We start from the raw sequence: 71,194 nt of genomic DNA, 5'->3' as shown, positions 1-71,194 counted from the left end.
GACAACAGAAGTGTGGGTTCCATGGGGTCGATGACATCAAAGCAAGTTCTTCTGATCGCTGCTGGGATTTGACTGCAAGAAGAGAAGCGACCCAAGCAGGGATGAGAGAGGTTGAGGAACCATAAAGCATGGGATTTGGGCCTTCTGGGGCTCTTGAGGGTCCCCCAGCAGCCCTGGACACAGCCTGAACGTGACCTCCATCCACAGCAAGACTTTGATTGCATGTTGCTAAACTGCTTTTCTCAAAGACTTCGCCAATTTGTATTCCTACCAAAAATGTATCGGTCTTGAAAAGTTTTGCCAGCCAGAAAAGGCGAGGGCTCTATTGTTGGTTCGGTGTGCGCGCATTTCATTACTACTGAGAACCAACATAGTGCCAGGGGCTTTTAGGCTATTCTATCTCTTTTTCTTGACCCTAGAGATTTCTAGGAGTCTAATTTAAAATTCTCAAACGCAGCCACAAAAAGAAATGTTCAAGAATGTTCATGGGGCATTGTTTGTTATAGAAACAAAAATCGAGGGGCGCCTGGGTGGCACAGCAGTTAAGCGTCTGCCTTCGGCTCAGGGCGTGATCCCGGCGTTATGGGATCGAGCCGCACATCAGGCTCCTCCACTAGAAGCCTGCTTCTTCCTCTCCCACTCCCCCTGCTTGTGCTCTCTCTCTCGCTGGCTGTCTCTATCCTGTCAAATAAATAAATAAAATCTTAAAAAAAAAAAAAAAAAGAAAAAGAAACAAAAATCGAAACCATCCAAATGTCTATAAATAGGGAACTAGCTGTACAGAGTATGGTGTATCTGTGCTCAGGAGAGCTATGCAGTCGTTCAAAAGACTGAGCTCATCCAACATACATGGACGAGGAAAGATATTGGAAACACGCAGACAAGTGAAAATGTGTGCATGATGGATAGCAAATACATACCTTGTTTATGCTTTTAAAATGTGTTCACACATATATATGCACATAAATTCCCAGGAGAGAAAGTAATAGGAAGAGAAACCAGTGATGGTGGTTAACTCTGGTGAAAGGAGACTGCTCTGCAGATTTCAAAATTGTTGGAGTCCTGGGGCGCCTGGATGCCTCAGTCGGTTAAGCGTCTGCCTTCAGCTCAGGTCATGATCCCAGGGTCCTGGGATCGAGGCCGACATGGGGCTCTCTGCTCAGTCGGGGAGTCTGCTTTTCCCTCTCCCTCTGCCTGCCGCTCTGTCTGCTGGTGTTCTCTCTCTCTCTGTCAAATAAATAAATAAAATCTTTAAAAAAAAACTAAAACAAATAAATTGCTTGAGTCTTGACAAAGAGAAGACATTCATGTACGGTGTGTGAAATAAAATGAAAAGGGGGTGGGGTTGCCTTTTCACGTAAAGCAAGCTGGTTTCACCAAGCTGTCTGTTCGCTAGAAAAAGTGCTTGCCTTTGAACTTTGAGTATCGCCCTAAAGATAACAGTGCTCATTTAACAGTTTTTATTTTTTATTTTATTTTATTTAAGATTTATTTATTTATTTGAGAGAGAGCATGGGTGGGAGGGGCAGAAGGCGAGAAAATCTCAAGCAGACTCTGGCTGAGTGGGGAACCTGATTTCGGGGTTCAATCTCAGGACCCTGAGATCACAAACCTGAGCCAAAACCGACAGTCTGACCCTTAACGGACTGCGCCCCGTCCCGGCTCCCCAAGAGTTTTTATTTTAAAACAGCGCTTCTCAAATTTTACCTTTTAACAAATTCCCTGGAGATCTTGTTAAGATGCAGATTCTGGGGGCGCCTGGGGGGCGCAGTCGTTAAGCATCTGCCTTCGGCTCAGGGCGTGATCCCAGTACTCTGGGATCGAGCCCCACATCAGGCTTCTCCACTAGGAGCCTGCTTCTTCCTCTCCCACTCCCCCTGCTTGTGTTCCCTCTCTCTCTGGCTGTCTCTCTCTGTTAAATAAATAAATAAAATCTTAAAAAAAAACAAAGATGCAGATTCTGAATTTATAGGTCTGGGTGGGGCCCGACGTCCAGCCTTTCTAAGGAGCTCTCAGGGAGCCAGTGCTGCTGGTCCATGGGGTACAGTTTGGGTAACAAGGTTTTAAGAGGTCTCTTGCTCTTGTGGCATTTCCCTAGAGTCCAGGACATCAGTGTCTCTTGCCATCCCTCAGAATCAGGAGCATTTACCATTATAGGGGGCTCTCTATCCCTAGAGACACAGAATACGTGTCGTGGAAAATTGGCTGAGTTGCATCAAAATGCATTGGTTTGGCCGCCGACACGTTGCCGATCTATATCTGTAAGTGCATTTCAGTTGCAATAAATGCGTGCACGCGGGTCTCAGGTAAACATATTGATTTAAATGAAAATTCACAGGTTGGGAACAAAAATAGGATTGCAGTGAAAACACATTGCATTAAGTATTTTACATAATTCCCACAAACAGATGCTGGGAAATGGATGTTTTGGTTTCAGTGGCAGCTCATTAAATTCATTGGCTTGCTATTTGTTTTGCTGAATATGTATGAGTTTTGATGAAAATGCATTGCTTGGAAGAAATCAGTCAGGCTCTTTCCATACAGTCCAGTTGTAATGTCCTTCTTAATTTTATAGTGCCATACCGTCTTTGCTCTTGTTTATGAATACATATTATTTTTGTTGTTCCATATTGCTCACTGTGGCAGTAAATATAACGATTGTATTGGTTCTTTGAGTTTCGAATGTAGTGGATATAAAAATTGAACATTAAGGAATATAAATGTGACCGAAATCTATGTCAGAGTCATTAAAAGATTTTTTTTATCTCAAAATACTGTTTTTTCTGAAATTTTATATAGAGAAATACATTTTAAAATGTTGGACTAAATCTAGAACCAATTTTGGTATCATAATACTGTATTTTAAACATTAGCGATATTGACACTATTTGATCAATAGGTGATATAACTACGATAAAACTGCACTGGAGGGGCGCCTGGGTGGCACAGCGGTTAAGCGTCTGCCTTCAGCTCAGGGCGTGATCCCGGCGTTATGGGATCGAGCCCCACATCAGGCTCCTCCGCTATGAGCCTGCTTCTTCCTCTCCCACTCCCCCTGCTTGTGTTCCCTCTCTCGCTGGCTGTCTCTATCTCTGTCGAATAAATAAATAAAATCCTAAAAAAAAAAAAAAAAACTGCACTGGAGACCAATGTACTGAACTGAGGACAGAATTTTAATTTGTATCAAAGTAATGCCCTGAAATGAACCTACATCAGAGTGCTCATAAGTATGTTGCCAATCCCGATTGCTACCTAAAGATGCAATGGTGGGGAGGGGGAAAGGAGCAAGGAAGTCTTCCTTATGTTGTGACAATGTTCCGATACAGTATTTTAGACACTGAAATGGGTCAAAAATATCTCATGTGCTCAGGCACTTGCCTGTGTGCAAAATTATTCTGGATTCAATGTGCGAATTGAAAGGAGGGGTGGGATACAAGCTCGTTAGATGTATTGATTTTATTCACAAACCTAGCTTGACAAGGAGCTCTTGAGCCTGACCAGGCTTCACCCAGAAATGAGCATTAGTTCATTAGGAACAGGGGTGCCGTTTTGTTGGGCCACTTACAAAACCCAATCCTGATCAAAATTGCAGGCTCCATGGCTCTCTGAACTCCAGCCTACATTCTCCTTGCAATTCAATGCCCAGAACACGGTCTCCTTCAATGATCCAGTCTCGCTAAAAAAAGGCATTGTATTTTCTCTTCTCAAGATCTAGCCTTGGCTCAGATTGGTTAAGTGTCTGCCTTCCGCTCAGGTCATGATCTCAGTTTCCTGGAATCGAGCCCCACATCAGGCTCCCTGTTCAGCAGGAAGTCTTTTTCTCCCTCTCCTTGCCCCTCCCCCTGCTCATGCTCTCTCTCTGTCTCTGTCCCTCTCTCTCAAATAAATAAAATCTTTTAAAAAAAAAATCTAGCCTTGATGGATTACTTTGCAGGGATACATTCTAAAGTATATCAGGGTGATGTATCATGGTTTCTACAATTTACTTTCAAATGACTTTGAAAAATTATAAATCTCTCTCTTTCACACATGCATGTGTACACACACATACACAAATCATCTATTATCTGTGTATCTATCTTATATCATCTATCTACTGATCTTTCTGAGTAATAAGCGAAAATGGTAAGGTAATAACAATTGTTAAGTCCAGATGAGGGGTATTTGGGTGTTTGCATACCATTTTCCAGCTTTTCCGTTGATTTAACTTTTTTTAAAAAGATGGGGGAGAAAAAGCATTGCCTTGATTGGGTATGTGGACAGAAAAGAAAGTGCTGAATCTAGAGTGTGTATTAATGTATTAATTAATGTATCACAAATGCTTGACACATGGTCAGTGCTAATAAATAATTTTTTTTTAAAGATTTTATTTATTTATGTGACAGAGAGACAGCCAGCGAGAGAGGGAACACAAGCCGGGGGAGTGGGAGAGGAAGAAGCAGGCTCCCAGCGGAGGAGCCCAATGTGGGACTCGATCCCGGAACGCGGGGATCACGCCCTGAGCTGAAGGCAGATGCTTAACGACTGCGCTACCCAGGCGCCCCAGTGCTAATAAATAATTTTTAAAGTTAGGAAGTTCCTTCAATGATCAAAAAGAAAGAAAGAGAGAGAGACGGTGGGATGGAGGGAGGAAAAAAGGGAGGGAGGGAAGAAAGAGTTTCTAACAGTGTGATTTAATTTGTGGGGTGTCAGATTTGAACCAGAAGTCAGTTAAAATAAAGCAAAATTTGAGACTTCTGGGAGGAAAAATCTCACCTTGATTTTCTGAGCCATCCCAGTCCATTGTGCATGGGTACACCTTTCACCTATTAAAGGGAGTCCCCCTTGACCCCCTTGCTCCCCAAGCTCCCTTGGATAGTAGAATTCCACTCTGTTATTAAAGAACCACTCTAAAACTATTGCAAAACCAAGAAAAAGGATAACCTTAAGTGCCCAGACATTGAACAATAAAAGAGCTTTAACTGCTTGGCAGTCTTGATGTTACTTACATAGAAACCTATAAAAGATAATAGACCTTCAAGTTTTTGAGAAGTAATGCTTTGGGGGAAGAGTAATGCTTGTTTACTCCATCCTCTGGGGATAACACAGAGTTTTTCTTTCCCAGATACATTCCCAGGGTCAATTTCAGAGCCTTTGGGGGTGATACAAACATGACATAGACATAAGGACAGACATCTGAGGATGAAAGGCCCAAGAAGTAGAATAATTTTAACTCAAAGGCCTGTAAGTAAAGCCCAAGATCGGGGACCATCCTAACACCAGGGAAGTAGTTCATTTGGAGGACTGGCACAAGAAGACCTAGGTGAATTGAGAGGAAAATACATATTTTTTTTAAAAGATGGATAAAGCATTGTTATTCTTATTTTCTATTTTCCAAGACGTCAGCCCCAACATTTGATCCGTTTGTTGCCAGGACAAACTTCCACACTTTATTTCATTTTATTATTATTATTATTATTATTATTAAGTATTTTTTTAAATCTTTTTAAGATTTTATTTATTTATTTGTTTTAGGGAGAGAGAGAGTGGGGAGGAGGAGCAGAGGGAGAGACTCTCAAACAGACTTCCTGCTGAGCAGGGAGCCCCACACGGGCTCAATCCCAGGACCCTGAGATCATGACCTGAGCTGAAATCAAAAGTCAGATGCTTAACCAACTGAGCCACCCAGGTGCCCCTATTTTGTTACTATTTTTAATTTCAGTAATCTCTACACCCAACATGGGGCTCATACTCACAACCCCAAGATCAAGAGTTGCGTGCTCTTCTGACTGAGCCAGCCACCCACCCCAACTTGCATATTTTAGAATGAACCCCTTTCTCCTTGCCTTTGATGATGGTGAGCCAGGGGCTCCACTCCAGTTCAGGCCAGCACCCGCTTCCAGGACTCCAGCTGTGCCCTTTCTCCAGATGTCTTGAGTGTCTTGGCCTATTGGCCCTCAATCCTGGCTGCACAGTCGGGCTTCACCACAGTCTAACCCACAAAGTCCAATTCTGTTGGTCAGGTGGGGGGCTTACCTTTAATACTCTTTTTTTTTTTTTCCGTCAATACTATATAAAAGTCTCCTAATGATTCCCATGTGCACCCAGGGTCTGGAATCCCTGGATTAGGCACTTGTCCTGTGCCCTGAGCTCATGGAAAGAAGTATGAATTTTGCAGGAACACACCCAGTCCCTCCCTGGGATTTTCAAATGCCCAGGACCACCTGAGCCAAAAGCAAATTCTAGAATGACAGCTCTCATAGGAGAGCTACTAATGGATCACTGCTCTCTCCCAAACCCTTTGTATGTTGAGGGGCCCTTGAAGCAGAATATACCGGTCTTTAGCAGAACCAATTATAACCATGCCCCAAACCTCTGATGTAATGTCCTTTCTCAAAAGAAGTTGTTTTCTTGAGATTATTTACTGTGTGCTTCACGACTGAAGAAAGATCTAAATTGTTCAGGAAAAAAGCTAGTCTTAGATATCACTTCAAATTTCCCTTTCTGGCCCATCCCCTTTCTCCTTCAAGACTTTTGTTGGAGTGAGTATTAGGCCCAAACAATTTCCGGTATCTACTTATTCTTTGGTTTAAGTGTGTTTCTCCTCATGGGGTTTTCTGTAAAATTCATGGTAGGGTCATCCCTTCTTTACAGTTTACACAGTCACTGCTTTAGAAATGTCTCATTCATTCATTCATTCATTCACTTCATTCATTCAAAAAGCCTTTTGAGGCTCTACTATGTGCCAACTTTGGAGAAACAAAAAAGCACAATGGAAGTTGCCAACAGATCTCCTTGCTGCCTGCTCCCGATCTCACAAAAATACCTCCCACGCGGATATGTAAGGTCACAGCTCAAGCTCTCTGCTAGCACTCCAAATTCAAGATCAATGTGTCAACATTTTATTATAAAAGCTTTTAAACATAAAAAAATGAAGAAATTTTACATTGAGCACCCATATTTTCTCCAACTATATTCGACAATTAATGTTCTACTAACACTTCCTTTATTACCTATTCATCCATCTATCCATCCCTTTATCCACGTACCAATTCATTTTTTTTGACACATTTCAAAATAAGTCTCAGGCAGAAATACACTTGTCCCCATCTACTCCAACCTGCATATCACTTATTAGAGCTTAGCTTTGGTTTACTGTCCTTCTCCTTTGAGATAAAATTTGCATACAACGAAATGCTCAATTCTTAAACATGCTATTCAGTGAGTTACAAGGAATGCCATATTTCTGTGCAATGCAAACGCCTGTCAAGATACAACAGATTAAGATCACTTGAAGGTCTGCAGACCCGAGTTCAGTCAACCCTTACTCCCACCTCCCACCTGCCAGAGGCAGCCCTTGTATGGACTCCCTTGTTCCCACTGTAGATCAGTCCTGCAAGACCCCATGTACTATTTTGTATAAGTTTTCATTCAACACAGTATTTTTGAAATTCATCCACATTGTTGAATTTATCAGCAGTTCATCTCTTTTTTAGCTAAGTAATATTCCATTTATGAGTTTACCATAGTTGGTTTATCTATTCTCTCTTGAGAGATAGCTGGGCTGTTTCCAGTTTGGGGCTGTTTGGAATAAAGCTATGAAATTTTGGGGAGCCTAGGTGGCAGAGTCGTTAAGCGTCTGCCTTAGGCTCAGGGCGTGATCCCAACGTTCTGGGATCGAGTCCCACATCAGGCTCCTCCGCTAGGAGCCTGCTTCTTCCTCTCCCACTCCCCCTGCTTGTGTTCCCTCTCTCGCTGGCTGTCTCTCTCTCTCTGTCAAATAAATAAATAAAATCTTAAAAAAAAAAAAAGCTATGAAATTTCTTCAGGAATTCTTTTTGAAGACATATGCTTTCATTTCTCTTGGGTAAATATGTAGGAGTGGAATTACTGGGTCATAATGCAGCTAAATGTTGGGTTTTATAAGATACTGCCAATCCTTCTTAAGATCAATTTTTTAACTGATAAAACACTAAATTATAATAGATTTAAATTAAGAAAAACATTAAGGTAGAGATATGTCAACACTAAATATCTCAACAGTCTCTACTCTTTGGGTGAATATTTCTCTACATATCATATGGGAAGAAAAGAGTTCCATTGGCTAATGGAAGCTCTGAGACACTGCCCACTGCTAGAGGACACCTTCATTACTAATTCTACATCATTTTGGGGCGACAAATAATTGACATAACATTAGGGTAAAATGTACAACATAATAATTCAGTACTGTGGGTGTCTGGGTGGCTCAGGTGCTTGAGCGACTGTCTTTGGCTCAGGTCATGATCTTGGAGTCCTGGGATGGAGTCCGGGATTGGGCTCCCTGCTCAACAGGGAGTCTGCCTCTTCCTCCGACCTGCCCCCCTCTCATGCTCTCTCTCTCATTCTCCTCTCTCAAATAAATAAAATCTTAAAAAAAAATAATTCAGTATTTCTATGTATTATAAAATGATCACCGCAATAAATCCAGTTAACGTCTATCACCATACATAGTTACAAATGTTTTTTCACTGTGATGAGAACTTTTAAGATCTAGTCTCTTAGCAACTTTTAAATACACAATACAGTGTTACTAACTATAGTCACCACGCCATACATTATATCCCAGAACTTATTTATTTTATAACTGGGACTCTGTACCTTTTGACTACGTAGATTGTTAAACCTGTTCCCCAGTGGCAAAGGATATTCCTCTAGGAATGGAATGCAGTTCTATTTTTCCTTAGCACTGCTACCTTTCTTCCTCCAAGCCTCTTGGCTCTCGGTCATAGAGGGTTCCCTTAAGAGAGTGTCTTTCTTTTTTCTTTTCTTTTTTTTTAAGATGTATTTATTTATTTATGAGAGAGAGAGAGAGAGAGAAAAAACACAAGTAGGGGGAGGGGCAGAGGGAGAGAATCCCAAGCAGACTCCCCACTCATGTGGAGCCGGACGGGGGCTCAATCTCATGACTGGTGAGATCATGACCTGAGCCGAAATCACGAGTGGGACACTTAACCGACTGAGCCACCCAGGCGCCCCAAGAGAATGTCTTTCTTTCTTTCTATCTCAGGGCCTTAGGCTGACTGTCTTCCCCATGAGCCCAGAGATAACCCTGCTCTGTGATAACATGCTACGTTGCCCGCTCCATATGCCACACTCCCTCTTTCAGTGGGGACGGCAGCATGCTAGCTGCCCCTTGTCAGTTTCTCTGGTATTCTATGGCTTGTCATTTCAGCTCCATTTTCACGTGCCTTCCCCTCAGTCAGATTTTAAGATTTATCTCCAAATTGCGGAATGAGAGGGTTTATCTCGTGTTAAAGAATTTCAAGCATCAGCAAGCAAGGGGGGTAAAGGGCCAGTTCAGGCAGTGAGCTGATGCATTGGGCAAACCCCTCAAGCTCCCGAAATCTTTCTCCTCAAGCAAAGAAAATCTCAGCCTTCTAATGCGTTCAACTGATCTGGGCATTCCATGCAGGTAGCTGATTCCAAAGCTCCAACGTGTAGTTATCATTTGTAAACGTATTGGCATATGGGTCAGAGTGCAGGTATATCATAAAGGGAAAGATAGTTGTGCTAAAGAACAATGATTTCATTTTTCCCCCACCGAGCTGGTATTTCTCTCCGTTCTTGCAAACTCTTATCAAACCTCATCTTGGCTGAGAAACACGTGTGCTAGCCAGATAGTCATATGAAGGGGGGTGTGAGTCAACTGAAACTAGACTCCAGCTCTTTTCTTCCCAGTGGGCAGAGTGAAAACACAATCCTATTTCTCTCAGTCTTTTCTTCCACTAAAGGGATTTCATCTCTCTTCTCCACTTTATTCCTTCTGGGAATATTCTAGCCAACAAAGCAGGTTCAAGATAAAATCTCAAAGTCAAATGTTTCTTTTTTTACTGAAATACAGTTGACATATAACATTGTCTAAGTTCGAGGTGTGCGATGCATTGGTTTGATGCATTTGTATATTGCAAGATGAATCCTACATAGCATTAACTGACACCTTTTGGCATTCAAATTTTTCTTATAGGAGAAAGGAACATCCTATAAAATTCAAAAGATACAAAATGGTAAGTTGCAAAAATGTTCTCTATCCCTGGTTTTCTCAGTCAGCTCAGGTCTTTGCAAAGACAACATTGTTGCTAGGTACTTGTGTATTTCTAGATATTCTAACGGTTTCCAAGCAAATACATATACATGTTATTTATGTGCCTTCCCCACACATAAATGTTAACATACCAGGGAAGAGACTACAAGCGCCTGTCCCAGCAGCCATTTGCTCACTCTTCTCACAACAGCGCCCAAAATTTATTTGGGGCTGCTCATTGCTGTCCAGCTGAAAAACTACATTTAACAGCCTTTCTTTTAACCAGTTATGTTGGCCATGTAACTCAGTTCTAGATGCTGGAATGGAAGCCCAAGTGTATGTTAGACTTCTCAAAAGTTTTCTTTCTGCCAGCTGGATCGCGTACTTGATGACTAGAACTTGAAACAGCCCACTCAGGATGGCAGATCAGTGCAATGAAGAAAACTCATCCAGGGCGCCTGGGTGGCACAGTTGGTTGAGCGTCTGCCTTCAGCTCAGGTCATGATCTTGGGTCCTGGGGTCGATCCCCCCCCTCAGGCTCCCAGCTGATCAGGGAGTCTGCTTCTGCCTCTCCCCCTGCTTGTGCTCTCTCTCTCGATTGAACAAATAAAATCTTAAAAAAAAAAGCTCATCCTGAGGTTTACTGAATCTTACAAGCCATGACCTGCTTAAGTCTGAATTTTCTCTTTGCAACAAGAGAAACCACTTAAACCTCTGTTATGAGGTTATGATTCTCTGCAGCAAAATACAATTCTTAACAAATGTGTATACCCTACACAGCGCTCTGTACGTGACTTTTTTCCATAACAATATGATCTTGGAGATTTATCCATTTCAGGGCAAAGAACTGCCTTCTTCTGGTAGCATAATGGTATTCCTTTATATGACTATACCATAATTTACTTAAAGCATCTTACTGATAGCATTTAGATTGTTTCCAATCTTTGCTATAAGAAAAAATGATACACTATTATCTACCCATCATTTCACATACTTGGAACTACATCTGTAGGATAAATTCCTAAAAGTAGAATCACTGAGTTATGCACGTATTTGTTTGGCTACATTTCACATGGAATCCATATATCTTGCTTTCTTCCCGGCGAAGGCAAAGATGCTGATTTTCACTTCCTCCTCAACAACCGTGCGACCAAGGCATTGCGTTATGATGTCAGTTGCATTTCTCGCAGGGGGCTGCTCACCTTTCCCCTGCCATACAGCCTTTCTTAACGAGCTCCACAATATTAGAATTGGGTCCTCAGAATCAGCAGGGGCGCTGATTTGTCAGCTCAAAATCTGAAACCCCAGCGGTGCCTAGATGGCTCAGTTGGTCTCAGGGTCCTGGGATCGAGCCCCACATTGGGCTCCCTGCTCAACGGGGAGTCTGCTTCTCCCTCTCCCTCCCCCCCCCGTGCCTGCTCTCTCTTTGTCAGATAAATAAATAAAATCTTTAAAAATAAATAAATAAATAAATCTGAAACCCCATTGTCCACTACCAGGCTCCTGAGACTAACTAGCCTTCTTTGTTCGTGGATTAAGTGAGCCAGAACATCAAACATGTTATAATATACTGATAAAACTAAAACCAATATAAGTGAAATTTTTAGTTGTCTCCAAAACCAAAGACGTTCCATCTCTACGTTCCTGTCCACAGCTTACCTTTGTCATGTTCAGAATGGATCCCAAAAGTAGAAAAAGACCAAATTTACCATGTTAGAATCTTTATGTGTTTCTTTTAGTGGGATTAAACTGAGAACAAAATCATCCAATTTTACACTCATTAGAAAGAGAAAAATGAGCAAGGCACCGTAGAAGGTATGAAAATTTATTCGTCCAACAGATGAGCTTTGAACAAAATTCCAGTAGATGGCAGTATTGGCCAACTTTTTTCTTAAAGTTCATTTTCAAGATGCTGATTAAACCTTGTCTGGGCAAGTTAGATTATTTTTTAAAATCCTAAATAAGAATTGAATTAAGTAAGAAACTAATTAAAAATAAGAAAAATCTTTAAGTGTTAATAACATAAACAACAACACTAGAGTAAGTGAGATATGAATTAACTTTTTAAAAGTTTATTTATTTTTAAGTAATCTCTACACTCAATGAGGGGCTTGAACTCAGGACCCCAAGATCAAGAGTTGCATGCTTTTCTGAATGAGCCAGGCAGGTGCTCCAGGAATTAACACTTTTGAGTACAAACAAGTGTTAAGGGCTTTGTAATGGACGGAGATGTTCCTGCTGTTCCCCCAATTCATATGTTGAAGTTCTTACCCCAATATGACTGCATTTGGAGGTAGGGCTTGTAGGGAGATAATAAAGGTTATATGAGGTCTTAAGGATGGGCCCGATTCCACTAGGACTGGTGTCCCTAGAAGAAGACTAAGAGACTCCAGAGATCTCTCTCTGCAGGAGCAAAAAGGAAAGGCCATTCAAGGATATATCAGGAAGGTAGCAATATACAAGCCAGGAGAGAGTTCTCACCAGGAAATCAACCGTGACACCTTGATCTTGGATGTCCAGCCTCCAGAATGATGAGAAAATAGATTTTTGTTATTTAAATCACACAGACTGTGTTATTTTTTTTTCCTCCAGACTCTGTCCTGCCCCCTAGTCTCTGGAATTTTTTGTGGCAGCCAGAGCACAGGATTACATGCTTTCTTAACGTTATCTTTTTATTTTTTTTTTATTGCTTGTATGCATTTTATTTTTTTTATTTAAACTCAATTAGCCAGCATACAGTACATCATTATTTTTTTAAGAAGTATTTATTTATTTATTTGTCAGGGAGAGAGAGAGCACGGAAGCAAGGGGAGCTGCAGGCAGAGGGGGAAGCAGGCTCCCCGCTGAGCAAGGAGCCTGACTCAGGCCTGGATCCCAGGACCCAGGCATCACGACCCAAGCCAAAGGCAGATGCGTAACCGACTGAGCCACCCAGGTGCCCCAGTGCGTCATTAGTGCTTGATGAGTGTCCAATGATTCATTAGTTGCGTGTAACACCCAGTCGTCATCTTTTTAGGTTCTTAGTGCTCTGCAGTAGGAATTATTATACTTCTTCACCAGTGAGAACACTGAGGAACAAGTAAATAGGTTAAGAGTATCCAGGTATTGTGCAGTGAATCTGGCTAAAACTGGGCCTTTCTGAGTGGGATGTCTCTGCGCCTTCGACCATGGGCAGTGCCGTCTCTGCGACTATGGCCAGGGGTCTAGTTTCGGTCTTCGTCAGGCGCAAAGTATCAGCCGCATCTGATGCAGGAGTTCACTCCCTCTTCTGAAAATCTGGCTTCCAGAGTCCATGCTCCATGGTGTTTCTCCTCCTTCTTCGATGGTTCCTTTCTCAGGCGTGCTTTACAGGGAACCCCGCATCTCCTTGACACTACACCTTGGAAAACCCCAGGGCGCCGTCTTGGGCCTCTTCCTGTTTATCGGAAAGCACTGCCCAGGTGATCTCAGGCAGGCTCCTGGTAATTGCTACAGCGTCCAAACTGGTTTTCCTGCTTCCACACTTGTCTCCCTGCGGTGACACAGCAGCCAAGGCATCCCTGTTAAAATAGGAGTCAGATCGTGTCATTCTTTGGCACAAACCCCTTCAAAGACTCTCCTCTACCTCAAAGGAAAAGCTGAGGTCATTAGAGTGGCTCAGAAGGCCCTTTGCCACGAACACCTCCAGCTCCTAGGCCTCCAACATTTCGCAATTTCTCTCTGGCCTGATCGGTTACTGCTCTTTCCTTTGCCCACTCACTCCAACCACCTAAACCAGTCACGTTTCTGCCCCAGGGCCTTTGCACTTGCTGATTTCCCCGGTGATGCCGATGTTACTTTATCCTTGGAGGCATCTCTATCTAAACTGCATATCATGCACTCTCCCAGTACTTCCTAACTCCCTTTCTGCATTTAGATTTTCTTTAGCCCATACCGTTGTTTAACATCCTATAAATATTTTACTTATTTATCTGGTTTATTTCCTGTTTCCTCCCTTCAGAATATAAACTCCACAAGGGCAAGGATTTCTGTCTTTATTTTCACTGTTCTACCCCCAAAATCTAGGATAGGGCATGGCACACGGAAGATACTCAATGAGTTCATATGCTGAATAATTGAAAGGACCAGACCATGTTGCCTCACCCAGAGATAATTGCTAAGAATGAGAAAGGTTATTGTACAAAGAATCCCAAAAGCTGTCTACATCTCACACAGAGACAACCAAAAAATTTCATGTAAACCACTAACATAAAAGATTATACAGAATTTTAAAAACTACCAGATTCTGTAGATTCTTAAGTATTGCAATAAGCTCTAAAGAAAAACAATCAAATATGTGAAGACACTGGAAAATAGAATAGTTTCTAAATTTGCTGATATTTCCAATACATATAAAGGCTAGAGGAAGACTCAGTCAGCTTCTCCTGGGCCTTCCAGGACCAAGCACCCACAACTGAGATAAATGTATTCTTTGGGGTTTTTTTTTTTAGGATTTTATTTATTTATTTATTTATTTATTCATGAGAGAGAGAGACAGAGGCAGAGGGAGAAGCAGGCTCCCCCCAGAGCAGGGAGCCCGATACGGGACTTGATCCCAGGACCCTGGGATCATGACCTGAGCTGAAGGCAGACGCCCAACTGACTGAGCTGCCCAGGCGTCCATGGAATAAATGTATTCTTTATCTGAATTTGATGCATTTAAATATTTAAATGCAGCATTATTACATGCATAGAGGATTTTATAGACAACAAATAGCTTTGTAAGACTAATTCTGTTATTTTTTTATTAAAGATTTTTTTTAAGTTTATTTAAGCAATCTCTCACACCCAGCATGGGGCTCGAACTCATGACCCTGAGATGAAGAGCCACCTGTTCTACCAACTGAGCCAGCCAGGTGCCCAGACTGTTTCTGTTTTTATACAAAATACAACAGCATACTTGCCTATAAAGATTATTATACAGAATACATTCATAGGCTTGCATGAATCAGTTCCCTTGAGGACATGTCATAATTTTTATTACGTCCCTGAATATTTTGGCATGTGTTTATACAGCTCTCTTCAACGGAGCTAATAATGGGATGAAGTGGCAGAACTTATCAGGATTTTGTAAGTTAGGGTATAGAGTGAGATATCATAAGCAAAAATGTTTCGCTTAGTAACAGATGAATCTAAAATAGAATTGACTGGTGGGGCACCTGGGTGGCTCAGTCGGTTAAGCATCTGACACTTGATCTCAGCTCAGCTCAGTACTTTTTTTTTTTTTTTTTTTTTAAGATTTTACTCATTTATTTGACAGGGAGAGCAAGAGAGCACAAGCAGGGGAAGCAGCAGAGGGAAAGGGAGAAACAGGCTCCCCGCTGATCAGTGAGCCCGATGCGGGGCTGGATCTCAGGACCCTGGGCTCCCGACTGGAGCCGAAGGCAGATGTTTAACCAACTGAGCCACCCAGGCGCCCCTTAGCTCTGTTTCTGATCTCAGAGTCATGGGATTGAGCTCTGCGTTGGGCCCCACGTTGGGCACAGAACCTCCTTAAAATAAAGAAATAAATATAATAAAATAGGATTGACTCTCCTGTGTCCTGAACCATTTCCTTCACTTTCCTCTGAAGGGGACTGAACGCATAAGATGATGCTAGTGGTTTCTTAGTTGTACCTTTCACTTCTAGAACCATGATCTCTAGTCTGCTGTTTGGGAACTCAGCTGACAGACACGTGAATCTGACTCAAGGGGCTTTTAGACCTGGAAGGGGCCTCAGAGATCATCTTGCTTTCCAAGTCAGGAGATGTGACCTCAAGACATGGAGCGACTTGCCCAGTGACATACAGATAGCTTGTGACAAGGCTGACATTAGCATCCCAGTCTTTCAACGCCAGCCTGAGTCCCTTTCCCTCATCCCAAGCTGCTCAGAAACCCCCTCCACATTCCCACCCCCGTCAGACTGAGCATGGCCCTACCTGTGACAGTAGCCCTTGTTAGCCCGTTAGGTACTGTGTTTAAATAGATCTTAAGGCTTTGGGAAGCAGTGGGCACAGCACGGGAATGGGGACTGGCGTTCGAGAAGCATGACAAAAATGATGAAACCCTCGTAATAAAGAGTGGACTGCTACAGACCTAGCACTTTGCTTCTCCACCAAACTGAACTGTGGCTCTAACAGTCATTACCTCATGCCTGTCACTCTGCCCTTTGATCTGAGGACACACATTACATGTGTGGCTCTCAGAAGATACTTCTGGTTACAATTGGTAATAGCATCTATACATTTCATTGGTTTCTTGGTACAGAGGAGGAAGTGGAATAATAGAATCATTATTTAGATAAGAACACATAAATATTTCCTACACCCTACGTCTGTTTTCTATTCAGTTATGTATTAAGCCATCTGGTAATGGAGAGAATGTTTGAAAATCTGCCGAAGTTTAACCTGAAATGTTATATTTAATGCCTTTGGGGCTTTGGATTTTTTTAATTTCGCATTGTAATAGATGGTGGTCAGACTAAAAGCAATACCTCTCTTAGACATACGCACTTGCTGAAGTCAGGTTACACGTGCATATAATTCACATAGCAAGACACGTGCTTTACTAATATGCGGGTAACGCTCAGGAAACACAAGAATGCGAGACCAGAATCAAGTTCCTCCAAGCAACTGAGGGTGCAATCACTTATCACATTGTTTTGTCAGGCATAGCATGCCAGCACATGAATATTCTAGCACTAATATATGATATTCAAAGGAGGGGTCATAAATCTGAGTATGACTTAGAATCCTGTGTATCAGACGCACAGCTATGGCATTAATGTTTCATGTGTGCAAAGAAGACACACAGAAAAGTTAAAGGGCTTCACAGTACATCAAGTGGTGATGTGTACATTAATGATGAAAATGAGAACAAAAGCCGAAAGTAAAAGAAGGCGGCCAGATTCTTTCAAAGAAAAACAGATTCGAGGACAGGAGTTTTCAAACACTTCAGTCACTAAAGCTACGCAATTGTTAAGAAACAATCGGCAAACCTTGGGGCGCCTGGGGGGCTCAGACGGTTGAACATCTAACTCTTGATTTCAGCTCACATCAAGATCTCAGGGTCGTGAGATCGAGCGCTGGGTTGGGGCTCAGCGGGGAGTCTGCTTGAAAGTCTCCCTCTCCCTCTTTCTCTGCCAACCCCCCCACTCTTGCTTTCTCTCTTTCTCGAAAATAAATAAATAAATCTTAAAAAAAAAAAAAAGGAAACAATTGGCAAACCTTGAAATGATGGTAACATTTTAATGATTTTCATATTCAAGGTAAGTGGTAATGAAGTTTATACCACTAATAATTACTCGGAAGATAGTAGTAGTAAATTACAATTGTTACACATTATGACGGGTTAGGGATTTTTTTTTTAAGATTTTATTTATTCATTTGGCAGAGATAGAGACAGTCAGCGAGAGAGGGAACACAAGCAGGGGGAGTGGGAGAGGAAAAAGCAGGCTTCCAGCGGAGGAGCCTGATGTGGGGCTCGATCCCAGAACGCCGGGATCACGCCCTGAGCCGAAGGCAGACGCTTAATGACTGAGCCACCCAGGTGCCCCTAGGGATTTTGTATGAATTGTAAGAAAAATGTCTTTATCTTTAGGTTTAATCTTATCCAGGTAAATAAGAAATTTTCTACGTGTCGGTTATCTGTGCCCCAGTCTTTGTTTTATATTTGCAAATGAATGGACTGCTTTAGTTTGAAGACAGGAGAGGAATAACATTCTGAAATTATATCTTCACACATTTTACTATGTAAAGACATACATACCCATTACAGAATCCTACTTATAAAACATCCCTATAGAATACTAGCAGAATTCCATGGGATCCCAGGATTTCCTTGAACGTGGTTCAAGGAACCTCATTTAAAATAAGTTTGCCTCAAGTCGTAATGAGCACTGGGTGTTATACACAACAATGAATCGTGGAACACTACATCAAAAACTAATGGTGCACTGTATAGTGACTAACATAATAAAAAAAGAATTAAAAAATTTAAAAATTAAATAAGTGTGCCTGCTTTTTTTAGAAGTATCAGTGTACCAGGATGATTACAGTTCCAAGTAAATTAAATGTCTTCTATTCACATACGTATTAAGTCACATATGTATTAAGTCACATACGTATTAACTCACATATGTATTAAGTCACATACGTATTAAGTCACATATGTATTAAGTCACATACGTATTAAGTCACATACGTATTAAGTCATATACGTATGTGAATAGAAGACATTTAATTTACTTGGAACTGTATCATCCTGGTACACTGATACTTCTAAAAAAAGCAGGCACACTTATTTAATTTTTAATTTTTTAAATTTTTAATTCTTTTTTTTATTAAGTCTTGAGGTAGGACAGTTACAGCTTAACAAGATCATCAAAGACTGAAATTATTTCCGTCTTTCCACTCAGCTGTTCCTTATATATGGGAGCTTCCCTTCATGGTCACAAAGTGGCTGCAGCAGCTCCAGGCATCACATTCCTTCTATCCTCAGATGGTAACAACCAAAACCTAGAAGAGAAATTAAAGACATAACCTCATCTTCTGTTCCCTTCTAAGAGTGAGGAAAACTATCCCAGATGTCCCACCCCAATCAGATTTCCTCTTATAAGGCTGAAAATTGCATCATGTGTTCATTCCTAAACTAATTGCCAGAGAAGGGAGTGGAATGATCATCACTGAGTTAAATAGGTGATTCTCTATCCAGGTTGCACACTAGCATCACTTGGAGAGTTTTCAAAAATAGTCAAGCTCTAGACCAAGTAACCAGAATCTCTGGTCTGGGAATGGGGGGGGGGGGTGTCTGAGCATTAGTATTTTTATAGAACTTCTCAGAAAATTCTAATTAGCTGTGAGCAGTGATCACACCTGTTAGAATGGCTAGTATCAAAAAGACAGGAAAAAACAAGTGTTGGCAAGGATGTGGAGAAAAGGGAACCCTTGTGCACTGTTTGTGGCAATGTAACTTGGCACAGCCATCATGGAAAACAGTATGGAGATTCCTCAAAAAATTAAAATTAGAACTACCAGAGGATCCAGCAATTTTACTTCTGAGTGTCCAAAGAAAAATGACGTTAGGGGCGCCTGGGTGGCGCAGTCGTTAAGCGTCTGCCTTTGGCTCAGGGCGTGATCCCAGCGTTCTGGGATCGAGCCCCACATCAGGCTCCTCTGCTGGGAGCCTGCTTCTTCATCTCCCACTCCCCCTGCTTGTGTTCCCTCTCCCACTGGCTATCTATGTCAAATAAATAAATAAAATCTTTAAAAGAAAAAAGAAAAATGACGTTAGCTCCAAAAGATATATGAACCCCTATGTTCATTATAGTATTTTTTACAATAGCCAAGATATGGAAACAACTTAGTGTTCATCAATTGATGAATGGATAAAAAAACCTGTGGTATGTGTATATGTATACACCCACACACAGGAATATTATTCAGCGGTAAAAAGGAGGCAACCTTGCCATTTGTGACAACATGGATGGACCTTGAGAACATTATGCTAAGTGAAATAAATCAGAGAAAGACAAACACCACAGAATCCCACTTATATGTGAAATCAGAGAAAAACAAAAAATGGGGCTCCTAGATATAGAGAAAAGATTGGTGGTTGCCAGAGTGGGGATGGGGGTTGGGGAAACAGGTGAAGGGGTCAAAAGCCAAAAATTCCACTTATAAAAGAAATAAGTCATGATGATACGATGTATAGCATGGCAACTCTCATTAGTTAATACCATATTGCATATTTGAAAATTGCTAAGAGAGTACGACTTAAAAGTTGTCATCACAAGAAAAAAAATTGTAACTATGCATGGTGATGAAGGCTTATAGCAGTCATCACTCCACAATATACACAATATATACAAATATCAAATCATCATGTCATACACCTGAAATGAATGTATGTCAATTACACCTCAATAATAATAATAAAACAAAAACTTCTGGATTAAAACAAGGAAGGCAGTGAGAATCAGTGAGTAGTCTAACTCTTAGATGAACCAAGATTCATCCCCTTGGGTAAGGAAGTGACCCAGCCTTTCTTGAAACCCATGGTTGCCTGATAACCACATAAAATCAGGGTTCTGTTATCAAGGAAGTAAGGAGAGAATAGTCTTGTTAAGTTGACCATGGAGTTGCATAGAAGTTTTAAGAACTAGCTGGAACTGTAGAACCACGTGCTACTAATACATATTATAAACAGTGAAGATGTTTTTTCAGTTTTCAAGTCACAAGCGGTCTGCTGCATAATTGTTGGTCATTAAAGAAAATAAATTCTTTCTTGTCTCCTTAGGCTCAGAGCTACCCAGACATTGAGAAGCAGGTTTGTCAAGATGACAGAGGACCAAGGTAATGGATTCCAGTGATGAAACAGGAAATTCATTCATAAGTTTTGGGCACACCTCCAAGTCGACTACTCAGCCAGAAATGGAATAACTAGGTTTTCCTACTTCTGTTTTATTATCCTCAATGAGAATGACCAAATACGAGGCTAGACGGGACCTTAGAGAAAATCTGGCCCCCATCGCACACCATCCCGCCAACCTGCCACCCATGTTAATATTTTAAAAAGCAGAAGCATAGAGAAGTTATGTAATTACTAGAGATTACATCAGGAGACTGTGGCAAAAGTAAGATCTTTTCTCCACTTTCTCCAGCCCTGTCTTTGGTGCTTCTTCTTACAATGATTTCAGCATTTCTCTGACCATAGTTCTGTGTATCTGGGTTGAAGGCTGTCTGGAAGGTGCTAAATAAACAGGATTTTGCATTAACACTCAGTTTTCTAAAGGAACACATGGGGGCAGCAAATGTTTAGGAAAAACTTCCGGATCTAACTTGCAGAGGCCATATCTATATTTGGACACTGTTTGGAAAAAGAGATTTTTGGGGAGGGGGTTGGTTTGTTTATTTGAGGGTATTGAGATGGCTTCTGATGTACATTCTTCACCATAGTAGTACTGGGGATTCCAGAGAAAGTGGTAGTCACCATGATTCAATTTTGCTTCCAAATGTGCCACCACTAAGAGATGATCAAAAGCACTTCTTATAAATGGAATGTGTCTTCTTCAGAATGTTGGTTAATATTGAGCCATACCTTCCTTTAAAAAGGTAATGAAATTTTATGTCATAGGACCTCATTGGTTGAACTTACTGGTGAAGTTCTCCTTCAGCTGTTATCTTAACCCATTTTCATTGTTATGATTACTGATGAATCAAACATTCTCTTTTGGTAGGTACTTCTGTTTTTCACTTTCCTACTCATATAATGTGTTCTTTCTATTTTTTTTGTTTCTTGTCGCTCTCTAATAATTCCCAGCTAGTGACTCCGGAGGGATTAGTCCTGCTTTCCTGCCATCACTTATTACTAAAAGTGGGGTTCTAATACTAGAATTGTGTGCTATAAAAATATCAAGCATGTGTCTAGACAATGTTCAAGACACAAGGATGAGAGAGGTAACCGCAGGCATAGTCGGATCCAAAGTTTTTTACATTTTCTGGTTTTCCTGTAGCTTTCGGTAGAGGTTGAGCTCATTTGTGGGAAACAGTCACCCATCAAACCTCAACGTTAGATCCAAGAGCCATCCCTCTAGCACCACCAGAATCAAGGCCTTGGAGGTCATTTCTACCAATCCCGGACATCCCCCGTCTACGATTAACAATGGATACATAGGTCATATTTAATCCCAACTCCTTTAAAGCAGTTTCGATACTTAGGTTTACAACCATTTAGTCAAAAAGGTATTTGAATCAGGCCTTTAATCCTGAGCACCATCTAGGACTCAGTGTCATGGACTAACTCAGTGGGGAACAGGTGTGGTGAGGGAAAGGCCACCAGCTTGGACACCTAGTCCTGACTCCCTTGGCTACCACCAAGCTGAATGGTGTTGCGCTCAGTACCTGTACCAGTCAGTACTGGGCTCAGAATCACATACCTGGTGAAGGGCATTACGATGAAAGCTTTTAAGGCTCTCAAATTCTGTGATTCGGATTGTTTCTCCCTTGGGATAAAACTGGGGAAAGCATCTTGAATTCCCTGTCTTTGGGAGGCTTGAGCCAGGCTGCTGTCGAAAATCACAAGTCAGATTGTTCCTATCTAGTGTTCAAACTGAGACACACCAGAACTGCCAGGGCCAAGGAAATCCTATTGTTGAAAGAAGTTTTGCTTTGTTAGCTTCTCTTTCCAGCAGTAAAAGAAAAAAAGAAAAGATGTGAAAAATCTTGTCAGTATCCTGGGGTGGGGGTGGGGGGTGTTGTGTAAATATCTGAACACAGTAAGAACATGTAAACTGGATATGAATTTTTTTACATGTTTTACTTAACCTGAATTTTATATAAAGTTCCTTGAGTGCTCCAACAATGAAAGGAGAGAATATGTATTTAAACAGTTTTTAGTTTTATCCTGTATTCACACACCTGATAAGTTCCTCTAGCTGTAGTTTTAAAATTAAAAAAAATTTAAGATAACTGGAAATTAAAATCAGTTAACTGCTATTGTCTGACTTTTTGTTCAAACAAGTGTCTTAGATGACTGTGCCTTTAAGAGTTCCTGAAATAAATGAAAACAAGTTTTTCAAAATGAGAAATAAAAGGTTTAAACTGAAGACCACAGTTAACTTAGTATCCCATAACTTTGGTATTTTAAATAGTAATTCTCAAAGAGGAGGGTCAAGTCAGAAAGGGAACTGTGTGTATAAATTGTCAGGTTCTGGTGTTTGTTTGCAATCGCTTCCCAAGAAAAAACTTCCTCTTCATTCTTCTCAGCGCCACACTTCAAAGGAAAATTGTATAATTCTTATATCCACAACATAAGGGCTGAAATTATCCAATTAGAAAGGTTGTACCATTTACACTGTAAGATTTAGAAAAAATACATTCTGAGTTTGGAAACAGATGAAGAGATGTGTGCCCTGTCAATTTTCTTAAAACCCCATATACTTGATCCAGCCTTCTTCAATTATCAACTTAAATTTCCAATGCAACTTGCCATGTAGAAATAAATACAGAAAAACACAATGCCATTGGAACAATGCCTCCCCCCAAGTTTCCAGAGCCATGTTAAGTATCGTTTTATTTTTGGGGGGAAAAAAAAACACTTCCAAAAGAATATTTTTTTTCTTTAGACTCAAGAAGCAAGACACACGCATCTTTGATTTTGGAATATGTAATTGGAAATGCAGAGGTGGCTGGCCTGTTCCTTGGAGATCCCTGATAAACACACTCGTACAGAGCACCTTCGCTGTGGTGCAAGCCTTCGGGCAGCACGTGAAAAGCAGGAAGGCTCCATTATTAGGAAACTGCATGAGATCCAAACATGGAAGTCTGACAGGTTTTAATGGCAACCGAAGTTTGCTCTTTTAAAGTCTGTGGTCGCGTGAAAAAAAGCAGTGGAATCTGGTGTCTGCCGGTCCTGTTGAGCCCATCAGCAGGAGCTTCCTTGAGGAAGGCAGAAGAGCAAAGCTCGCGATCTCCACTTTTTAAAATAAGGCCTTACCTCGTATTTCTAAATTAAAGTGACAAATCCTGGAGAAAAGCTCAGAGCACGCAGTGCAGCCTGTTCTGCCACTAGGCAACTAAGACAAACTGAAAGTAAATGGAGCCTTGTCGGAGTCCATCCACGACCGCGGACCCCTCCGGGCAGCGGGAAATGGGAGACCATTTAAGGGCCCGCACAAAGGGAACCAGGACCGAGCCCTCGGAAGCCCCGGCTTTGCATGCGGAAAGTTTTGAGGCTTCCTTCCCAGACTTTCAGGAGACTTGCAGCAATTTAGGAGACTCTCTGTCTCCACCAGCCTCTAAATTCTGAATGGTAGGGAGCCCCCCGGCCCTCCCGGCTTTGGCGCCAGAGCGCCCTCCCGGCCGAGACCCGCGCGCAGCGGGGACCTTCGGCCCGGCGGGAGCGCCCAACCCTGGGCGCGGCGCCCCCTCCTCCCGTTGCCGCCGCCAGGTCCGGCCTCCAAGCCACCCCCGGCCCCGGCCCCCTGCCACCTCGGAGCAGATCCGTTAGGCAGCCCAAAGTGGGGAGGGGGCGGCAGGGGAGCCTGGGCGAGCGACTCGCCAGCGGCCCCCGCGCGAGCCTCCGCACCGCCTGCGAGCGACGCTCACCTGTTTGCCCAGATACGGCCCTCTCTAAGGAAGGACACTGGGAGCCCGGATGGTGACCAGGCCCCAGCCGAGGCGCGGCAGGGCACCAGGGCGCACACCCTTCTCTAGATTGCGTGGCCCGAGGGGCAGCTGTGTGGGAAGCCCCGAGGGCAGGGTGCGCTCCCCAAGGTGCGAGCTGCAACCCGGACCCAGTAGCGCCGGCCGCCCGCCGCAGGGAAAGGCGCCGAGCCGCTCCACCCAGCCAACCTAGCGCCCTTTAGGTACAGATCCGGCAAGCTTGCCCCAGGAACCGGGCCGGGGGTGTCCGCGAGGGCGCGGCGACTGGGTGCGCACCGGATCAGCAAACTTAACCCGACCGGTTTGGGGGCAAGATGGAGAGGAGGGAGACCTCACTCCCCCAATGCAGGAAGAAGTCGGGGAATGGAGGATAGTTGCGGTAGGACTTCAGATTCCCAGGACAAGTCCCAGACACGTGGCTGGGCGAGCGAGACAGAGGTGCCTAGTAGGGTTCCAGGAGTTGGGGGGTGGGGGTGGGGGACGGGGAGAGAAAGGGTAGAGGAGGAAAGACTGGGAAAGAGAAAGAAGCCCAGAGCTCAGAGGTTGAGCAAAAGTCCCATCTGGCCCCAAGTCAAACCCAGGTGTGGTTCTGAACAAACCCGCGAAAGCGGCCGACGCCACCGAGAGAGGCGGGGAAACGCTGAGTTTTGTAGACTCTTGTTCAGCAGTGATGTCGAACTTGTTCTTAAGTTGGTTAATTCTAACGCAGGGCAAGTTGCTTGAGAGATTTACACCTCTCCGCACCTAAAACCGAGACACGCCCTGTGTTCCCAAAGGATGGACAAGTAAAAGCCGGGAGTCGCTGTTTTTCACAAATACAAAGATGAACAGCTGCGGATTGGAAAGTTGGCCCCCAAACTCCGCCTCTGACAGAGGCACACAGTTCCCTGGGTGAGTGGTTCCCAGATTTGAGCGCGCCCTAGCATGGCGGGGACGGCTGTTTCCAATACTGGTCGCTGGGCCTCACCTTCAGAGTTTTCAGCAGAGCTAATGTGGTGCCTAAGAATTTACATTTTTAATAAGTTCCCAGAAGACGTTCATCTTGCTGTTGTCTAGACCACCCTTTGAGAACCACTACCCTAAGCCATTAGTTCTCAAATTTGGCTGCCTGGTGCAATCACCTGGGATGCTTTTAAAAATATGTGTACTTGGGACCTAACCTCCAAAATCCTGATTCCATTGCTTTGGGGTGCCACTTGGGCATCAGAATCTTCAAATGCTTTAGGTGATTCTACTATCGAGCAAAGGTTGGACACCACTGCCCTAAGTCGTTTATTGTCCCAAGACAACCTGTGGGGGGGGAGAGGGGACAAGGACCTTCTCCTCCTGCTCTGGGTGATTCTGCCAGCATTGGATCTAGCTCCCCAGTCTTGGGAAAGACAAGTCCCTCGCCTTACAGATGTTTTGAACGGTGATGCAAGCACGACGTTGATTCTCTGTTTTCAACTATACAGGAATTATAAAGGATGACACAATTCCCCCCAGGTTTTAAAAATACAAATGATAATTTTGCATTGGTAATGCTGCCTGCCCTAGCTCAGGATATCCCATTAGGAGCCAAAGTGATCGCTCTGGGTTAGTGATTGCAAGCGTCATGGAACCTAAGAGTCCCAAATCTAGGCCCAATCACAGGCACTTGGATACAAATTCACCAGATGCTGTCCTGCTACATTAATGTTGGTTGCAGGGGAAATTGCATGCTTGACTAGGAGAGTGGGGGTAGGGGGGAGTGGTATTTGGATTTGGAGAATCACCTATGCAAGCCCAACTCTGGTTATATTATGAAGTCATGAATTACTGTTACCAAGACTAGAAATGTCCTCACAGTAGAAGGGAAATGGGGAAGGTGGGGTGAGGATGGGAAAGCCTGCTCTCTTTGCCCTTCCAAGGGTGACACAACTGGCAGAGACACCTACACCACAGAGGAAACCCCCAGAGGTACTCGGTTGGGCATAGGTTTGGTCGCCTGCAGGATTTCTCATCTCACTCTAGACAATCCAAGGATGGAGATAACCCAAAGGGACTGGACACCCACAGGGATTGCTTATAACTTCCCCATACTTTTGCACCCCTCCCCCAATTTCCAGACCATTTGGTCAGTATTGCCAGAGCAGCCTAACCACATCGTCTTCAGCAACAAGTATGGGGGGTGGGGCACCATGGGAGTTAAATGGAGCAAAGCCCTCCCCCACTGGTTACGAATTGCTGAAGACTGTCTTGTGGGCCCAGCAGTGCCCCTATAGGGAAGGAGATCAAGAGGGACCTCTCGCAGTTTCCAACAACTCACCCTTTTCCCCTCTGCCCATCTGTGGGGAGTGCGGTGAGGGTCTAGCATCTTTGAAGACCCTAGAAAAGTAGGCATCAAGACTGACAGCTGCAAATGAGTGGATTCCAAGGAACGAAGAGAGTGATTCGGCACTCTGCCCTACCCAGTTCTCGGCCTGGCTCCCCTGTCAAACTCTGGCGCCAGCACTGGGGCTACCCTCTGGTTTTCCCCTCCTGGAGGGGCACTGCCTGTCCAAAAGATTTACTCTGGAAGAGTTGGGAGAATTCCCCTTTCCTTTGCTGTCCCGGCTCCCCCCGCCCCCGCCCCACGCGCGCGCGCGCGCGAGCACACACACACACACATACACACACACCTCTTGGTTCTTCTCTAGGGTTTCCCTCCGGGGCAGATTACTTTATGACAGGGTGTGGTAAGTGGTGATTTTGTTCCTCTTTTGATGGCAGGATTGCTTTGTAAACAGAAGCGCAAACTCGTTCCGATAGTGGTTCCGCACCAGTGAGCGGCGGCCGCCCTGACACAGCGGGCGGCGGAGGCTGCGGCTGCACCTGTCGCCTGGGGCCTGAAGGAACCCAGGCCTCGCGTGGAGGGGTCACGGTCCTCTGGCCTCCAGGGCACCTCTAAGTTTTTGGCCTCTAGGCCTCCTGTCTTTGCACCCCTCCGGCCTTCTGTACCCACTGCCCCCAAGAACTCCCAGTTCAACGTGCGCGCCTTGGAGGCGCCTAGGTGAGCACAGCTCAATGGCCCGCTGTCTCCCTTCTGCACTCTCCCTGGACACGTTCAGTAAGAGGTTTGGCTTCTTCTGTGGTTACTGGTAACCCTACTCCTTTGCCCTAATCCAGCTGAAGGGTGGAGTGGGCTTTGTGTGCTGAAGGAATTGCTGGAGGGTCCTGGTGTGGCAAGTTACCACTCAAATCCCCTCACTTTGCCCCTGAATAGTCAAACCTTCTCCCTTCCCTGCTCTGATCCTGGGGGCCAGTTTATTGCTGAGAGGGGCCCAAGAATGACCCAAAGTTGACACGCTCTGTCGGGCCCAAGGGCCAGAAAGATGAACTTCTGCAGGGGAAGAGGCCAGGTGCAGTGAGCCGTCACTAGATCTGTCCCAATAATCCTGGACTCCTCTAAGGGAAAAGCAAGCTGAGGCCACCACAGCCATGAAATTCTGAGTTAACCCATTGCTCAGACTTAAGTTTAAATTTCCAAGTGCCTTAAGGAGCCTCCAGTGGGAGGCGTGGGGTGGGGGATGCTGGGGAGTGACACTTGACGGTGAGTGAAAGAACAAAAAGGTGAGGTAAGTCCTGAAAATTCTGGGGTGGGGAAGAATGCAGTTTGAGCAGTTTTACCCTAAGGGAAAGATTTCTCCCGCTGCAACTTTGGGGCTCATGAAGCTGGGAAGCGGGTTACAGGATATGAATAGATTCCACCTGGATATCCCTGGACACCGGGGGCCTCAAGAGAGCCTGAGCTGAGCATTACCTGAAGCTGAGAGGTCAGCGCCATCTGACACCAAGTCTTACAGCCCCTTCCCAAAGCTCTGGCCGCCTGCACTGAGCAACGCACAGAAAAGTTTGCAGTTGGGTGGAGAAGTCCCAGGACCTGTTAGCTGCAGAAACTTCTTTTTGGAGGCAGCGCTAGGAAAGAGGAGGAGGACTCCTACCGATCTCCCTTTCCTTGACCCAGTAAGAAAAAAAAAAAAAAAGTCCCACTTTTCTCTGATTCACAGGAGGCCTGAGGCCACCGTTCCGGAGACTGCTAGGTGCTGAGGTGGGTCGCCAAGAGCAGTTAGTGGCCTTGAGACTGTCCTGGTACTGGGTGCACCTGAGTCACTAGGGTGGCTGACCCAAGTTTGGGTGTGGGGTGAAGTTGGGAGGTATCACCCCTGCCTGCCCTCCAAGGCTCCCTCCTGGAGGCAGAGTCAGGCTAGTGCTGAGTTCCGGAGGAGATCGAGATGGGGGAAAGGCTCCGAGGCCAGAATCGGGCGTCTGGGGAGCAAGGGGGAGGGCCCACACCCAGGGAAGAGGAGGGTTCTAAGGAGGGAGTTGCAGTTGGAGGCGCAGTTGCCCACAGTGTCTGACTGCAGTGTGCCCAAAGAAGGCCCAATGGAGTTGACTGCTTCTTGAATTGAACCAGTCTCGGGTACTCTGAGGGTGGGGGATGGCGCGGAGTAGACAGTCCTTGACCAGGCTCAGCCGCTTTCCTTGAGAGTGCAACGTGGGCTAGTGCTGTGCTAAGCGCTTTGCGAACGTTCCTCTAGGGAATCCTCACAACAAATTACCCATTTTATAAATGAGTAAAATTAAGGTTCAAACAAGCTCAGTAACTTGCCCTAGATCCCTCAGCCTGTAAATGTAAATGACTGAGCTCAGTCTGGACCCCGAGTGGTCGTACTCCAAAGCTAAATATTAGCTCCGGGCTGCTTCGGGATTCCTTCTTCTCTGCCCTCTCCCCACCCGGGCCCCAACCCCAATCATCTGAACAGAAACCCTCATGCCCAAGGCCTGGGATGCTTCGATTCCAAATCTTCCCGTCCACTTCCATCCAACCCAGCGCAGCGGCGCGGCTTCGCGCTTAACCTCCCTAGCAGCTTTGCTTTCTCTTTCCCGCACACGCCTTGCCACCCCCAGCCCTCAAAAGGTACCAAAGTTGGAGACGGCACTTTCGCGCCCCACCCCAACCCTAGCACATGTCCAGCCAGCCGGGTCCCAGGCCCCTCCTCTTGTGCCACGGGTGCGCGCGAGTAGCGAGGCTGCACAGGCTTGAAACGGTGTTCATTTTTAAGAGAGCACAGCGCCCCCCGCCGGAATCTCCTAGACGCGTCTTCCCCGTCTGCCTTGTGACTTTAAAGAATTCGATGTTCACCAACCGACTTTGACAGTGTGGAAAAAGACGGGAAAGTGAAGTGGAGATACTACGGGTTTAAAACGCCATAATTTTAATTATTTAAAATTCTCGCAAGGAAAAAAAAAAACCAACCCACAAACAAACACCAAACTTGTTGAGCAAGGTTCTAAGGCAGGTCCAAGAAAGTTTCAAATCCACAAGAGAATCGGCACACGGATGAAAGTCCCGCAGCCCAGGGACGACTTCAATGCCTAGGCGACACGGGGACTCCTTGAGAGTCACCAGCCACACTATCTCTGCGCATTCCGGGAGGGTACAAGGCCAGTGGGGCAGGTATGGAGGCTGGAGCGCAGGGCTAGAAAGGGGCAGTTTGGGTATGAGGACAAGTCTTCACTCCTCGGCTTCGGAGCTGACCTTTTACACATTTTGCCTGACGTGTCCCTAGTCAATTTGAAGCCGGTTCTTTGTTCATCTTAGTTCCCGCGACGGCAGCCACCCAGGGAGGGTAACCGGCCCTGTTCCAGGGCCCTTCCCAGGAGTTACAGGCCCAAGCCCTGGGTTCTCGGATCTCGTGGCGGCCGGAATGGGGCTGGCAGGGTCTCGAAGGAGCGCGGCCCGAGGCCAGGCTCCTCAGCCGGGCCTCCCTCCCGACCAGGTGTGGTTCCTGACGGGGAGGTGAGCTCCTCGGGAGCCCCAAATCCTGTGGCTTCCTTTAAATCTCCCTTCTAATTAGAAACAGCGGTGAAATCACTTGAGTGATTTTATCTGTCATGGGAAAGCAAACCCCAGCCCAAACCTCAGTTGCCCATCCCAGAACCACCAACGCCCCCACTCTCCTTTAAGGAGTTATTATTGGAAAAGATAAAGAGCAGGGAAGTCATAGAGGAGTGGGGGAGGGGCTCACCTTAAATAGAAATCTAAGTGTATGCGTGTGCAAGAGTGTGTGTGTGTGCGTGTGTTTATCTGCGGTGGGAGGAGACTAAGCCAGAAGGCAGAAATGAAACAGAGTCACGAACGTTTTCACCTACTGAGAAACACTTTGATCTGGGGTTGGACGCTGAACCCCTGGGAGTTGCAGACTCCGATCCGCGAGGGCCGGGACTGTCCTGAACCTCTCCGGCTAGTGGGGAGGCCCGCCCCAGGATCCGGCCCTACCGCATGCAGCCAGGTGTGCGGGACCTACCGGGTCGGGCCCAGTCTCCCGGCCTTGCTCTCTTCTCCCCCCCACCATCCTCCCCACTTCGGGGTGGAGACTCTCCCAGCCCCAAAGTTCCGAGGGGGGAGGAGAGTCTGGGGAAGAGCTCGTAGATGCCCCCATTGCTTGAGTGCGAAAACACACCCACTCACACTTGCATCGCGCCCTGCACACCCCAGCAGGCAGTCTGCCTCTGTTCCCCGGTCAGGGACTGACCGGGAAAGCGGGTTGGGGCTGTTGGGAAAAGCTGGAGCTGATGGCGAGATTGCCGCGGCTATAAATCCATCACTTCCCAGGTCAGCTCTGCGAGGCGCTGGGACTAGAGCTGGCGGAGTGAATTCCTGGGCTAGCGCGCATGCGTCGGCAGGTAGCAACCCAGCTCTTTATGACCAGGTGAGATGTTGGTGAGCAGGTAAAAAAGGAGGATTTGCCTAAGCGATTCCAGGGAGCGGGCCCGGCCGAGCCCTACAGCCCATGCCCGGCGGGGACCCGTCGCCAGGAGCGCCGAGCCGCGATGTCCATACTTGCCAAAATGGGGGACTGGCAGGTACGGGGGTTTGCCTTGGCTGGGGCTGAAGTGGGCGGGGGTGGAGCGGGGGAGGGGGCCGGGAGGGGGGAGGCGGAGAGGAAGAGCCTTGGCCCAGGGCAGGAGAGTCGTAAGTGAGGCGCGCCTGGCAGCTCCCAGGAGTGTTCCCAGGAGAGAAAGGGCAGAAAAAACACGCGCTGCCGGCGGGCCCGGAGCTGAGGAAAGTCCGGCGCACGCTCCACAAGTGGCCCCGGGGGTCACTTGTGCTTTGCGTGGCGGCCTTTCACGCCCCCTCCCCAGTAGAAACCAGGGTGGATGACTAATTCGGGAGGGGGAAGGGCGCGGGGCGGGGGTTGCAGTGCGTGGTAAGGAAGGTTCACTACTCCTTACGCCTTCGTTCTTGCCCTAGACCCCAGGGCTACGCATGAGGTGGGGTTCTGGTGCACCTGTCTCTCTTTCTGTCTCCAAGTTTGGGGGACCTAGTGGGTGTGGAGAATGGAAAGGGGTCCGGATGGAGGAGTCGCGCCCGCGAGAATGTTCTTTGGGGGAAATACTTAAAAGAGTTTGCCCAAAGTTGAGCCTCTCACTCGGTCCGAGTCGTGAAGCCAGTTTTCGCGGCTTGGGCTATAGACTGGAGTGACTGGATGAGGGGTGAATGGTGGGTTAGATAAGGCAGGTCCAAAATTTGCCGGAACCGATGTGGGCCAGACTCGGCCAGGCTAGGCCTCGCGTACCACAAGGCCAGCTGGGCCCTTTGATCCTGCCCTCCTTGAGTCCTGACCCCATCCCGGCCAGAGGAGCGCTCTTCCGGCTCTCTCCTAACTTCCAGACATTTCCCCTATGGAAACCAGGGCAGCTCTGGCCAGGCTGGTGAGGGTAGCAGTTTCTCCTCTGTTGCCGATTTCATAATGGGAACCTCGGGGCCCTCCCCCCACCCCCCAGCCAAGGGAGGCCTGGTTAGGGCGAGATTCTGTGTGCCTAAAAGCCTGCAGGGCAATTTGAACTGAATGCCCGGAACTTCCAGAGAGAAGTCGAGGCTCTGCCTTTTCTGAGGCGAGTTCTTTTTCTTGTTTCAGATTTGTGCCATTAGAAATAAAGTTGAGAGAAGTCCCGTCTTTACTATATTTTTTGGAGTTGGGGAAAGGAAATTGTCTTGCAGTTTTTCTCTCCTTGTATTTATTATTTTTATTAACCCTGAGCTCTTTTATACCTCTCTTCCCAATTAAACCTCACTAAAATGAAGTTTCAACCCCAAAGTTAGACTGCCTTTGTGGGTTAAGGATGCAGATCCCACACCAAACACAAATGTTGGGAATCCACACCTTTACCTCCCTTGCCCCGGTGGGCCTCAGGGACCTTTTTTCTTCTTTTCTCTGGAGGGTGTAGACTGGGGGAGGTCTTTGGTTGAGGTGTCTGCAGTTTTCTCCACAAGCCTAGTGGACCTCACAGCCGAGCTCCTCAGGTCTGAGAAGGCACCGGTAGCTCAGGACCCGCCTGGGTCTGCGCCTCCAAAGGGCCTATGGTTCAGACGCGTGAGAATATGGCCCAAAGGGGAAAGGAGGGAACCCTGAGCCTAACTCCTGCGGGCTCACAGTTTGGCAAGTGGTGGGAAGCCTGCCTCTTGGGTGGGGCACGTGGATTTGGGGCCTGGAGGGGCTGGATCCTTCAGGCTTGGCCTGTTGGGCCCTCGGGTTCCACTGCGTGGTGACAACCAGAGAAAAGAGTCATTCAGGCCCCTTGCTGTCTCTTTGTTTCTCTCAGTGTCTCTGTCTCACACTGATAACTCATTTTTCCCTCCAACGGCCTCTTCATGCCCCCACTTCAGGCCTGGACCCCCGACCTCTATCCCCAGGCCTGGCGCTACTGTCCCGGGGTGCTGGTGGGGACGGAGCATTGACATGCAATGAAGAGACTTGTCGTGGTAATGACGTTCCCACAAACGCGGCTCCACTGGCTCCAGGGTCTACTGGGGCGCTCGCCTGGGCCTTTCTTCAACGCCCAGAATGCCGGCGGTGGCGCAGAGCCCGCAGGCCGCAATCGGCACCTCAAAGGCGCCCTCAGCGGGAATACAACAACAGTTTAGCAGCCCCGGCGGGTGTGGAGCCAGAAATCTGCAGGGTGCGGGTGAGCAAGGGGGGTGGAGGGTGGAGAAGATGAAGGGCCTTGAATGCCTTCCCCAGCCTACAAACTGAAAGAAAGCGAAACTTGAAGTTCCCTTAAGCGCAGAGTGTCGACGTCTGAGGGTGTAAAAATCCCACGCTCTCAGGCCTAGGATTTGCCCTACAGATCGTGCTCTGCGGCTGCTTGCTGGGAAGGTGTGAATGCTCGTGGCAGCCGTTCTCGCAACTTCAAGCCACTGCCCCAGGCCCCGGGGCCGCCCCTCAGGGTGCGTGGTGCGAGCACTGGAAGTTGACTGTTTTCCGGGTGGAGTATGGTGCCTAACCGCGGGCTGTGTTCAGCCGGAGAACTGTGCCTAGTGTTCGGGTGGGGGAAAAGGAGCGTAGGGCAGTGCCTAGGGGAGGGTGTCCCTCATGCTCTAAATCCCCCGTCCTTCTCCAGTCTTTTCCCGAACTTTTGGGAGGGCCTCTGGCCTACTCTGCCTGGCTTGGGGGAATTTGCTGCGGTCATCTGGAAGGAGAATTGCCTTTCTGCAGATGGGGGTGGGAGGAGGTGGTCCTCTCTCCTCTTGCCTTCCTTCCACCTGTTAAGAAATGCACGGATTTGCAACAGCCTTTACCCCTTTGCAAGGACACACTATGGAGATCCGGGAGGCCTGAAGATTTGCAAGAAACAGGCCTAGTTGGAACCAGAAGTCGTTCCTAGAGCAACTCTGAGCCAGACCTACTGTTGGTGAGTTTGCAGTATTCAAGAGAGAGAAAGACACACAAAAACTTTTTTATGGAAGACAAATGAGAAGCTCAGCCAGAGAAATTAATTACTCTGTATTTCGAAGGATCACATCGCGTCATTCTTTTTAATTTCTTCTTTAAAACAATTCACTAAAACAGAAGAGAATGTATATATAAAGCCCCGGGGGGCGAGCAGGTCCCTGTGTGCTTCGGGAAAGCCTGGGCTGGCCAACCTGGACTAGGGGGTGGCCCCGGGGCCTCCAGGTTCCGCGTCAGCCGGGCACTGCGCCGCGAGCGCGCCTGCTTTAGTAACATCACCAAATCATGAAGGAACTCTCCCTGCTTTAATTAAAAAGGGGGATCTTGGGAAAACTGGAGCAGATTAGCACAGCGAAGAGTTGGTTCCCAGCGATTTATTTTGATGCATGCATGACACGGAGCACACATGTCGGTTTTTCGGCACAACTCCAGGAGCGACTGTGAGTCTCCATAGGAGTTCTGTATTTTGTCCACATCGCACCTAGGAAACCCTTCGCCCAAACACCACGTTGAATTATCAGTCAGCCCTAGCTTCATACAAACGAGAGGAAAATCATTTAACCCCTGGAGCTGTCAACTAACCTCTTCAGGGTACAATTTTTATTTTACACGCGGCAATTAAAGGATCGCAAACCCCAGCCGAGCGACTGGAGCCGTTTGGCAAAATCTTCAACCTGGCGGGGGGGGGGGGGGAGCGCAAAGCCAATAAAACTCCCGAGGCGCTGCGGCCCGAGGTGGTGGCTGCCGCGAGCGGAGGCGATCTCTTGTTGGGCAAAAATCCTGGAGTGACTTTGCCGGTCTTGGTTTGATGATTATATTTAATTGCGAAAGGGATAATAATTTCTAATAAAATTGGACGGGGCCGAAAGGACAGCGCTGTTAGCGCTGGCAGGGGTGAGGGAGAGGTGCTGAAAGCCGGGCCCCAGGCGCAGCCGCTTGGACCCTGAACAGTGCCGGGTTTTTGCGGAGGGCATCTCCCTGGAGGAGGAGACGGAGAGGAAGAGGAGAGGGGTGGAATGGCGCGGCGGCGGGGACTGGGGGTGGCTGGGGCCGGGGCGAGCGGCTGGTCTCAGGGGAGATTTCCTGGGCTCACAGGCAGGCGTGCGCTCTAGGAGTAGGTTCGCGGCTCGAAGAGGCCTTTATACCTGGGTCGGAGCGGCCGGCCGCAGATTGCGGTGCTGGCGAGCAATTGGACTATTGTTGATATGCTAATGAGGCGATTAGGCTGTTGGTAAAGAGCTGGAAAAGGGAAAAGTTTCTACCATTAGAGGGAGATCTCCGAGCGCACACGGGAGCTCTTTCCCTTCTCGCCTCCTCCTCCTCACCCTCCTCCTCCTCGTCCTCCTCCTCCTCCTTTTTGCCCTCCTCCTCCTCCTCCTCGCCCTCCTCCTCCTCCTCCTCGCCCTCCTCCTCCTCCTCCTGCGCTCACCGCCGGCAGCCGACACTTTGCGCTTACCCAGAGAGTAGCTCCACTTGGGTGCGAGGCGGAGAAGGGGGCAAATCCGTTCACTCCGATCCATGAAAATGCTTTGGAAACTGACGGATAATATCAAGTACGAGGACTGCGAGGTAAGCGCGGCGCTGGTTGTCCTTGCGGCCGCAGGCTCGGAGCTCTACCTTCCCGCTCCTCCTCCTCTCCTCACAGCCAGCTGCGAAATGCGGGTGGGACAAACTTTCCCCATCGCAGTGCCCGCCTCTCCAATTCGCCCGAAGAACGCAAGGGAGAAACTGGAGAGGAAGGATGTGGACGCTGTCTTCTTTCATTTCCCTCCTTCGAACCTCGTGTCCCACTTTCCCCCCTTTTTTTTCTGGCCAGTTTTGGGTCTGGCTAAGAGTGGAGCGAAGAGGCGAGCATGGGTTTTTGAAGCAGTTGTTGGCAATTGGGCACGCGTCTGTGCACCCTGCGTGTCTCTCCAGCGAGATTCTGGGGGCCCGAGACACCAGGAAGAGAAAGGAAAGAGAAAACCCATCTCCCTCCTTCCTCTCCGATCTTTAATATTCCTTCTTTTATTTATTCATTTTTTCCTTCCTTCCTATTTTCCCCCTCCCTCTTTCTAAAAAGGAAGGCTCTTTTCTGTTTGGAGGAGCCCGCACACTTGATCTGAGCTGTGTTGCGCCTCCCAGTTATCGGGTTCAGTCTGGAAACACCCCTCTCCCAAATTGCTGCGGGGCTCGCTCCAGGTATCTATGTTATTGAAGAAGTTCTAAGCAGCTTCTCCCTCTGAGGGATACTCTGAGAGCATCCCTGGGGTGGAGGTGGGAGGGCTGCACCGCGTGGAGCCGCCTAGTCGCCGGGTCCTCAAGCTACCGTCCCTGCAGCCGCCCCGTAGTCGGCTGCGTGACCGTGGGAATCCTGGCGGGGCTGCACACGACCACGGGTGCGCGGAGCCCGCGGCGCCGATGGAGCGCGCCTCGTTGGAGCCTACTTTAAAACCCGGGGTCTCCGGAGCTCGGCTTCTCCGGGTAGCCGGGGAAGCCCCAGCACTACTGGCCCGCCCGCGGGAGGCGCTGGGAACCGGCCTGGCTGCCGCGGCCCCGAACTCCTTCACAACTCCTGCTGAAATAAGCGGAGGAGTCACAGGAGGGGGAGGGGGCCCGGGGCAGATGATTACCTAAATAGGTGGTAGTCCCGGCTTTTGGTTTTCCACCCCCCCCCCTTTTCTGTTCTTTTCTTTCTCTTTGGCATTTGGAGCTGGAAATGTCTGGAGCAGAGGTCTGTGCAGGCGCAGCAGCGTGGGTCTTGTCTTCACTTGAAATCAGAACCCGGGTTTGTGTGAACGATGTGTCACCGGTTCCCTTCCCCCTCTCCTCTCCGTCGACTATTTTAAATCTTTCTCCTTTCCCGGGCTCTTCCTCTTCGCCCTCCCCTCACCCCATGGGGTACCGGGTGACATCCCACGGGGACGGGCGCTTCTCTGGGGGCTCCTGCTGTGCGCGGTGCGGGACGCAGAGACCCCAGGGCACACCAGCCGCTTTGTTTTCAGGCCATTGGCGGGGGACAGGGCGGGGGGGTGCTCTGCGAACTGGTCCCAGTGAGCTCTTCTCTTCAGTCTCCGAGGGTGAATTGTCCCCGCCAGGGCTGTGGCCCGAAGCTCGGGCATTTCACCATTGCGGAGGCCGAAACCCAGCTCCCGGCGCCAAGCCCTCGGCGGGCGGGGTCCGAACCTCTGCGCGGCGCGGGGTGCCTATGAGACTTAGGTGGGAGGCGAAGAACTTGAGGGACCCTGTGGGGGCGCGTGTGAATGTGTGTGTAAGTAAGGCAGAGAGAGGGAAAACACAGTGAGGGTTGTTTCAACAACTTTGCGGTGGACGAGCGCCGAAGCAGGGATTTCGGGCTTCCGAGCTGGCTCAGGGCTGTCTAATTATGTCGGGGCTCTGCAGGGACACGCAGGAGGCGAGGTGCCGCTTGTTCTGACAACCCAGCGGGCGGACTGGCAGCAGCGGCAGCCTTGCCGCGCTGGGAGAGAGCGAGCCCTGTCATCCGGGGCGGAGGGGGGGCGTCGGGCGGGAGTGGCCCAGCCAGTCGGACAGGTTTGCGCCGGGATCCCGGAGCCCGTGCCAGCGGCGCCCGGGCTGGGCCGCCTAGCGTCTCTGCGCGCCCCGGACCGCGTCCCGGCTCCCCCTCCCCGAGCCCCTGCCTGGGAGAGCTGAGGGCAGGGCGGCAGCTGCTGCAGAGCGAACGGCCCGGGCTGTCCAAGGGAAGCTTGAGCGGCGGCCGAGGCGAGGGCCGGTGGAGCGGGCAGGCGGGCCGGTCCCGGGCAGGGCGCCGGGCCATGGAGGAGCGGCGCAGCAGCGGGCAGCTGAATCCCGAGTCCCAAGCCCGGCTGCGGAGCGGAGGAGCCCGCGGCCGGAGAGGGCCGGGGAGCACCTCCCGCGCTGAAAGCCCGATGAATGCCCGGACGCGGTCCCCAGCAGCTCCTGCCCGCGACGCGCGGCCCCCACGGTATCCCGAGGTCTGCCCCAGCCTTTTAGGTCTGATTGTCCTCGCTCGCTTCCTCTCCCCCTCCCCCTCCCCCGCGGCCTCCCCCTCCGTGCGCTCAGGCTCGTCCCCCTCCCCCTCCTTCCCTCCCTCCCTCCCTCTTTCCCTCCCTTCCTCCTCCCGGGCTCACCCTCCTTCCCTCCCTCCCCTCTCCCCACTCTGGGCTCCTCTCTCTCACCCACACTTTCTTTCTCACACACGCACGCAGACACATTCTCCCTCTCTGCGCTCTCCCTCGGTTTCCCTCTCTCCCTCTTTCTCTTTCACTTTTGCATGCCCTGCAACCTTTTAAAATGTTGCCCCTTCCCTGTGATTCGCCAGACGCGGCGCCGCGGCCCCCCGCGCGCTCGCCCGCTCCCTCTCTCGCCCGCTTTTTGTCTCTCGCGCTCCCTCTCCCCACCTCCGATTTGCTACACTGAGGCTCCCGTCAATGGACTGCATTGAGAGCCGGCTCCGGCGCGAGTTGCCTCTCCGCTTCACGCTCGATTTCCAGGCATTCTTCCCTTATTAAGTATTCGTGTAATATTAATAGTCATGAATATCTGCTATTAGGAGGCTCCAGGAACGCTGCCCAGCGCGGTTGTTAGAAGCTCAAGCGAAGCCGCCGCTAAGAAAAGAGGGGAGACACGGATTAAGGAACACGCACATACATACAGACACACACACACACTTTTTTCTTTTTCCTTTTTTGGGGTTTTCCATTTTTTAAGGAACTTTGAATCATAACCGATCACGGCAGGATAGAGACCGTGGGTTCGACCAGCTGAAGGCGCCGCTTGAATCGGTGGTTCAAGTTCGGATGGACCAGAGCGGGGCTCCAGCGCTCGGGGGAGCGTCTGCGCTGTGACTGGAGTCCTGGGTGGCGCGGGGCTCTCGGCGCCTTTTGTGTGGGGCGCGCTCGGGCGGCGGGGCAGCCGGGCTCTCCAGGCTTGCTTGTTTTTTTCCACCCTGACTCGTTACCCCAGACTCTTCGCAGATGTTAGTTCACAGTTTTTCAGCTATGGTGAGTCCCATCCCCACCCCCTTCCCTGTTTCCTTAGGAATTCTCTTCTGGAAACCTGGTGCTGCGGAGCTCTCAACCTCGGGTTTCACGCCCAGGTTTCCTTCAGGGCACCCCTTTTCCATTTGCATTTCTCTCTTTTCTCTTTTCTCTCGCTTTTTTCATTCTTAAATCGAATGCATTACCCTCCGCCCCCGCTCGACCTCTCCCGGCGCGCAGACCTACCTCTCTGCTACTTCCCCAGGCGTGTTCCTCGCCACGTTCATCCTTATTTCCTTGCGTCTTCACTTGTTTCCGAGATGTTCTCAGCGTTTGATGCTTAATCCATCTGCAGGAAAAACCGCGGCCCGGTGTGTCCCCTACCCTCGGGGCCCGGGTTTGAACCTCCGAGGGTTCTCACTCCCTGAAATCAACTCTGTTCGCTTGTTTAGCAAGCGAATTGCAATAGAGGAACATAAAGTCAGGCGTTTCTTCTGCCCTTTGGGGCTGGGGTGCAGGGGGCGGGAGCCTCCGCCCTGGGGTGCACCTCTCTCTTTTAAACCCAATAAGGCTGAATCTTTCTATTTTAAACCTTGACTTGACGTCCCCCCTCTCCCCATCCGTATCATAAATCGGCCCTGTCGAGAAAAAGGCTCCTAACCGAGGAAGCGGAAAAGACAGAACCCCATCCTGCAGTTAAAACCTTCTTTAAGCTGGTAATTTAAAGGTGTGCTTTCGTTACAGCCCTTCTACGAAATGTTTCTATTTAAATAGTCATGAAATGGTAATAATCTTTGAACGTGTATGATTTTTTGTTCCTCCAAATAAATGGAACAGGGTAAACAATAACGCAGTGGCAAGCAGGTTCAAATCTGGGAGGAAAAAAAAGAAAAGGCCGCTTCTGCTGTTTAATATTTAGCAGGAATTTTAATTTTGCTTAAGGGAGGTTTCACGCTGCAGTTTAACGGGCTGTATTCTGGGAGGCCCTTTTCTATCCCCCCCCCCTTTGAAAGAAACGCCTAAACAGAGCCTCTTATGCCCCCCACATTTGCACGATCTAATTCCCTAAGTTTTTGGAAAAGCCCGTTTCACTTCTGGGGTATTTTCCGAAATGAACAACTTAGAGCTCATTTCTTTCGGCGGCCTGCCGACGGGAATGAGCGGTTTCCCACGCAGCCTTGCGGAGTGGATTTAGAGTGGACAGCTGTAACCCGACGCCTGATTTCTTTTCTTTCCCCCATCTTCTGTCTCTCCCTCTCTTAGGACCGCCACGACGGCACCAGCAACGGGACGGCGCGGTTGCCCCAGCTGGGCACTGTAGGTCAATCTCCCTACACGAGCGCCCCGCCGCTGTCCCACACCCCCAATGCCGACTTCCAGCCCCCCTACTTCCCCCCGCCCTACCAGCCCATCTACCCCCAGTCGCAAGATCCTTACTCCCACGTCAACGACCCCTACAGCCTGAACCCCCTGCACGCCCAGCCGCAGCCGCAGCACCCGGGCTGGCCCGGCCAAAGGCAGAGCCAGGAGTCTGGGCTCCTGCACACGCACCGGGGGCTGCCCCACCAGCTTTCGGGCCTGGATCCTCGCAGGGACTACCGGCGGCACGAAGACCTCCTGCATGGCCCACACGGGCTTAGCTCAGGACTCGGAGACCTCCCGATCCACTCCTTACCTCACGCCATCGAGGACGTCCCGGTAAGAGGCCGCGCGAGCGGCGCGAGGGAGAATGCAGCCCATGCTCACCCACCCCCAGAGAAGATAATCGGGACACACAGCCTGTGGGCCCGCGTTTTCTCTCAATGCATTTACTTTTTCAAAATTTCATTTTATTTTTTGGGCGGACACTTTGAGAACCCACATAGACGACCGAATTAAAAAAAAAAAAAAGTAGTTGAGAGTTACAGCCCTAGAACAATGGTTCCTAGAGCTCCTTCAAACAATGCCTACATTACCATTTCCACCGACACAGATATAAATCAGACGAATGTCACCATTAACAATATCTGCCCCTCTCCACGACAGTAAACTGTTTCGATTGGGAGAGGATCTAATTCCACCGCTGAGTCTGGCGTGGGGGATTTCTCCCTGTCCCGAAAAAAGATGTTAAATTCAACCAAAGAGCTCATTAAATACCCTAGCAGTTTAAAATAAAGTGTGAATGACATACTAAGAAAATAATTGTTGCTGGATTTCATAAGCACTAATGATACCTAAAAGTTACGTGAGGAGCCTACTCTGATTAAAGAATAGTAAGTAGCAAATCAGAGCAGAGGGACATTAAAATGCAGCCTTCTTCTCCTCCTAGGGGTGCTAAGTGCTGACCTCATAAATCATTAGCTGGGTTCCCAACTCCTATCAGAACCTGCTACACCCCATATTAAATTAAATGTTTTGAGACTATTGGGCAATACATTATTTGAGTTCTAATCCAGTTATCAATAAATGCAGTTTAAAACGGTTTCTGAATAAGCATGGTATTAGCACATTTACTATTTACAGTGTAAACCAGGCTATTGATAATTTGAGAATACTCTCTGAAATTAAATTTAAACCAGCATCTCTGTTTCAATTCTACATATTTATGGTTTCCCCTCAACCTTCCTGAAATGGAATTAGAATGAGCCAATAATTTTATTAAAGCTGTAAAGGCTCTGTTAATGCTGCTTTTCTTTGGAGAGGAAATGTATCTGGATGTGATTTTTACTAAAATGCTATTTCAAATTAGTGCATCAAATATTGCAGCAATATGTCCGTTGACAGTTTAATGATTACTGCATTAGATTGCAAAGAAAATGGTCAGATGAACTTACCTGCTTGCTTGGTGAATTTAAAACATTATTTAAGTTACATAGGAAAATACAAAATTTATTACAGCTCTCATTTGGCCCAGTTAATCACTGAAATTTGTTGGTTATGTTTAGCAGCCTTGCATGGAAAGCAGGAAAGTAGGCATTTGATCCATTGTGGGATTTAGTAAGCACTGTGTGTATGTCTGTGTTCATAAATGATTTTGGAAACTAATACTAAACAGTGAATTTCTTGGGAAGTAAAATAAGAGGAGCAGTAGTTGAGAAAAAGCAATTAAAAAACAAACCTGGAAGTTGTGATCATTTTAGTTCCCCTTCCCAAAGAGTCTCTGAATCCTTTTTCTAGCCTGCTCTTTGGACATATTTGAATTGCAAAATGCACTGCAGCCTTTTGAAATTACTATGACTTAGAATTGGTCTACTTTGCAAAAATTCCAAAGTGGCTGGTGTGAATTCTTAACACCTGTATAGTTACTTTTTGTGGTGAAATTAGTCAGTAGGAGAAATTAACCAAAAGATCAAATAAACACAGGGAAACCCAGTTGCTGCTCTTCCCCACCCTCCCCCACCTATTAAGAAAAAAATTCTTTCAAAGGAATTTGGGTCAGGAAAAGGGTTGTTTTCAATTTTCCCATTGCTGCAACAGTTAACCTTTAATAAGAATGAGTGCTAAATATTTAAGAAAATCAAATTGATGGTGAAAATTATTTAATCATTAATATCTCAGTGGGGTTTTAAACTTAACAGTCTTCCCTGCATGGACAAGGTCTAGAAATAACACAAATAAAAGTATTATGCCACACTACATTTACTTTATGGGTTTAGGGTGCATGCATAAAGGGATCATATTTCCCCATATAGTTAAAACACAAGAACTGCAGCAGTAGTCATTTCTGAACATTTCTCAATTTAATTATACTTAAATCCAGAAGCACTTTAGGCAAGTTACAAATGAGAGCATTGAGTATAATAAAACCTGTAATAAAGCAACTTAGTACCATCCACCCGGAATCATTGCGATCAGGCACAATTAACAGGAGCATAAATCCAAGACAGAATGGAAAATGTTTGAATCAGTATTATTGTTGGACAAAGACTAGAGAAGGAAGTAATAGTTTTTTAAATGGTAATGCCTGTGTTTGGTAACGATTGCGAAATCTTCTATCTCAGCAGCCCTGGTGCTAATTTGTAAACACAGCCAGACATTATATTGCCTGTCAGTTTCTGCATTAGAAAACATGATTTCATTTTACTTTCTAATCACGTTTTGACTCCAGCACACACGTATACCCATCCATCTGTAAAAAAAAAAAAAGAGAGAGAGAGAGAGAGAAGGAAAAAAAAAAAAAAAACCCACCACCAACAAACCCTCAGAGCTTTTTGTTTTTGTTTCTTTAATCGTTTTCATATTCCTTTCTGATACCCAGTTTAGGCATTAATCTTTAAAAATTATTTTTAGTTTTCCATAAGTGAAGGTGTGTATATGCCTTTGCCTTTTATCATATTACCTAAAATGTTTACAATACTCCCCTGTTACTCCCGCCTCTGTCATTTCTATTGTGTTTCCCTGGCTTTTGCTGCCTGAACACTGGAACCGCTAAAGTCCGAAGCCGCTGAGGCGCCAAACTAATGCTAGGTGCATTTTTAAAGGTTGAACTGACTTTGTGAGAAAGATTAGGTGCTCCAAAACTTGGTTTAATTTCCAAAGAAAGTTTTATTCCCCACCCCCACCTCCTTCAAACACGGATTATTTGCTGGGGGAGGAGAAATTGGCCGTGGGTGTGCAGTGAAACCTCTTGAGTTCCAAAGCCTCAAATTCCAATAAGCCAAGATGAGATGTTTATATATAAATGTCACTATACGGGAGGGGGAAATTTTGATTCTACACCTCCCCTTCCCCCCATCTTGCACAGAATATTCATTTCCTTTTGTTTTGATTATACACTTACATCCATGTGTATCCTTTTGTTGCAGCATGTAGAAGACCCTGGTATTAACATCCCAGATCAAACTGTAATTAAGAAAGGTAAGCCATTTCCTTCTACATTCCAGGCATGTCCTTACAGGCAGAGTGCTATTTAAAAGAACTCGCAGAGCTGTATTTATTTTTTTCAAATAGGATTTCCTAAAGGCTCAGAATTAGCAAATAGATAGCATAGAACAGCAATGCTTAAATGATCGGCTTTCAGTATGTTAGTAATGGCAACAGGCTAGCTTTGTTCATGATTTGACCATTTAATTTAGTTTAATGATAGCTAGACAAACACATGAAATGTGTAATAGTTGAACTGATTTGGAAGTAGCATTTCAATTTTGAAATGGTTTAATAGTTTAGTTAATCCGTTGTGTGAGTGGCCATGAGTATTAAGAAGTGTGTAATGCTAAAATAGTGCAAATAATTCAACATTAATACCAGAGCAATTGTGTCTTTTGTAACACTCCTTAGCAGAGGAAGAAAAAAACTTTCATGTTCTTCAATTTAATTTCTCATTAGCTGTTTAAGGGTTTTTAAACTTTGTGAATTAGGTTAACAAAAATTTGGCTTTTGGTTAAAATTAGCATCTTGAAGATGTCAGGATTATTAGCATAATTGTTCAGAGGAGAAATTGTTTTTTAAAAGTGTCAAGTGATTTGGATGGATTTGTAATTTGTATTGTGTTTAGTGAGTAGAAATAAAGTTTACTGGATTAAATGCTATTCACAGCAGCTTTTTTTGTTGTTGTTATGGTAGCAATGTTACAGGATTCTAGGCACCACCAGAGGACGAGGCTATATAAAACTGTTCTCATTTCTAACTCCAATCAGTATATTGTTAGCTAGTTTAAAGTTTCATTTTTGCATCTGTGAAGTCTTCGTCACATCAAATTAGATGTGCAAGGGATAAATCTTAAGAGATGCTCTTTCCAAGTCGACATGATAATTGGCTCTTTTATTAGTAATCTCTCAAGAGTTCGTTTAACTCCTATTGTCTCTATTAGCCTCCCCAGAGCTATTAATGTCACAAGTGATCTATCCAAAACCTAGAGCCCCCCACCTCCCCATACGTCTAGAATATCCCCATTAAGGAGGGAGGAGTACTGAGGAGAATGTATGCATATTATTATATATGTCTCCTTGTGGAATTTTAAAACACAAATGCATCCAGTACTTAAATGGTTGTGAATACATCTGAATTATATTGGTGTAGAGAAATGTAACATGGTACTACACTTTTTCCTGGCTTTGAATTTTTTTTCCAATTATGGTGGGGCCGACAATGAAGAGCTTATGATTTTTAACTAATAAGAATATATCCTCTCCCCTTGCCAATGAAGACACTTCAGCAGACAAGGGTATTAACTGTTGGCTCAACAAAAGGGCATATTGCTAGTGTCTGTGGTAGGCCTGTTTATCCTTTTTCTCTCCCAGTTCAAAATGGTGCTGTGGAATGGATTTCCAAAACTCGGGTCCTTTTCGAAACTAAACGTAGGAAAGGGCCTATTTATCAAACGGATGGGGCACATGTGGTGTGTGACAAGAGAATCCACCACCTCCGAGCTTGGTGCCTTAACTGAAATGTTCACTTGCAGGCCGCTTCAGCCATCTGAACTCTCTGCTGATCTTTATTAAAGGTCTTGAGGGCAATTTCTCCTCAACACTAAATCCCCCACCCCACAAAAACTCCAAAGTACACATAGCTTGCTCTCGGTGTGCAAATGTAATCCCCTCCCCTACACCCTAAACCCCCGTACTCCAGGACCTCTCCTCGGATGAGAGCCCAGAGGGTCACAATTTCACCACCATCTCTAGACAGCACCCTGACTGCTAACAGGGAAGGGTCCAGGCAGAAGCATAGGCCTGGCTGGTGGGGCAAAGTGGGGGCGCCTCCCGGCCGCTGGGCGAGGTGCGCCGAGGGCTGAAGCTCGATCTCCAGGACAAGAATACAGCAGGGAATAGGACAGAAGGTGGGGGAAAGAAGCCACAGGATTTTTCAGGGCTGGAAGGAAAGTGGGGGTTGCGGCGCAAGCCGGGGCGAGGGCCGGGGTCGGGCAGGACTTGGGAGGGACCCCCAGCGCCCACACGCAGCTTCCCCGTCTGTCTCCGCAGGCCCCGTGTCCCTGTCCAAGTCCAACAGCAACGCCGTCTCCGCCATCCCCATAAACAAGGACAACCTCTTCGGCGGCGTAGTGAACCCCAACGAAGTCTTCTGTTCAGTTCCGGGTCGTCTCTCGCTCCTCAGCTCCACCTCGAAGTACAAGGTCACGGTGGCGGAAGTACAGCGGCGCCTCTCACCGCCGGAGTGTCTCAACGCTTCGTTGCTGGGCGGAGTGCTGCGGAGGTGAGGCCCGGCGCCGCCCTGCCCGCCCCGCCCCGCGGCCTGGGGACACATTGCGCCTGCGCGTGGGCGGCGACGCAAACGGGCCTCGCGCCACGGCCCTCCCTTCGCGGGAAAAGAAAGGGGCGGGGAGTAGGGCGTAAAACCAGGTGGGTGGGAGCTGGGGGCGTGATGAGGCGGCGCGCGCCTGCGCTCTCGGCAGCCTTCCCGCGCGCTCGGGCTTCTGGCGCGCGCCCGGGTCCGCCGCCGCAGCGCGCACCCCGGGCCCTCCGCCCCCAACCCAACTCCCCGCGCGCACGCGCAGCTCTCTGCATCGCGGGTTCAGTCCCGGCTGCTGCAGCGGCGGGGCGCCGTGCAGCCGCCTTTCCCTACTCGCGCACACCTTGCAAGCCCTGGAAAACTTGTCAGGCGCCTTACTTTGCCTTACCTCCGTGTAGGGTCTCCGACGGTAACCCACGGTCCCTTGAATAGGGTTTTAAGTAGAAGACATTGGCTTTCTCTTGAGTCCGTCGCCCTCCCCCACCTTCCCGTCACCGTCACCTTTGGCCAGACGGCTACTCTTCTGTACCTAAGGCGCTCGCATTAGTGGTTCCTAGGTGCTGCTGCCGCTACGTGCTCCAGGCAGCACGCAAGACACGTTGACGTGCATTAAGTGCAGTCTTTACCCACGAGTGCATGTTACATACGTGGCCAGGGATACACGTCTCAGCGCTGTGAGGTCGGAATGTTTCATTTCGTAGATAAGGTTTGATAAGGGTCTGCTAGGTGAAGCACCTTCCCTCTAGGCAGGTTTCTCCCTCCCTTGGGCTTTGGTCTCCTAGGGTTCCACCCAACTTTGTGAGTGGTGGGTGTTGGGTTGAACTTTCCCAGATCTTTTCATTTCTTCTTCTTCATCTTCTTTTTCTTTTTCTTCTTTTTTTGTTTTAATAAGACAGTAGACCAAGAACTTCACTGTTTGACGTTTATTCATTTATGGATCTATGGACCCATAGTCCCGCTCCGATGGGCATATCCCACACAAAGCCTATAAAACCATTTTTGGAAGGTTTTAAACATCAGCTTTTGTAATCTTCTCTTCCCCACTCACAGTTATTTTGCTTCCCTTTGTAATCTCTGACAGATCTGAATCCGCCCTCTGCTTTTTCCTCCCCTTCCCCCATCCCCAATATTGGAGACTGTTTACCTAGGGGAGTATAATCTAATCCACACAATTAAAGAGCACTTGAGTAGGGAATAAAATCTGAAATTAATTAATTTGCTGTTTTATTTAAACAATTTATCTTAACCACTTTCTGATTATGGGAGTCTATTTAGACATCTATTTAGAACCACCTCCATTGTCTCCGAAATCAGTGAAATTTTTAAAGGCTGATATCCACTTTTGACATTTCCAGTTAGGCCAGTGACATGGCATGTAAACAGTTGGTAAAATGAATTTCCCATTGGGGCTAAAGCCAGAGCAAGAAACGTGAGAGTGATGATAACTTCGGTTACTCTGAACAACCTAACAGTGGTTCTTGCAAAGACAATTTAAAGACCCCATTGGGATTTGTGTGATTGTAACAACAGGGAAAATATACAGTAATCAGTTGAACTCAAAAGTACCTCAAACCCTAGAGATGAGAACTGTGTTTGTTTGTTTGTGGTTCTTCTTTAGAGAGCTGGGAAATCAAAACCTTCCAACCTGCCACCATGGCTGCAAGAATAACTGAACACAGGGGGTGCTTTACAGTTTAGCATTTGTCTCCTATGATCTTTCCGTACCATTCCTTCCTAGGCTTCCCTCCCTTAAGTATCTCGGGGCCATGATTCTTAATTTTAAAAAGCACATGTTAGGAAGTTGTCAAAGTGAATATAATGTGACTCAGAGCAACCCAATGTTTTCTAAATCCCTTTCTTGCATATATTTGTGAACAGGGCGAAGTCTAAAAATGGAGGAAGATCTTTAAGAGAAAAACTGGACAAAATAGGATTAAATCTGCCAGCAGGGAGACGTAAAGCTGCCAATGTCACCCTGCTCACGTCACTAGTGGAGGGTAAGCGAGTCCACTTGCTAACAAGAAGGGAACTGTCTTCTGGGAAAATGGATAATACTCAGTGGCCAGATGTTTGGTTGTATTTTGTGTCAATTGGGCAGTTTCCTTTTTTTTCTGGAGAATATAGCTGGAAGGGAACAGAATCCTGGCATGTCAAAAAACTATTTGCACTTATTCCTGTCCTCCTTTCTTCTTCCACTTTGCCACAAAATTCCACCTCCCTGAGCCCAATTCAGACCTAAACAAAGTGAAAATTTAAGAACTGCATATTCTCCAAGTTCCTGTCTCCTTCACAGAGCTCAGCAGTAAATCACTTAAGCTATTCTGACATCTGCGTTTGAGAAATGCGTGACCATTACTTCCTGAATTAATTTGGGAATCTTTGACCTGCATCCTGATTTAAGACCGTCCTGAAAGCTCAGGTTTATATGCCCTTTTAGGTTTTTGTTTTCCAAACATATGCTCCCTTATCTCTTATTTAATTGTGCTTCTCTAGTGGAGGGGAAGAGAAGTGAGCAATTTTAGATTTTGAGTTGTTGGGCTAGGAAGGAAAAAAGAAATATAAGCATTGCAAAAAGTTTCTCATGGCAGTTTTTAACACACACAGACACACACACACACACACACATAGACACACACACACACACACACACACACAAAGCTTCCAAGCCCTTCAAAACAAAAGCTACCCCTGTTCTCACTCCATGCTCTGGGTACACTGTCATCAGAATCCACTCACATTCCTGCTTCCTCTGGATTCCTGTTAAGTTTTTCTGATACTAAATGGCCTTAAATTTAGATGTGTTGGAATAAATGTATAAGCTGTCTTGAATTTTCCTTTGTGTTGTGTTGGAAATGTCTCATGCCAATAGGAAAAAAGACACTTAAGTGACAGGTAGATACCAAAACTACCATTTATATTTAAAGAAGGCATTTTGTCCTCTTTACATCTTCCGTTTGAGGAGATACATCACAATGGAATTTGAGTTCCAGCTTTATAAAGAACTAAAATAAAATTTAAAACCACAAACTGGAGGAGGAATCCTAGGAGGCATTTGCGAGTGGCGGAGTGGCGTTAAAGATGATAATGTAATTGTTAAACAGTAAGCAGTTCTTCAGGGCCAGGAACTCAACTGCAGTAGCTTTGCCTTAAAAATAACATGAGTACATGCAGAACCCACTGTCCATACCCCAGAAGAATTACGCGCAAAGGAAATGGTCGTAGTGGCTTTGGGTGTAGTGTGAGAGTGTGCATGAGCTTGGGGGTTGAGTCCTGTAGCAGGGAGGCAGTTTCTGGAGAACTGTTATTGTTTGTGATCCGCTCCATTTTATGGAAACAAGCTCTGCAGAGAGGGCTTTGATGCTCTAATTGGCGCATGCGTTCTTCCGGAGCTGGAGCTAATGGCAGGAAGCCCTGCAGTAAAAACCAACTGGTTCAGGAAATTAAAACCAAAGATTCGAAAATCAACAACACAGACAGACTCGGTGGAGTGACCCTCAAATCCTCTTGGTTAATCGGTTTGGATGAACAGATAATTATATGCGATCAAGTTAAAATGTAAACCTTTAGTTGTTCCCCTTGCAGAAAAGCTCAACGAGTAATTATGAATATCATTTATGAATGTGTTGATAGGTGTGAGGTTGGAATACAAGGAACATTTTAAAAGAGAAGTTGGGAAAATGTCATCAGGGTGGGGGATGGGATTTACATTTTCAAATCCTCTTGGGCTTCTAGGACAAGTGGCCATTTTTCCTGATAAATTCATCTTCCAGATCCCACAGAGGAAATAAAATGCCTGAAACAAGAAAACAAGTAGTTTGTGTTTTCTTCAACATCTTGATTAAGAAAATAAGAGTGTTGGGAGGCAAATCTGACCTCAACTCTTTTCATTCTCTTGTGCTCCCCTCCCCTCTCACCTCCTGCCAGGAGAAGCGGTCCACCTAGCCAGGGACTTCGGGTACGTGTGCGAAACCGAATTTCCTGCCAAAGCAGTAGCTGAATTTCTCAACCGACAACATTCCGATCCCAATGAGCAAGTGACAAGAAAAAACATGCTGCTGGCTACAAAGTAAGGCGTTTACCTTACCTCTCCGGGGTCTCCGCGTCTTATTGTCAAGAGAAACAAAAATGAAAATTGTTTCTGGTCGCACTTTTCTCCTCTCTTCGTCTCGTGTTAATCAGCCTTGTTGTCGTAAATAATTGAAGTTAACAACACAGTCTTGGAATCCATACTCTGCCTTGAAGGGGAAGTATAGGTGGGGTTCTTGGTGTGTTTCTATTCTTTATCCTCTTTTCTCAGTTAGAAAAAAAATTGGTGTGTATGGGGGTGGAGTATCATAGGGATTTGATGGAAGCTGAGTGTGGATTGGTGACTAAGTTGTTTTAGAAAGACCAGGATCGAGTCTGTAAATGGGTAACAGGCTTTCCTGTATCAGTTTTTGTCTCCTATCAATATGTTCTCCAAGGGCAAGGATTAAACAGTGGCCTGCAAAATGTGCAAGCCAGGAGTTGTCCTAGTTTCAACCTTAATCCCTTATCCCGTTTCTTGCCTTCCTTTCACCTCCCTCCTGGAAAGGCTCTCTCTCTCTTTCACACACACACACACACACCCACACACACACACAGCCCACAAGTTTTAGCCTACAGGCGAGATGTCAAATAGGTTTCAAAATGGCCCAAGTTATATTCCCATCAGTGCTTGGGCTGAATAGGCTTCTCCAGGTGGTGTGTGAAAAGAAAATGACTGTTTTGATATGTTTTCTGGAAATTAAAAGGCTTGTTTGGAAGCCCTTAATTATCAAAGTCGATGTCACAGGAGGGCTTGGAACCAGAGGGCAGAGGCTGAGGCCTCAGGCAGGACAGTTTCTGGCCTGGAGACATCAGCTGGCCTTGGAGAAGGCAGCCTGCCAATGCTCCCCCATTCTCCCTCCTCCCTACCGGCCTCATACCAACACCCCACCCCCTCCAGGCTGCTGCTGCCCCAGGAAGGCCCCAGCTAGTCCTTGCTTCCCAGATTCATAGGCCGCCTCTGTCTGTATGCCTGACTTTTCAAGACCCTTTCTGAGATTTCAACTTTTCCTCTTCCCTTAGCTTCCTAAGCACACCCATATTCACAATTTACCTGGCGATTTTTTACCGGTGTGTTGAAATGGGAAATTGAAATTGAAGCGTCTCCTTCTTACCAAAAATCAGTATGAGGGGTGCCTGGTGGCTCAGTTGGTTAAGCGTCCCACTCTGGATTTCAGCTCAGGTCACGATTTCAGGGTCTTGAGATTGAGCCCTACCTCAGGCTGGGGCATGGAGCCTGCTTGAGATTCTCTCCCCCCACCCCTGCCCCCTCCAGCGTGCTGTCTGTCTGTCTCTCTGAGCTCTCTCTTGATATTAGTCTGAATTGTCCCCATTTAACAGGTTTTTTGTGCCTTTTCTTAAAGGCAAAATAATCCCAGGAAAAGTTTGCCTTTCTCTGTGCATCCAGCCGGATCTGAAGGTGAATGAGAGGAGATTCCATCCTGCCAACTGAGGTCTCTCTAGAACAGAGCAGGAAGCGGGTCTCTCATATTTTCAACAGGACAGCTCATGGCTGCGTGCTATTGGCTGTTGGGGAGATGCTTGTGTTTCTGACTTGTCATCCCTCTCCTCCTCCTCCATTTCTCTTCTAAACGTCTGCAATGTTTTTCTGTGTCAGGGGTGTTTGGTGTGAGTGAGAAAGGAGGGGGCCAGCAGTCAGGGGTAGCTGAGGGGTGAAAGGGAGAGAGACCTTTGTGAAGGTAGGAAGGGCCATGTTTCAGTGGACACAGAGGGGTGACTGGGTCTTCCAACCTGTGGCCACCCCCCAGGTGTGTGTCTGGCGCCTTGGGTCAGGTCAGGGTTCCCTGGATTCCGGTGGAGGTTAAAGCAGGGAGAAGGTTTTCTCTTTGCTGCTGGCGCTGCCCACAGGGGAGCCTCAACTCTCTCTCTCTCTCTCTCCCTCCCTCCCCACCCCACCCCCTCTCTCTCTCTGCTTCACTTGTGCTGCAGACAGATATGCAAAGAGTTCACTGACCTGCTGGCTCAGGACCGATCTCCCCTGGGGAACTCGAGGCCCAACCCCATCCTGGAGCCCGGCATCCAGAGCTGCTTGACCCACTTCAACCTCATCTCCCACGGCTTCGGCAGCCCAGCGGTGTGCGCCGCGGTCACGGCCCTGCAGAACTATCTCACGGAGGCCCTCAAGGCCATGGACAAAATGTACCTCAGCAACAACCCCAACAGCCACACGGACAACAGCGCCAAAAGCAGTGACAAAGAGGAGAAACACAGAAAGTGAGGCTGTCCTCCCGCCCTGCCTCGCCCGCCTCGCCCGCCTCGCCCGCCTCGCCCGCCTCGCCCGCCCGGCGAGCCCACCCACCCCGTCTCCGGCCCACCCCCCACCGCGGGCAGGTGACAGCTCCGGGACCAGCACACCCCCACTGCTGCTACTGCTGCCGCTGCTGCCGCCGCCGCCGCCGCCACCTTCGGTCCCCCAGCGTCTGGGGGACGCTCTACCGCCAGCGGGACAGCCCGTGCTGACCCAGCCGCCTGCCTCGACGTCCGCCGTCGGCACCAACTCCCCTTTGCCCTCCTGTGGAGCCTAAGAGAACAGAACAGGCCGTGAAGCCAGCAAAGAAAAGTTCTGTCCAAGTTTGTGAACCATTTTTTTTTAAAAAAACAAAACAAAACAAAACAAAACAAAACAAAACAAAAAAAAACAAAAAACCGACAACTCAACAACGACCACCACCACAAAAAAGTTAAAAACGTTTTTTTCTAAAAAAAAAAAATAAATAAAAATAAAAAATAACATAAAATTTAAAAAAAAATTATATGAGCTTCATGGGACTGGATCACCACCTTCCCTTACATACGTCAGTTCAGATGGTAGCCATACTTAAAAAAAAGGCAAAAAGGAAAATGACATTTTTATCAGTATTGTGAATAAACTTGAACGCAAATACAGGAAGTTCCATGTCATGTCTTCAGTTGTAGAAGTTTTTCCTCTTCAAGGTAAAGCGACCAACTTGAACTTTCTCTGGCAACACGATTCACAGTTATATAAGGGAATCAGTGTTCACGTCTCTGTATATATTTATTTATGTGTAATTTAATGGGAATTGTAAATATGGTGAGTCTGTTTTAAGCCTCTTTTTTTTTTTTTATTTATCTGGTGATCTCGTTTACCTCTTGTTTAGTGGGTTTTGAATCTTCCCTATTAGTTCTTCATGTGGTTCATGGTACTTATTTAGAAATTCAAGGTTTGGGGAATTTTTTTTTCCCCTCTGGGATTCATGAATTTAGCCCTGTTGTAGCATGTTAAAGATGACAATGGAACAGCTGAACGAATAAAAAAAAAAAGTAAAATGAAATTTTATATATAATTAGTATTACATTTAGCTTTTCATTGAACTGAAAGAAAAAAGTGATATTGGACCCTGGAGAGATTTTTGAACTCGAGTGGTTTGATAACCCTTCTATGTATTGTGGGGAGAAAAAAAGTTTATTTTATTCCACTGCCCTCCCTTGAAAGCATCATTTGAGCAATAAATGAGTATTGTCTTTAAACCAAGGGTAAGGGATTCCACCCCCCCCCCATTTCTCTCTCTCTCTTGCTCTCTTTTTGTTCAAAGAACTTCAAACATTTGGGACCACCTGGTATTCTGTATTTTCACTGGCCATTTTGGAAGCAGTTCTAGTTGTATTGTATTGAGTTGTGCTGGCGTAGTTTCCATGCCTGTCAATGTATCATAGTCCTTTGTTGCCCAGATAAATAAATATTTGATACGCTTTATGTCGATTTTTTTTTTATTCAGTGGCTGTCTTTACCCAGGCGTATTTTTGTTCTTGGCAGTATTTTTTATTCAGTATGGTTACAGTAATTGAGTTTAACTCTCCCTTGGCAATTGCTCCTTGCAATAAGCAGCTGAACCCATTGTTTCCCTCAAGTATAATAAAAACTTACTTTCAACTTGGAGTTCAGAGCAGGGTATCATTCAGATATTCCACTGAGTCTGTATTCAGACAAATGACACAATAAAGCCCAATGTATTCTTTTGGATAAAAGATTGTTTGTACTGCTAAAGGAATGACATACTATCTTTTCCTTACTAGAAACATTAATTTTTTTATTAAAAATAAAATTTTATTTTATTTATGTTGATCCTTTAGGTTTTCGTTTGTGTTTTGGAAACCACAATATAAAACCTTCAGAACCAAACATTAAGGAGGACAAGGAAGATGGAGAACAGAACAGAAGACCCTCCCCATCCCCCCCCCCACCCCCGTAACTACTTTGGAACCTGTCTCAAAGGAGAACTGAAATTTAAATTGTTTAGTTCATTAGCACAAAGGAAATACCCACTTAAACCTTCACTTGCTAGCTCAGGCTTCTCAGTGGCTGAAACATGTAAATGAGCAAAATCTAGCTCTAGTTTTCTGGGAAGAGAAAAGGAATGGTGGCAGAAACATGAATAGCAGAGGAAAAGAGGGTACCTTGTCCCCTCTTTATTTTAGTATATTATTTAAGGATGAGTTCACTACTGTGCTGTTCTTAGGATCTCCTGAGGTAGCAGAGGTGAGTGGTAAATGATGTCGATTGCCAGAATCTTTTCTGCCTGCCCTCCCTAAATGTCGATCCACCCTTTTCTATCACTAAGGGGCTCCTCCTAGGACCTTTTGGAAATATAAAATGTGCTCTGAGGTGGGGTGGAGAGGATGGGGGAGGGCTGTGAATCTCCCTCTCCAGACCTTTCCTATTTGTCTTCTACAGTGACAGGGCTGTATGCTTAGCTCTTACAGCACGAAGGACTTCCTGTACATAAAAATGGCGAATTCAGAGCTTTTATAAAGTCTGATTTGGAAAGACTTCGCTTTGGAAGTGAGGGGGATTTTTTAATGGTTTTTAAAAAGAAAATGGAAGTAGTTAACTGGAAGGTCTATAGGAAAGGTCATAGAAAAAGTGTCCAGGTATACATACTGGAGGAGATTTAACATTTGTTCTTCTGGTTTGACATTCCGCAGGACTAAGGAAGCAAAGCATTAGACAGTGTCCATTTTGCAGCCTTTTGCTTTCTAATCTCCTTATGGAAGGCTGTGTAAAATCAATCTCGACAGACGAAAGAGAGTTGGTGGAGTCTAAATTCTATTTTCCAAAGCCAGAGAATTCATAACAATGGTGGGTTAAAAAAAATTTGTTTTTCAAATGGAAAGTGTATCCTCAGAAAGCCACGCGGCAATTGTTTTTTAAAGCGGTTATTTATTATTTCCTAGAGAGACTGGTTAACTGTAACGTAGATGTAACAAAATAATGAGGCGAATGAACCCTAACTGTACATACTCTTGACAGAAATGAAATGCACACAGTATCGTAGCAGGTGAAGTGAAGCATTGTCTATCAGGGCTGTTTTTCTTGGCTGCATCTCAGATTGTGTGGGGGATCCTAACCTCAGGCACAATAGCATTCATAAACAGCCATACATTGCTGATCTTTCTCCAACGACACATAAATACTCATTTTAAAACGAAAACAATCTTATTAAATACCATTCATTCATATCTGGATTTACAGATGCTTGTTATGTTGGAAAACCTGAACCCAGTATAATCCTTGCATCCTGAGAAAGATAGAAAGGAAATAGTGGGGTAGAGCATCACAAGGTCATCATAAACAATGGTTTCCAAATGCACAGAATTAGTTATTTTTATTCTGTAGTTGGACCTTTTGAGAAATACAATACTGTGACTTTCTTTTTCTCTCTTTTTTTTAAACAAAAATTTAAAAAGTTATATACATTTTTAAGGGGTGGGAGGAGTAGAGGGGTTATTATTAAAAATTTTTATGGGACTAATTGAAGACTATATAGATTTTTGACTAACTGTTGTGAGCAGTGTGTATTTTCTAAAGCACATGGTGATTACTTGACAGGTCACATGTTTATATACTAACAACTGTGATTCTCTTTGGATTAACTCAAATTAGGATACACACTTGAATTATAAGGATGTTTGCTAGGCTATGCCAATTACCACACCCAATTTTTATAAAAACACAATGCTCCTTTATTACCCCTTCTATTCTCCAACACCCTTTAAAAATCACAATCCAATCCATTCCTCCCCAAAATCGAATATTAATATAATTTGAGTTCTTGATGGAACTACCATCAGGACTGCAATGCCCCGCAGCTGAAATAATATTTAAAATAGAAGGGATTTGACATTTGAGAAGTCAGTGGCTTGAAATACCCAGTTGTACTTAGCTAATTCAGTCCTTAACCTCTGGTTTCAAATAAATCAATTACAGTCGATTCCACTTCAGTTCAGAAGTGCACAGGGTTTTAGTTAATTGAATACATTTTATTCACTTGTTAGGAATATTCATTTATCAAAATTCTAAATTTAATGTACATTTCTTTACAACTCAGGTTATGTTAGACTGCAAAATCAGATCAAAATTGCCCTGGTTTCCCTAAATCCTGCTAAAAATCTGAATTTCACCAGTCTTTATGAAACAGGGTCTCCCCATTTCTTCCTCAATCAAAAGTAAATTCATAATAATTTCATGTCAGGTAGGAGAACTGCTTTCCCCCACAAAGAAAAAAAATCCTATGTGGTCATCAACCTTGTGTTAAGTTTAAATAGGTTAAGAACAGAGCTGGATTAATTAAGTTTTAAAAAAGTATTGACCTGAAATTTAAAAAAAAAATTATACGCATGGTTTTCATTAGAGCTTAACTTTGTTGCAGCTGACAGGTATGACAGCATTTTATGGTCTTAAAGCTGCAGGCTCCTTTTCTTAACCCTCTGTCTTCCTCTGCCTCCACCCTCCGGCTTTTGGAGAAGTGCTTGAATAAATAGCGAAATTGTTAACTGAGAGCAGTATGGTTGAATGTGCCCAAATGAAGTTGTGCTTTAAACAGATATTGATGTATGCAGTGTTTTATATTTATTGTTTGTAGCATCCTGCTGGCAGCAGTTTACTGTTTGGAAAGGAAAGGGGTTAATTAGCGTCATTATCAATCACTAATGCTTGCCTAACGTGTCCAAAGAATAATCAAGTTAGAGGACGGCATGAAGCCAACAGCTGCTTCATCCCAGTTACAGATCTCCTCCTAAGCCACTCAGTTATAGGGTTGGGGGGGGGAGGTGAAGTGAGGGGAAGAATCCTCATTGCTTGGGTAAAAGGCTATAAAAACCGGGTCAACTCGCTAGAGATCCAAGAGGCGGAAAGTACAGCATAAATAACAAGCGTTTTCGTTCTTTGAGTTACAGGTGCAGAGATGGCAGCGGTCCTGAGGCCAGAGAACTGAAATTTGTTCTTTAATTTGCTTTGTTATCCAAGTTGGGCATTTGAAGAAACACATCCATGTTTCCCCATCGCTTAGTGCCATGTGGTAAAAAGAAATCTAAAATGCAAGGAGAGAAGAAGACAATACCCCACATACCACAGGCAAATCCAAGTCAACTCCTCACATCACCCAACCACCCATCCCAGAAGAATGAAACCACACAACACACCAGGTAATAGCAGTTCTCACACCTCTGCATCACCTCTTAGGATGCTCAGGGGTATTTTTCCTTGTGAATTTCAATGAACAATTCTCTTCTATATTAACCTTGATTGCTGCACAGATAGGCCATCTCAGTTTCCAACTGTTACTACTACTCCTAACGATACTGTCCTCCTTGTGAATACACCGGGGGGAGAGAAACTGAAAAAGTTTGACCCTGTTATGGGTTCCTCTTAGAAGCTTGTCTGTAGAAACATTATTTGCCAAGTTAACCCTGAGTTAGAAATGAAAACCCCATTAATGATCGAAGTTTACTCAACTGTGTTTCTGAAGGCAGGGATGAATTAGTCCGAGGTGGAGTATTTATACACAGAAAGCAGTTGTATGATTGAACATGACATTGATTTCTTTCTACAAAAGCAGTAGCCCAAACTCGTCTTTGCCCACATGGACTTAGATGAGAAACATTCTCAATCAAATCACCAACACAGGGGCACCTGGGTGGCACAGCGGTTGAGCATCTGCCTTCGGCTCAGGGCGTGATCCCGGCGTTATGGGATCGAGCCCCACATCAGGCTCCTCCGCTACGAGCCTGCTTCTTCCTCTCCCACTCCCCCTGCTTGTGTTCCCTCTCTCGCTGGCTGTCTCTATCTCTGTCGAATAAATAAATAAAATCTTAAAAAAAAAAATCACCAACACAGTTTAAGTCTCCCTCCAAAGAAGTAACTGGTTTTTCCCATTGAGGGCAGCAGGGTGGTCATTGAGAGTGGGAAGAGAGAAGGATACTGGGGTGGAAACCTATGTAATTCATGTATATGAGAGGTTCCTGTGTTTGAAAAATAATATTCTGCCCCTTAGGATCATGATTGAAAAAAGAAAGGAGGGAATGAAGGAGATTTTAGGCTGAACCTGGGGACCGTATAACTAACTTTAAGTGTTATTCATGTGTAAAACTGTGTTTCTTTTTCATCTTTGATGCCCAAAAAGGACAGCACAGAGCCAATTTTGCTTTCACAGAGAGATGTATTTCTCAAAAAAAAAAAAAAAAGTAACATTTAGAATACTGCTGGAGAAATCTATGTTAGAGAAACAAGTGCAGGTGAGATGAACTTTCCATAGTGGATATACTTAGGGATATTTATAACATGGATTCCCTTCCTTCCTCCCTCTGTCCCTTCCTCCCTCTTTCTCTCTTTCCCCCCACCTCCCTCCCTCCCTCCCTCCCTCCTTCCTTTTCTGTTTCTGTTTTTAATGTGAAAATGAGTCTGACCATCTTTGGGGAAACTTCGTAGAATTAGTTTGACTCTCCATACTTACTTCCATTTAGAGGGGAATATTTTCAATAGTAGGACTTTTTTTTTTTTTTTTTTTTTGTGGCCCAATTCCATGCTATGCTTTCGCAGCTGGTGATTTTTCTATGGAAATTAAGATTATATCCACCAAATTCCAATAACAATCTTAAACCCAAGCCCTCAAACTGAAGTGGAATCTCGTGGTCCAGCCTCTCGCTGTGCGACCATGCCCCACTGCTCCGTTACCCACCCCAAATCTCAACTTTTGCAAGTCAAAAAGCCTGGGCCCCTGTTTCTGTCACTGAGCTCTCTTTTGAATTTTTCTCGCTCGTCACCCTTTTAGAAACCAGCCTGTCCTGGGGAAATATACACATCTATGTATACAGATTTATTTATATTTTTATTTGAACTGTTTGGTCAAACTAAATTTAGCTAATATAACTTAAAAGATTTTTTTTTTCCCAAGGCGCTGAGTTAATGCTAGGATCAAATTTCCATCTGCTTCGTCAGCTACCAAATCCTATTTCAGGATCCCCCCTGTCTTTTTTGGAGCCCCCAAGTCTGGGCTGCGCCTTTGTCCACAGCATGGAGTCGGTTCCCAGCGCCAGATTCCAACTCCGGGAGCCAGGACCCCCGCCCAGGAGGAAGCGGCACGGTCCGCACCCCCTCCATGCACCCTACAGGGTCCACCCCAGACCCCTCCCGCCGGCCGGGGCGTCGCCCTAGCTAAATTCACCCCCAAATCCCGTCGTGCTCCTCTTTGGATCAGAAGCAAGGCGCAACTTGAATTTCAAAGTCTGGCGTTGGAGGTGGGAAGTGGGGGCCGTGACGGTGGAACCGGGGACAGGAGGTTCGAGCCCAGCCCCGGGTTGGATGGAGGCGGGGATGGGGAACTTAGGGGGCCGGGAGGGCAGCCGCGGAATGGCGTGTGGGCGGCCTGGGCGGCGGCCACCGGCACTCGCGACCGGGTTAGACCCAATTAAGCTGCAGTAAAACCCTGAGAAAGAGGTTTGGGACCTGCCTGCGCCTCCCGCCTCCCTGCGCGCGCTCGCGGGTGCAGTGAGCGAGAGCCGGGAGGCTCCGGGTCAGAGTTTTAAGGGCCTTTTTCGCAGGAGCGGTGCTTTAATTAATGATTGGAAGCAGGATCTGGGAAACTTTCTGCTTCCACGACTCCCAAGGCGGCGCGCAGTTTTAGCATCCCTGGCCTGGGTCTCTAAGCAACTAGAGCTGCGTGGGTCTTCGACCCCCCCTCCCCTCGCGCCCTCACCCTTTCTTTCTGACCAGGCCTCCCCGAGCTTTTTTTCACACTCAACCCATTTCCCCAAATACAGTACTATCAGACACCTCTCCCGAGGCCTTCCCTTCACCTAGACCCACCCAGACGCGGAGAACCTGCGTCACCCGCTCAGCGCCTCCTGCCCTCCCGCGACATTGACCATTAGCCACTTGAATCTTTAAAGAGTCATTAAGACCTTGTTTCATTGCAACAATTTGGTTGACCTTCCAATACCCGTTTGAGCGAACATCCCGGACCGAACTACTTAGCAGTGGGAAATTTCATGGGGTAGCATTTTATGGAGTCTCAACACCCAAGCCTGGATGTCCCATTAGGTTGACCCGAGATAAAAGCCTTGGGTGGCGCTTCTCGCCAATCCCAGGCCCATTTGCACTTCTGAGCTTCCCTCCCACCCCCACTTCTCCCTTCTCCCCCTCCTCCTCCCCCTCCTCCTCCTCCTCCTCTCTTTGTAAAAATGCGCTCCGACTTTTCTGGGCGGGGGCGGGGAGACTGGCTGGGCTGGGCTGGGCTGGGGAGGGGGGCTTCGCAGATAGTTGGTATTCCGGGTCCAGCCGCTCTCCGCGCTCCCATTCTCTAAGCTCAGCCGGGGGGAAGTGTCGCCCCGGGCCAAACATATGCTTCTTTCCAGCGCGCTAATCCACCTTCAGCGTGGAAGCATAATTGCTCGAGTGTCCATGGATTCTCGGCGCTTTGTCCCTCGCTGGCTCCCATCAGCCCTGGCACACGCCATTTCAATCAAATCTTTTCAGAAAACTGTCTCCTTTTATCAAGCCCCAGCCCCTCCGAACGACGGGAGCATTTAACAAAACACCCTGCGTGTTCCGCCCGTCTCCCTCGGCCCTGGCGGAGCAGGGAGCTGCGATTATTGCAACAACTTTTCATTGAGTTCGGCCTCAGAGAAGGCAGGGAGGGGAAGAGGGAGGAAAGGAGTGAGGGAGGGAGGGACTGAAGTGGGGGCGGGGCGGGGGGGGGGAGACAGACAGACCAAAAAAAAAAAAAAAGGCAACATCAGCATCCCAGACCCAAACAGGTCTTTTTCTAAAGTCCTGGTGTCAGGTGTATTGGAAAGGAAAGGTCAGAGGTCACCCTCAAAGAGAAAACATGTTTCATCTCAGTAATTTTTTTCTTTGAAATTACAGAAATCCACGGCCTCTGAGTAGTGTTTGGCCAGTGTAGTGGAAGAAAAAGGCAGAAACAAGCTCAGCAAAAATAGGAAGAGGACAGGGAAGGACCCTGTCTAAAGTGTATTACTGGTAGTCTCTTTATCAAAATCTCTGACAAAAAAGATCCCAGCACTGATTCCCATGTACGTACCCAACCTCTCTTTTGTTGCCAGTAACAGGCACAAATAAAAGTTGAATCTGGAGATCTCTGCCTATGGTAATACCTTCTTGGTAAATGTGGAAGACTTACACACTCTTGATTTAATGGTTTGAGTGGATTTCTAGCTTCAGGAGCAAAAGCTTTCATTGATTAGGAGAAAAAGAAAGAGGGAATGACAGTGAAAAGATGAACTCTGGAAAAGACCCTAGAAGCAGATATACAAAGTATTTTTGATGCTGTGGAAAAAAAATAAGGAAGCCAAGTACAAAAGACGAAGCTTGAGGTTTGATTTTGTGTAGCAATTATTATGCAAATATACACAAACAGAAGACGTTGTAGTTCTATTATAGGAACACAGCTTTGCTGCTTGTTTATAAAATGAGAACGTCAGTGTAATGAACAGTTTTCTTCAAATCTCAAATCACCCTATATTGAGACTGATTTCAGGGACTTAGGTAGTTTTGCTTTTGCAAGACTTTATTTCATGACGCTCAGGGAGGAGAAAGGCAATGTAAGTGGACATGTCACGTGTTCTATGGTCTTAGAATACAATGCGCTTTATGGCATGAAACACCATGGAACTCTCTGGTGGTTCTCCTTACTCTGCACAAGCCCAGGCTAAGGGCATAAAATGCTTGGAAAGGTTATGTTCTCCCCCACGCATATGGACCTGTCAATGCCAACCCCGCTAGTCTTGGTCCATATCTGGAGTCAAATGAAATCCTTGAGGTCTCCTGGATTAGCCACGTGGTTGAGCCAAATTTGCTGCTGATGTCAAGGTCCAGGTGTTTATTTTGCCAGACATCCATGACCACAGTTTTAATAGGAAATGTGCTGCCTTACGTCCTCTAAAATGTTCAGGCTGTGGGATGGGAAGTGATAGGACTTTCGGGAGAAGGCTGTCCTGACTCATCCTGGAAATGGGAAAATGAGACATATCTCTTAGCTACGTAGCTTTATATCTTGAGAGCAAGAAGGTACCTTCTTAGGGTTACATGAAACATTCAAATAAGGTTAAAAGCCTTCAAAACCTGAACCATGAGGATTGTAGTGGGAAGAACACGATTTTTAAGTTCTTGTTCATGTGCTTATATCATGATCTTTTTGTAATTATACAACAAAAGAAGACAGTAATACCAAGACCTCCTCCATCCCTCTTGTCATCCCTGTAGTAAGACTGGGGGTTGGGAAAAGAATTCAGAAGGAATCTTGGGGAGGAGAAAGAAGTTAAATACGGACAGATCAGGATGGCAAGGAGTGGGAGAACCCTCTAATGGTGCTCAGCGAGCAACATTGTTGCATATTCTATTTCTCACACCCACACTCTAGATAGCCGGTTGAATGGAGGGACCCAAGAAATTAGGAAACTATCCTCCGGAATACCAGGGAACATGGGAGTAATGAGACCTAACTGAAGATATTTCTCCAAGCCAAAATGGTCGTGGAGGTCCCCATGAAGTTGTCAGAGGGCGGAAGTTGAGCAGGTTTCTCTTCCTGCATCTTAAGACATAAGCTGGTGGCTCCAGCTTTCGGGGCACCTGAATCAAGGTGGCATGGGGGGGAGGAACACCCATTCTAATGATGAATTCCAGGGGGCTTCTAACCATCCCTGGGACTGTGCCTGTAAAAGCTTCAGGAACAACAGAACAGAGGAAAGTTTGGAGGAGGAAAATCTAAAATTCAATCAGCCTGTTGCTAATAAGACCACTCTTAGAGGGGGTTTTCTTTTTCAAACACTCAAAGAGACACTGCTCTCTCCAAATCCCACCTACAGCACTGCCATCTAACTCTGTTTCAAGGCCCAGAAGCTTCTTGCTGGTAAACCGGGGAGAGGGCTGGCAGGAAGGCCCGGACTGGCACCGCCCCTACAGCAACATGGCTTAGAAGGAGAAGGGGGGCGGGAATCCACCTGCACGTTTCTGAAGGGGCCTTTTGCTGATCAGTCAGGAGGTCTGAGAGAAAGGCTGGAGCTGACTAAGGGGGGGAGGGTGTGCCTCAGAGAATCCTGGGGCTGGAAAGTCTCTTGCTATACTCCTTAGTAGGACTCCCAGCCACATCAAGAGAAGCAAGTCACTGGTCTGTGACCATGCCATGCCAGAGATACTTATTAGGAAAACTATCTCATTGGGTATTAGTAAGTTTGGAGAAACCTCTTCCAAGGAGAGGAATCTAGAAAGAAACAAAAGTTCAGGGAATCCTCTTGAATTTCCCTCCCACCCCATCTATTTCCCCCTCTCTCCCTACTGAGCATTTTGGCTAAACTTAGTGTTTCTTTGTATTTCCCTCTTTTGCTAAGAAAACCTTAAGAACCTTCTACTAGGCTTAGATTTAACCACAGCCCTTACAGAATCTGGTTTATGAAAACCAGACTTCTCTAAGAGACAGGTCTTCTGGCAGCAATTAGTCTGACTTTTCTTTAACAAAATTCTTTGTAATGCCATTCAGAAAACGGGTGGGTAGGACTTTGCGGCAGGGAGTGTGTATGTGTGTGGGTGGGGATGGGAGGGGATCTTTGGGGGTGGGGGATGGTGTTACAGAAAGCCAATTTGTATGACTTGGTGGGGGAAAAAAAATCTCCGCGTTAGCACATTAACTTTGGGACCTGTGAAATATTTAATTAGTGCACTGGTTGGGATCCTATTAAAATCGGCTCTATTTCTGAAGACTGTCCTGAAAATCTGCTCGTGCCTTTCCTATGTGCAGAGTGTAAAACAGCATTGCCATCTCTCCTCGCCACTGAATCATTTCAGATAGTTTACCAAAGTAGTTTCTCTTTAAAAGCAGGACTGCCTGGAACAAACGAAAGAAAGATCCAATTGGTGAATATTCGGAAGTAGAAAATTCTATGGGTGTGTATGAGGGAAGAGTGAAGACATCCGGAGGGGCAGGGAACAATAACTATTCCGGCAGTGACTTCTCTGTTTCTGGCTCATGGGGCAGCATCACAGTCCTAGATGTGGCCTCCCATTGCCCTCCTCCCCTACCTGTATTTAAAAGACCAACCCCACAACACACACAACAAACAAGGGGCCTATTCATCGAGTCTGCAAAGGCACCTTCTTCTCCTGGTTATGCAAATACTAAATTCAATCAAGTGGCTATAGCGTTCAGCCCATTGCTGAAATATGATAGAAAAAAAAAGTGGAGTATTACAAGAAAATTGATTCCAAGAGCTCATTTTCAGTGGGGTGGATGTCTGTGTGTCTGAAGGTGGGGGACACAAATACATCTTGTTAAAATTGTGGCTGCCATTCTGAGAAGCAGCCTAGGGTTTTAAGTCCCCCTCCCCCTTCCACCTCTCCTAGGGAGATAAGAATTTGAGCCATTTAACATGCAGTGCCCAAAACTGGGGGCTGCTGTTCCTGGGGGAGAGAGGACTCCTCTCTGAACTCCCTCTGGTCCCGGTTTCCCCCACCGTTGACAGGACTCGAGGTCCGAAGGGCCAATTGAATTGAGAGTCCATTCCAGAGGTCAGCTCCTGCCTCGGGTCCTGGCCCAGAGGAAGGCAGGACGTGGAGACCGCTCCAGAACGCTCTGGGAGCAAACACATGCTCCCCTTCCTCTTCAGACTCGGGGCCCAAGGACCTTCTTGAGGCTATCTAGAGAACTGCGGCTTGTTTTCAGAAAACCAAGGGACACCCTAGCACATTCCTCTCTAGGCCTCCGGGGTCGCTAACTTCTCGAACTTATGGACATCCGTGTATGCGGTACCTCAGTTTCCCTAATGTGGCCACAAAGGCAGGAAGTTTGAGGGGACTGGGGCACTTGATCTGCGGGGTATCAGAGTGGGTGCAGGGAGAAGGAAGGGCATCAGCCTCTCTCCGTAGCCCAAGGCAGTGCTCCCCGGGCGGGAGACCTTGGGCAGAGCCCCCGGAACCCAACCCGAGCCCAGAACAATAAGGGCAAGACAGCGCTCGCCCTCCGCCGCCAACTCCATCTTAAGCATTGTAAGAAAAGAAAAAAGTCCAATCTTTTTGAACACCCAATACATCATTTCAATAAGAATGACTTCACTTTAATAAAGATTTAATACGTTAAATCTGTCTTTGTCGCTGATTGATGCCTCTTTGTCTTGAAAACGATTTGGGTTTTACTGATCAAGAATTCTGGGGGAAATGCTGTAATTCCAAGTCGGGGGTTATTATTATTGTTTGAGAACACTTCCCGAGGAGGAAAAAAATCCCGCGTGCGCACTGACGCACACGCGCGCTCTCACACCCAGGCCCGCTGGCTTTTTCTCCTCGGGCTCTCCTGCTTGGAAACCTAGAAAGCTCTCGCGAACTGCCCGGGACGTGGGGGGAAGGGGAGCGCCGGGAGGGGAGGGGTCGCGGGCCGGGAGGGGAGGGGTCGGGTGCGGAGCGCGGCGTCTGTCAGAGAATCATTTGCCCTGAATCACAAATTTTCACGGCTTAAAAAGAAAAGGTAAAGCTAATGTCTGGCTCAATTAATAAACATGGTAATTTCACACCCGGAGAAGGACATAATTTCATCCGAGCGCTATCTGCGCCATCACAAAGGGTCAGGGCGCAGCTGCGGCGAACCCGGGTCATTACGGAGTCGCCGAGCGGCTCCCGCGCCCCGGCCCAGCGCGCGCCTCGAGGCGAAGGATGGCTGCGGGCGAGGCCGGGGCTTCCCCCGATAAAGGACTTACCCACCGTGCGGGAAATGGAGCCGCTTTCAGACGGGGAGTAATCAGCTCGCAGACGTAGCGCCCGCCACGGCCCCCCCTCACCCCCCAGCCATTTACTTTTTAAAAAATGAGAGATAAAACAAGCAAACACCCTCTCCCTATCATCTCAGTCTTTTTCTCTTCCCTTCTGACGCCCTTTTACAATAAAACCACGACAAATATGATACGGATCCACGCATCCATATTTTAAATTTTTTTTTGAGAGGTGGCTTTTGACTCGCTGTCCATAGACACTTATTGTATCTGTAAATTTCAGGACAGTTGTTGATAAATTTCTGGTGTCAAGATTTGGGGCCAGGAGCTGGGAGACAAGATATTAGCTTCAATCTCATAATCTCTTAATCACATTACACTTTAAGTGAGCATGTGTAATTTCACCCATCAATGATTTATTTAAGCATTTGGAGCACAATTACTTGTCTCATACACAAATACTGACTGTAGCATTGTTTGCTAGAAAGACACCCTGAGATTTAGGGGAAAAGAACATATCTTTTCCGTTCCATTACGTGTCCCACCTCGGAATCAAAATTCATCTGTAATCGAGACCCGCAGGGCCCGTCTCCTGAAAGGAAGGGGCCCCAGAGGCAAATTCACCCGAACCACAAGGGGGGCGCCCCACCCCCCCTTTTCTGGATTTAGATTTTTAAGCAGATCTTCAAAGCTAACGTAAATGCCCATTAAGTAGCCGCATGCAAATAGGATGGAGCCGGGCAGCTAAACACACAAAGCCCATCTCACATAAAACAAAAGCATGATTGATGGCAACCCGGATGCTCGTGTGTTTAGAAAAAAATTATACTTGTCCAGTCTCCCAGGTGTCTAAATTATTGAAGAGCGATGTGCATATTTCAACGGGAGAAGGTGGCCGAGGTTAGGGACCCGCGGTCGGCGCCGCGAATGCCACAGTGTGGTATATTTGGATCTGGGGAGACTCCGGGGCAAAGAATTTTTTAACACATTCTTCTCTGGGTGGCCGGCCGAGGAGGCAGAGCTAACCTGACAGCTCCCGGGCAAATGGTTAGAGAAAATGGATCGCTTTCCTGGGCCGGGGACCTCACTTCCCGGCCTGGGAAAGGCTCTGCAGGCCTGACCGCTCCGCTCCCGCAAGCCCTACAGGCCGCAGAGGGCGGCGGGCATGGCCCGGGCGGCGCCGCAGTTGGGCGGTCCCGCGGTGCCCAGCCCAGCAGTGAACTTCCGTCCGCGAAGTGGTTGGGGGCCTTTGAGGCCCAGCTCAGCCCAGAGGTCCGACTCTGAGGGCGGGGCCCACCGAGCTCGCGGAGCTGGAGCCGCTCGCGGCGTCAGTTCTTTGTTCTGGCACTTTCACGGCCTCCGGAAAGTCGCCCCGTCGGGTGGGGGGACCGGACCGTGCTGGCCTGGCTCAGAGCGGGAGGCACCGCTGGAGGTGCCCTAGTGTTGGGATCCAGCGGCCACTGGGTGTGTGTGGCGGGGGTGGGGAGGGTGGGGACTTAGTAATGCAGGGCGTGGTAAAACAAGTGGGAAATGGTGGGAACTTTCCAGTATCTCACTTTAAATCAAGGAAGGAAACATTTGAAAGTAAGCAAGCTTCTCCGCCTCTCTCCTATTCTCATCTCCCTTTCTCTGTGCTCTTCCTTCTTTGTCCCTTAATTCTCTAAATCAATCTCTGTCTCTTTTTCCTGTCCTCGTCTCTAGCCCGTCTCTTTCTCAATCTTCCTTTTCTTCCTCCCCTCCTTCCCTCGCTCCATCTCCCTTCCCTTCCTCCATCTCCCTCCCGCTTTATAAATATGCAGTAGAGGAAAAGAAAAAGTCTCAGCAATTCTGCTCACAGAGACCGGATCCACAGCCGCGTGGAGTTCAGGCTTAACGGCCTCTTGCCAGCTAAGGAACCCCGGGGGGCGCCCCTTTTCTTGCTGGGCCAGAGGGGGCGGTGTAGAGATGCGTGGGCCCAGGGCCCTCTGTGCGGGGAGATGTCAGTATTTCCCACGCATCGAGTCCTAACCCCAAACTTGAATCCATCTTGCTGCTCAAGTCGGGCTCGGCGGATTCATAATAGCGACGACAAAGAGTAATTACATATTAGAAAACAAAACAATAATTACACTACCAAGTCGACACACCAGTCAGCGAAGCACAGTCGCCTGGGTTGGAAACAGCAAAGCCCGCGGCGCCGGCGGCTGACTCAGCAAATCGGAAAAGCCGGGGGACCGCGTCCACACCACACCGGCTGATGCGAAGAAGCTGTCCCGAGGCTGAAGAGCAGACGCACTCCTGCCCCTGGCCCAGTCACCTGCTGAAAGGTCTTAGAGGTCATAAGAACTGTGTTGGGAGCTGTCTGGCAGAAAAGCATGTCACAAGCATCAAATGAGCAGCTTCTTGGAGAGAGCTGAGTTTGGTTTTTAAAATATAGGTGGACACACAGATTGTTGAGTTTTAACTATTGTTTTACATTTTCACATTTAGAAGAGAGAAAGGAGGTTCTTACATGTTAATTTCCCCCCAGCACCTGTCACCTGGTTCCTTGGTTACTTTACAGCTCACTCGGGCCGCGGCGTCTTCGGGTTTCCGCTTTATTCCCCCAAGTGTTAGGGCCACCCTGCCCTTTTCATTTCTTCCCCGGCTCCCAGAGGCAGGTGATAGAGCCCAGCTTGGGACAGAGTGCGTCCCTAACCAAAGCCCATCGCAATCGCTGCCATATTCCCCAGTTCCCTTGGATCAGCCGTTGGCGAGTTTCTTCTTTCGGGCATTGCTGTCCCTTGCCCTCTTGAGTGGCTCCAGCACGTCCTCTGGTTGGTCCTGGGGCCCAGGCCCGGAGGGTGGATGTGGGATTTGGCGGGGAGGAGGCTGGGGAGTGCAGGGGTCGCCCGCATCCGGACCCAGATCTGCCCAACTCCCGGGAGCCCGCTGCCCACCGAGGCCGGCTCCGCGGCAGTCCGGGTGTGAAAAGAAACACAATCTGTTTGGGCCAGTAGACGCTAGCTAGACGATGCAACTAAGCTTGCAAGGTCGGGAAGGGCTTTTAAAAGACTATTCGGGTCTCTCCTCCCACTTCCCCCAGGCCTTTCTTCCGGGGTTGGAGTCAGCCTCAAAGGCAAGGGGGCTTGGGTGGAGGGCACCAGTGCGCCTTTGCCAAGGGCGGTGCCGTAGGGCGAGAGCCGAGCTGGGGACAGTCCTCGCCAGGCGTGGGAATGGCTTGCACACTCGACCGGGGACAAAGCCCTGCAGCATCCTCTTAGGCCCCAGGTGTGAGTTGCATTCAGGACGGGGGACACCCCCCCCCACACACACACCCCGACCCCCCTTAGCCAGGCGACATCATCCACAGGCGGCAAAGGAGTCAGACGTGGCCCAGGAGGGAGAAGGACGAAGCGACCCAGAGTGGGCACCTGGGGGGTGTGTAAAGCCGGCGGGTAAAGCCAGGCGGAAGCGATCGAGGAGCCCGCGCTCGGTCTAGCGCCCTCTATAGGGCTCACGAGCGGGGCTCATGGCTCTCCTTTCATCCCCCAGGGCTCAGGGAAGGACAAAGGACCTATAAAAAAATCCAACAACAACAACAAAAAATATCAGCTTGACCCCCAAAAGAACACTGTTTAATGAGGTGGAAAATTCTTCCACACAAATTGCTTTTTCTACTACTTTATGAGAGTTCATAAATGTTAATGAAATCCAGTTACCAAAAAGTAACATACATCATTGCAGCTGAAGGAAGGCAGAGGAAGGTAGTTAACGTACAATCATAATTAAAATAACAGCAGCGGCAGCAACAATGCGGCCTATGGCTAATGTGGTTGGAGCCCTCGTCCAGCGCCGCACCATTACATCCGATCTGGGCTGGCCGCTGGTGTTTCACTGGACAGGAACCAGTGCAGTGTAACCACTGCAGCACCACAACCCAAAACATAGAGGAGCAGAGGCTGGTGGATCAGAGTACAAATAAAAATGAAATGCTATTCTGTTTCTCTTCTTTTGCAACAGAATGCTTGCTCTTGATGCAAACGTCCTCAAAATGCAGGCAGGAAAAGCAGCCCCTTGGAAATGCCTGGGAGAAGAGGGGAGACAGCAAGGCAAGTTCATCGTCTTCTACAACCTGCAGGACATCATTGCTCCTTCCTTCCTCTCTGCCATCAGACTGTAAACTCTCAGAGCAGATCTTATTCTGGTACTTCTATCTTCATCATCAAGCCCGGCATTTGGCACGTAGTAGGTGATTAATAGTGTGTGTTGAATAAGTAAATGATTAAATGGACCAATAACAGAAAGTTAAATGAACGATCTACTTGATAGCATCTGAAGATGGACCAAGATGCTTGAGCAATCCATATTTTCAATATTCAACACATATTTTTTTTCATATCTTACTATGTACAGGAACAGTTTTTGGCACTGGGGATAGATCAAGCAAACAAAATAGGCAAAAATCCTTTCCCTCATTAAGTTTACATTTTGATTTGGGATGTTTTGGTAGATGTATTGTTTTACATGGCTGGGCAAATGGCTTCTTATCTAACTTTGGGAAAATGCTGTAATTTTTACCTTCCAGATCCCTCTTTACTAAACGGAGTTTAGGAGAAGACATTTAAGGTCTGCTGGTGAATGCCATGCTAGAAAGCATAAGCTTTTGTTTTCTTCCAGCTGTATTGATAAGGAATTGACAAATAGAAATACAACTTGGGGGGGTGCCTGGGTGGCACAGCAGTTAAGCGTCTGCCTTCAGCTCAGGGAGTGGTCCCGGCATTATGGGATCGAGCCCCACATCAGGCTCCTCCGCTGGGAGCCTGCTTCTTCCTCTCCCACTCCCCCTGCTTGTGTTCCCTCTCTCGCTGGCTGTCTCTATCTCTGTAGAATAAATAAATAAAATCTTAAAAAAAAAAAAAAAAGAAATACAACTTGGTGTTTTGATATACATATAAATTGTGAAATGAAAAGATCACCACACTCGAGCTAACTAACATATCCATCACCTCCCTTTTTTTGGTGACAATTCTTAAGATTTAGCAAATTTCAAGTATATAACACAGTAATGTTATAATTGGAGTC

The 71,194-nt window shown here is 46.9% G+C and overlaps 1 protein-coding gene across 2 annotated transcripts; it reads left to right on the top strand.

Annotated features, from left to right (window-relative positions):
* The first annotated feature begins 35,397 nt into the window (after positions 1 to 35,397).
* Positions 35,398 to 53,205, top strand: TFAP2A (transcription factor AP-2 alpha). 2 transcript variants are annotated; one of them, XM_026511467.4, is made up of 7 exons: positions 35,398 to 35,504; positions 40,157 to 40,591; positions 43,678 to 43,729; positions 45,790 to 46,021; positions 47,936 to 48,054; positions 49,982 to 50,123; positions 52,073 to 52,399. In XM_026511467.4, exons 1-7 carry the CDS (start codon positions 35,454 to 35,456, stop codon positions 52,359 to 52,361), a joined length of 1,320 nt encoding a protein of 439 aa, XP_026367252.1. In that variant the 5' UTR covers positions 35,398 to 35,453; the 3' UTR covers positions 52,362 to 52,399. The 2 variants fall into 2 exon arrangements, with proteins under 2 accessions (XP_026367252.1, XP_026367255.1); XM_026511470.4 differs by lacking the exon at positions 35,398 to 35,504 and adding an exon at positions 38,112 to 38,917 and having other exon boundaries at positions 52,073 to 53,205.
* Positions 53,206 to 71,194: the final 17,989 nt, after the last annotated feature.

The sequence above is a fragment of the Ursus arctos genome, unplaced genomic scaffold (assembly GCF_023065955.2).
Source record: "Ursus arctos isolate Adak ecotype North America unplaced genomic scaffold, UrsArc2.0 scaffold_31, whole genome shotgun sequence".
NCBI lineage: Eukaryota > Metazoa > Chordata > Mammalia > Carnivora > Ursidae > Ursus > Ursus arctos.
This window is presented reverse-complemented; position numbering and strand designations above follow the sequence as displayed.

Excerpts from the sequence above, each read along its gene's own strand:
- TFAP2A (XM_026511467.4), top strand. The coding sequence starts at position 35,454 with ATGAAAATGCTTTGGAAACTGACGGATAATATCAAGTACGAGGACTGC. Across the intron at positions 35,505-40,156 it reads TCAAGTACGAGGACTGCGAG|GACCGCCACGACGGCACCAG; the intron begins GTAAGCGCGGCG and ends TCCCTCTCTTAG. Across the intron at positions 50,124-52,072 it reads AACATGCTGCTGGCTACAAA|ACAGATATGCAAAGAGTTCA; the intron begins GTAAGGCGTTTA and ends CTTGTGCTGCAG.